General features: G+C 46.7%; 1 protein-coding gene across 1 annotated transcript; it reads left to right on the top strand.

The window, feature by feature from the left end:
* The first annotated feature begins 50,912 nt into the window (after positions 1-50,912).
* Positions 50,913-51,635, top strand: SOX14 (SRY-box transcription factor 14). Its single transcript, XM_065410525.1, has one exon. The coding sequence runs from the start codon at positions 50,913-50,915 to the stop codon at positions 51,633-51,635; it is 723 nt and encodes a 240-aa protein (XP_065266597.1).
* The last annotated feature ends 20,454 nt before the right edge of the window (positions 51,636-72,089 follow it).

Raw genomic sequence — 72,089 nt, 5'->3', positions numbered from 1 at the left:
CTGAGTGGGAGAAGTCACAGAGAGAGGGGGACATGCTGGTGCTGATGCCACACTACAGTAAGGATCAGCTTCTCCATGATTTCATTACTGAAGAAAAATGTACAGCAGCATTTATGGCTGAGGGAGAAGAAGAAAGTAAGGCAAGCTGACAGACTTTCCACCACCACAATAAACTAGTGAACAAGAGTTTAGGGACTTATTTTAAGGGGATACTATATTCCAGAAACCAACTCCCTTGAAGAGCATTAGAAGCTATACTTGTAGAACCAGTTAGCTGGAGAAATGTTTTCTGAGAGCCTGACTAATTTAAAGAAAATGGCAGGAATGTGTGGTTTTAAGCTATTACTAAATAAAGCCTTGTGTGACAGATTTGTTTTGAGAGACAAGGTGAGTGAGATAATAACTTTTATTGGACCAACTTCTTTGGATTAGAGAGACTTTCGAGCTACAGAGGTCTGGGCAAGGTTCTCAGAGTGTCACAGCTAAATACAAGGTGGAAGAGATAAGTAATTAACACATGTTGCAAGAGGCCACTCAAGATGAAGTGGACAGTTAACACATCTATAGTCATAGGACAAAAGAGGGGTAGTGGGTTTCACATTGCTGTAATAAGCCATAAATCCAGTGTCTTTATTAAGTCCATGAGTTTTGGTGTCTAGAAGAGTTATGAATTTAATACAACATGAAACCAATGATATACATGACATCAAAATCTCTCTGGAAAACTCCCACACCAGCATCAACTTCCTGGACACCATGAACAGCTCCAATAATGGAACCCTACAGAAAACTTCATACAAGAAACCCCTAGATCACCAGACCTATCTTCATAGATCCAGTAACCAAATACACCAAGAAATCTGTTATGTATAGCTGGCACTCAGACACTGCAGACTACGATCCGAGAAGAAAGTCCAGGAAACACACCTCAACACATTTAAAACCACCTTCACCAAACAAGGGCATTCCACCAGAGACATAGATCACATCACAGAATGGGCCACCCAAATGCCCTGAGAGAACCTGCTTCAGTACGAGGGGGAAAAAACCTTCAACCGCACACCCCTAGTTGTCACCTAACATCCCACACTGGAACCCAGACAGAGTATCATCCAACAATTACAACCCATATTCGATGGGAACCCCATCCTGAAAGAAATCTTTCCCAACCCCCCTCTTCTGGCCTTCAAACAACCCCTCAACCTTGCCAAGCTCATCATTAGAAGCAAGCTCTCCACAAACCAGGACACACCAACTCAAAGTAGCACCAGACCCTGCCAGAAAGACAGATGCAAAACCTGCAGACATATCCCCAATGCTGCCATGATCAACACACCCCACAACACCCCTTTCAAGATCCACAGATCCTACATACGTCACAACATGTGGTGTACCTCATCCAGTGCACTCAATGCTATGTGGGTGAAAGGAGACAATCACTACGCTCTCAAATGTACTCACACAGAAAAATTATACAAGACAAAAACACCACATCACCTGTGGGTGAACACTTTTCACAAAACAATCACTCCATCCATATCTGACCTCTGAGTCCTCATCCTCAAAGAAAACCTCCACAGCACCTTCAAAAGATGAGCTTTGTTACACACTAAAAATGATGGACTCAACAAAGACACTGGATTTATGGCTTATTACAATAATGTGAAATCCACTACCCCTCCTTTGTCCTTCGATGTGTTAACTGCCCACTTCACCTGGAGTGGCCTCTTGCAACACGTGTTAACTCCTTATCTTTTCCACCTTGTATTTAGCTGTGACACTCTGCATACCTTTCCCAGACCTGAAGAAGAGCTCTGTTTAGCTTGCCCCTTCAACTAACAGAATTTGATCCAGTAAAAGATATTACCTCGTTTATCTCTCTAATATCCTGGGACCAACATGGCTACAACAACATTGCCAACAGATTTGTTTTGGGCATGAGAAGCCCTGAGATACATGCTTATAATGGACAATGAAAAACAGCTAGAAAAACAACTGAAGTTCTGAGAACATTGCTAGTCTCTAAGGTGCCACAAGGACTCCTCGTTGTTATTGCTAAATATGAACTTCCAAACAAAGGTGAACCATGGTTCTCAGTTTCTGATATTCTTAAAGAAGAATAGTATCAAATATAATTTCCACTGACTGTAGGATAACTCTGAACTCTTTGTTTGCTAAAGGACCAACAATGCCAGCAACACAGGATCTGTTTGTACTGGTAGCAGGGGGGCAAAAGTTTGCAACATTTGATTTGTCTCCATCTTAACAACAGATGAGACATGAAGAAGTACTTTATCATTAGCTTGCATAAAGATTTGCTTCATTTTAACAGGTTTCCCAGTGGTGTGGATAGCACTCCAGCTGTATCTTGGTCTATCATGGATTAAATCCTATAGGGTTTACTTAGTGATCTGCTATCTGGAGGACTTAGTCATTGCAAATGCAAAGAAGGAAGCTCATTTGGGAAACCTGGACTCAAATTCATTCCTTTTGTGTCTCCATTGAATTCAATGATTTTCACCAGCTGTACAGTAACTCCTCACTTAATGTTGTAGTTATCTTCCTGAAAAATGCGACTTTAAGTGAAACGATGTTAAGCAAATCCAATTTCCCCATAAGAATTAATGTAAAGGGGAGGGAGGGTTAGGTTCCAGGGAATTTTTTTTTTTTTGCCAGACAAAAGGCATTATATACATTTTAAACAATTTTAAACAAGCAATTTAATACAGGTATTAAACAGGCTGGCAGCCCTGCTATTAGATCCCCTACACGCCCCCCCGCGGATCAGCGCCTCCCGCCCGCCAGCGGACCCCACGGATCAGCGCCTTCCCCCTGCTCCCCCCGCCTCCTGCCCGCAGCAATCAGCTCTCTTGCGGCGTTCGGGAGGCTGGGTGGAGAAGCGAAGATGCGGCATGCAGCCTCCCCGCTCCCTCCCCTGCCTCCTGAATGCCGCAAACCAGCTGATTGCTGTGGGCAGGAGGCGGGAGGAGCAGGGGGAAGGTGCTGATCTGCGGGGTCCACCAGCAGGCGGGAGGCGCTGGGGGGAGGGGGGTGTAGGGGAGCTGATGGGGGGCTGCCAGCCGTGGACAAAGCGGGTGGCCAAACAACGTTATAGAAGAGCATTGCACAACTTTAAACGAGCATGTTCTGTAATGGAGCAGGGACCTAACATCGAAACAACGTTAAGCGAGAGGACGTTAAGTGGGGAGTTACTGTAATTATAGGCACTTGAAATGTATCACTGAGCCACTAGATGTCTCTGAGTGCCATATCAAGTTCAACACAGAGTGTTGTCCCTGGTAAACAAGGAAGACTAAGCTGGAACTCAAACTGCATGGAAGTTGGTTGGTTGGTTGGTTGGTTGGTTGGTTGGTTGGTTGGTTGGTTAGTCAGAAGTTTTTAATTGCTTAGTATAATAAAAATTTCCTGTTTAAAGAAAGACTGATTCCATATATCATTACACAGGGGATGGCTGGATTTAGCTCCTGGAGCCTGTGTTAAATGAGTTTGGCTCATAGGTGAAAAAGGGCAAGTGTGCTTTTTTAAAGTCACAATTTACATTTCTGGTCAAATGATTTATGTGGAGGGCCACCCTCAGAAAAAATAAGCAATGACCTAAGGAACTGGGCAAGACTCTCATATCATTTACACCTGTTTTATTCCCATTAAAAATCATAGTTCAATGAAAGGAAATCTATGCTGAAGTAGAAATAGAGGCTCTCTATGTGAGTTCTGAAACCAATGCCTAGGTGGAAGTTTTCATTAATTACAGACCACAAGTCACTTGTAAAGATTGTTGGACCAAAGCCGCATATATCAGTCTTAGTGCTGCTAGGCTAAAATTATGGGCTTGATGCTACCATCTTATAAGCAATCTTATAAACATAGAAATGCTGACACATGATTGCTGTTAACAGTGAAAAAATTCATAGATTCATAGATTCATAGATTCTAGGACTGGAAGGGACCTCAAGAGGTCATTGAGTCCAGTCCCCTGCCCGCATGGCAGGACCAAATACTGTCTAGACCATCCCTGATAGACATTTATCTAACCTACTCTTAAATATCTCCAGAGATGGAGATTCCACAACCTCCCTAGGCAATCTATTCCAGTGTTTAACCACCCTGACAGTTAGGAACTTTTTCCTAATGTCCAACCTAGACCTCCCTTGCTGCAGTTTAAACCCATTGCTTCTTGTTCTATCCTTAGAGGCTAAGGTGAACAAGTTTTCTCCCTCCTCCTTATGACACCCTTTTAAATACCTGAAAACTGCTATCATGTCCCCTCTCAGTCTTCTCTTTTCCAAACTAAACAAACCCAATTCTTTCAGCCTTCCTTCATAGGTCATGTTCTCAAGACCTTTAATCATTCTTGTTGCTCTTCTCTGGACCCTTTCCAATTTCTCCACATCTTTTTTGAAATGCGGTGCCCAGAACTGGACACAATACTCCAGCTGAGGCCTAACCAGAGCAGAGTAGAGCGGAAGAATGACTTCTCGTGTCTTGCTCACAACACACCTGTTAATACATCCCAGAATCATGTTTGCTTTTTTTGCAACAGCATCACACTGTTGACTCATATTTAGCTTGTGGTCCACTATAACCCCTAGATCCCTTTCTGCCGTACTCCTTCCTAGACAGTCTCTTCCCATTCTGTATGTGTGAAACTGATTTTTTCTTCCTAAGTGGAGCACTTTGCATTTGTCTTTGTTAAACTTCATCCTGTTTAACTCAGACCATTTCTCCAATTTGTCCAAATCATTTTGAATTATGACCCTGTCCTCTAAAGCAGTTGCAATCCCTCCCAGTTTGGTATCATCCGCAAACTTAATAAGCGTACTTTCTATGCCAATATCTAAGTCGTTGATGAAGATATTGAACAGAGCCGGTCCCAAAACAGACCCCTGCGGTACCCCACTCGTTATGCCTTTCCAGCAGGATTGGGAACCATGAATAACAACTCTCTGAGTACGGTTATCCAGCCAGTTATGCACCCACCTTATAGTAGCCCCATCTAAATTGTATTTGCCTAATTTATCGATAAGAATATCATGCGAGACCGTATCAAATGCCTCACTAACGTCTAGGTATACCACATCCACAGCTTCACCCTTATCCACAAGGCTCGTTATCCTATCAAAGAAAGCTATCAGATTGGTTTGACATGATTTGTTCTTTACAAATCCATGCTGGCTGTTCCCTATCACCTTACCACCTTCCAAGTGTTTGCAGATGATTTCCTTAATTACTTGCTCCATTATCTTCCCTGGCACAGAAGTTAAACTAACTGGTCTGTAGTTTCCTGGGTTGTTTTTATTTCCCTTTTTATAGATGAGCACTATATTTGCCCTTTTCCAGTCTTCTGGAATCTCTCCCGTCTCCCATGATTTTCCAAAGATAATAGCTAGAGGCTCAGATACCTCCTCTACTAGCTCCTTGAGTATTCTAGGATGCATTTCATCAGGCCCTGGTGACTTGCAGGCATCTAACTTTTCTAAGTGATTTTTAACTTGTTCTTTTTTTATTTTATCTGCTAAACCTACCCCCTTCCCATTACCATTCACTATGTTAGGCATTCCTTCAGACTTCTCGGTGAAGACCGAAACAAAGAAGTCATTAAGCATCTCTGCCATTTCCAAGTTTCCTGTTACTGTTTCTCCCTCTTCACTAAGCAGTGGGCCTACCCTGTCTTTGGTCTTCCTCTTGCTTCTAATGTATTGATAAAAAGTCTTCTTGTTTCCCTTTATTCCCGTAGCTAGTCTGAGCTCATTTTGTGCCTTTGCCTTTCTAATCTTGCCCCTGCATTCCTGTGTTGTTTGCCTATATTCATCCTTTGTAATCTGTCCTAGTTTCCATTTTTTATATGACTCCTTTTTATTTTTTAGATCATGCAAGATCTCGTGGTTAAGCCAAGGTGGTCTTTTGCCACATTTTCTATCTTTCCTAACCAGCAGAATAGCTTGCTTTTGGGCCCTTAATAGTGTCCCTTTGAAAAACTGCCAACTCTCCTCAGTTGTTTTTCCCCTCAGTCTTGATTCCCATGGGACCTTACCTATCAGCTCTCTGAGCTTACCAAAATCTGCCTTCCTGAAATCCATTGTCTCTATTTTGCTGTTCTCCCTTCTACCCTTCCTTAGAATTGCAAACTCTATGATTTCATGATCACTTTCACCCAAGCTGCCTTCTACTTTCAAATTCTCAACGAGTTCCTCCCTATTTGTTAAAATCAAGTCTAGAACAGCTTCCCCCCTAGTAGCTTTTTCAACCTTCTGAAAAAGCTAAAAAATTCACCATAAGCAAATCCTACTTCCAGAGTCTCTTTTTCTAAAGAACTTCCTTTTACTACACAACAGACTGAAGAAGCTTCTCTCTTCAAAGAAATGAAGCTGCAGATACCAGAGGATATTGTGAATGGTCTATTGAATGAACCACTTCAGCCATACACAGTCCAAAAGATGAACTTGGCGCAGGAAGTGCTGCTCCTGAATATTGTAGACACAATGGCAATAGTTAAAATGAAAATGGTCAGCAGAAGCTATTTACCTTGCCAAGTTTAGACCAGAATATAGATTTGGTGAGTGGGCTGTGTGATGGGTACCAATGGGGCTATAATTTGTCTGCCACTGCACTCTCCTATGATTGGAATGAGGGTCAGAATCCATGGCTCAGAATTTATATTAACTGTGCAGAGGATGACGTAGAGCTCCCATAACAGTCGGTGCATCTGTGACGGCCAAATCTTTGGTTGACCCAGTGACCTCTAGAGCTAAAATCATGAGCCCGATCAGCTTGGGCCCAACGTTCCCAAGCTAACTGTAGTAACATGACACTATTATCATTGGATTGGCATCAAGGAGTACATGCAGCATGGAATACACACTGACATTCTTCAGAGGGTCAGAGACAATAGCTTTAACAAGCCCTACAACCCATAAAACCCACTGAAGTTCTGAGACATCTTCATTAATGATCTGGATGATGGGGTGGATTGCACCCTCAGCAAGTTTGCAAATGACACTAAGCTGGGGGGAAAGGTAGATAAGCTGGAGGGTAGGGATAGGGTCCAGAGTGATCTAGACAAATTGGAGGATTGGGCCAAAAGAAATCTGATGAGGTTCAACAAGGACAAGTGCAGAGTCCTGCACTTAGGATGGAAGAATCCCATGCACCGCTACAGGCTGGGGACCAACTGGCTAAGAGGCAGTTCTGCAGAAAAAGACCTGGAGATTACAGTGGATGAGAAGCTGGATATGAGTCAACAGTATGCCCTTGTTGCCAAGAAGGCTAATGGCATATTGGGCTGAATTAGTAGGAGCATTGCCAGCAGATCGAGGGAAGTGATTATTCCCCTCTATTCGGCACTGATAAGGCCACATCTTGAGTATTGCGTCCAGTTTACTGTCCACTACACAAAGGATGTGGGCAAATTAGAGAGAATCCAGTGGAGGGCAACGAAAATGATTAGGGGGCTGGGGCACATGACTTACAAGGACAGGCTGAGGGAACTGGGGTTATTTGGTCTGCAAAAGAGAAGAGTGAGGGGGGATTTGATAGTAGCCTTCAACTACCTGAAGGGGGGTTCCAAAGAGGATGGAGTGAGGCGGTTCTCAGTGGTGGCAGATGACAGAACAAGAAGCAATGGTCTCAAGTTGCTGTGGAGGAGGTCTAGGTTGGATATTAGGAAACACTATTTCACTAGGAGGGTGGTGAAGCACTGGAATGGGTTACCTAGGGAGGTGGTGGAATCTCTATCCTTAGAGGTTTTTAAAGCCCGGCTTGACAAAGCCCTGGCTGGGATGATTTAGTTGGGGTAGGTCCTGCTTTGAGCAGGGGGTTGGACTAGATGACCTCTTGAGGTCTCTTCCAACCGTAATATTCAATGAGTTGCTAAACATGAATTTCCTGATCAAGATGAATGCTGAGTCTCCATTTCAGATATTCGTAAAGGAGAATGGTATCAACTGTATTTGGCCAGCTCTTCAGAAACTATAAATCAGCATAACTGTGGCTTCCTTGTGCAATTTTACACCAGATGAGCCTCTTGCTCAAAAGGGTTAGCAGCTTTCCCCTCTGCATCAAAGAGGCTAGGAAACAGCTTTGTCCAAGAATTACAAAGCACAATAGACTACGGTAATAACTTAGGTGTCAGCAAGCCATGGTGTAGCTAATGTCAGAGGTTGCTTACTCCACAAACCACAGTGCAGAACAGCTCACCGTAGCTGACTTCCTTCTGCCCTGTGGTTTTCGGCCCCATGTTTCTCTCTGCGGTTCAGGGCTCTCCTGGAAACTGCAATGGCAAAAGGAGCAGAACCCCACGCCAGCAGCTTCTCCGGCGCAGCTGTACTGCCCCCAGCCTTGCTCCCCCAGCCCTTTCCTCTGGTGGGGTTGCTGTACAGCTCCTCTGGACAGGACTCAGGAGACGCAGCTGTATGAAAGGGCTGGGGGTGGGGCTAGGGGCTGTACAGCCACGCTGGAGAAGCTGCCGGCATGGGGCTCGGTTGCTAGCGTGTCTGAAAAAAATATTTTCTGCTGTCAGAGGGAGCTGATTTGAAGCTCTTCTGCTGGCAATTCCCAAAGCAGGTGTGACTGTGAACTGGCTATTTTTCCAGAGAACAAGCCCTCCTCTTCTCTTAGCAGCCCATACAGAGGCTGTGCCATGTCCATCCACTGGGAGCGCTCCCCCCCCACGGGTAACGTGGGATGGATCATGGGGAGGAGAGGGGGAGAGCGTGGGGCCCCAGGCTAGGGCGGGGTCACGTGGGGAGGTCACATGCGCCCCCCTTTGGCTGGTGCAGTGTACCAGTAAGAAATGAATTCTACTTGCACCACTGAGCTTGCTAAACAGCCATTGCACCTCAGCCTCAATGCCCCCTGGGCTGGCAACCTCTCCACTTCGAAAAGCTCAGGGGAGACTTTGGCCCATTTGTAATCAAGTTGTCCCTCAGGTCTTCTCTGGAGGGGATAAAATGTTCCCAGGCCATGAAACTTTCAAAGCCGCTCCCTCGATGGAGTGAAATGTGTAAAGAAGCCGGTTTGTCTTACCCCGAAAGGGATTTCACCATTGACCAGTTCAGAGGCTCAGGAATCTATGCCATGTTTTAGGCCTGTCTCAAGTTCTGCAATGGAAAATGTTTTCCTTTGTGACTGACTGAGGGGTGGCACCTGCACCAAATGGATTTATAGAGAAAAATATCAAATGTTCTGTTGTATTTTTCTCACTGTGGGGAAGTTAATGCTTACAGGGAGGTGTTGTTAGATCTGTGCATTATGGTCTTATATTTTTGTCCAACAACCAAATAATTTATCATCTCAACATGCATGCACATGAGATATGCCTGTTGTTATGTCCTAATAGCTAGATGTTCCTGAAGTCAAGAAAGCAGCAAACTTGGGGCGAGGAGGGGAGAAAGCGAATGCAATGGAACAGCTGCAGACATATGGCATGGGCAGTGAGTTGAATTAATTATTATTATTTTCCATATTTACATTATAGTTGTGCTGATGGGGTCCTCATTACGGTTTTCCCTGTACACGCAGAGAGGGAGACTGCCCAAAGTGCTTACAAGCTAAGAAATCCTACAATCTTACTCAGCAGATCTACTTCCTGTGTATCATCACAGTCCATCTTAAAGAAGACACATTTATTAAACGCAGTAATCACAAAGGATAGACAGAAACAAACAGGCTTCCACACAACTTGAGTTCCTGCTTTGTCTTTCTTGTTTACCATAGACCACATCCTGCCTTGAATGCTATACGGCACACAGATAAAGTTAGTGACTCAATAATGCTAGTCAACTTATCATTACAAAAGAGAGTCCTGTGGCACCTTTAAGACTAACAGATGTATTGGAGCATCTGTTAGTCTTAAAGGTGCCACAGGACTCTCTGTTGCTTTTTACAGATCCAGACTAACACAGCTACCCCTCTGATACTTATCAATACAGTGTATATTCATTCATATCTAATGATGACCTCAGTGACAAATAATTTTTTTTGCTCTTTGCTCTGGTTATCTCTGGAGAGCCAAGACAGTGGAGTTTGAGTGAGCTCCATCTCCTGCATCATCAAGAGAATTGTTTAACAAAATCCCAATTCCTGTACAAGGAGAGCAAGGGGCTTGCATATGAGTCATTGAGACAATGCGGCCATGCAGGTGTAATGGCAGAACCTTTCATTGATGATGATGAATGTGCTGGAAAGAACCCAGCTGTGACTTGCAGGCCTTCTCTACGCCAACAGTTTCCAGGAAATCTTTACCACCGCACAACCACTGTGCAGCTCTGCAGGTAGGAGTCCTGTCAGGTGTGCTCAGACAGACAAGGCTCAGACATTTTTACCATTGTGATGTCTAGCCCTGCTCGGAGCAGGGTGAAAAAGCCTGAGTCCTACTGTAATAACTGGGCCTACAGATTTACCCTCATTGTGAGCTCGCCCGTAAGGAGTGAGTGGAAATTCATAAACCGTCCCAATAGCCTACAGCGATAAACATTGATGGGTAAAGGGGCAAAAGGGAGAGACAAAGTCCAAACAGTGCGGCCTCCTGCACTCAAGGACTGTGGTACAATCATGCCTGGCAAATAAGAAACGTTTGGGATCAGAGCTCGATGGAGCCAAACTGGGGTGCTGAAAATTAGGCCTAATTGATGGAAAACTGATGGGGGCCTGGGCTATTGCCCCATCACTCCCTCTTGGGGGCCTTACAAGAAAAGACTTTGGGGGGAAATAAGGAGGAGGAAGGGAAGGAACAATGGCTGGCAGATAGAAGGGGAAGGAGCCAGCTTCTCCCTCATGGCTGCCACCCCCGTCATCTCCTCGGACCCCAGGATCTACTGAAATGCCATTGGGCCTCCATCATCCTGATCCTTACCAGGCTGGGCTAGAGAGAGGACTCGGATGACACCACCCCCTCCACAGTTGTCGGCAAAATCCCAAAAACCCTCTGGGATATGAGACTTTGTCCCCCCACCTCCACCCCCCATATATCCTTTCCTTCCCCACCTTATTCCAAACTCTGTCCTCTCTCGCTCCCTTTTCCTTCTGCCTAATAAGAGTCTAGCTTATCCAGACAAGGCTGCCTACTTTGCAACACTGCTGTGAGCCTGGGACCAGGACGAGGCAGGTAAACACAATGCCCTAAAGAGCCTGATGCTGTTATGAGTTTTTCAGGTCTCAGAGTGGCTAATAAAACCAAGCGCCATGCCTGTTTTTCCAGCAGTGAGACTGCAAGTGACAGTCAACCCCAGAGGCACGGATTGCTTTGTCTGGCTTTGCAATTCTTTTCTCTCCCCTCTTGTGTTTCTCTTCTTCGGTCACCTAGGAAACAGGATTGGACTTTACCAACAACACCTTAACTAACTTTTCCTCCTTTCCCCACAAAGGACAGTTACTACAATTGAAGAGACTGTCAAAGAAGACGGTTTTCCTTCTCAAGGGACATGCTGGCCGCTGCTTCCCACAGCACCCCTTGGCCAGGAACAGCAAACTGCAGCCACTGGGAGCTGCGGACGGCCGTGCAAATGTAAACAAACTGTCTGGCTGTCCGCCAGTGGATTACCCTGATGGGCCGTGTGCAGCCAGTGGGCCTCGGGATGCCCACCACAGTTCTAAAGACTCTCTACATATAAATCATAGAATCATAGAAGATTAGGGTTGGAAGAAACCTCAGGAGGTCATCTAGCCCAACAGTCCTCAAAGCAGGACCAAACCCAACTAAATCATCCCAGCCAGGGCCTTCTCAATTCGGGCCTTAAAAACCTCTAAGGATGGAGATTCCACCACCTCCCTAGGTAACCCATTCCATTGCTTCACCACCCTCCTAGTGAAATAGTGTTTCCTAATATCCAACCTAGACCTCCTCCACAGCAACTTGAGACCATTGCTCCTTGTTCTGTCATCTGCCACCACTGAGAACAGCCTCACTCCATCCTCTTTGGAACCCCTCTTCAGGTAGTTGAAGGCTACTATCAAAAACCCCCTCACTCTTCTCTTCTGCAGACTAAATAACCCCAGTTCCCTCAGCCTGTCCTTGTAAGTCATGTGCCCCAGCCCCCTAATCATTTTCGTTGCCCTCCACTGGATTCTCTCTAATTTGCCCACATCCTTTGTGTAGTGGACAGTAAACTGGATGCAATACTCAAGATGTGGCCTTATCAGTGCCGAATAGAGGGGAATAATCACTTCCCTCGATCTGCTGGCAATGCTCCTACTAATTCAGCCCAATATGCCATTAGCCTTCTTGGCAACAAGGGCATACTGTTGACTCATATCCAGCTTCTCATCCACTGTAATCCCCAGGTCTTTTTCTGCAGAACTGCCTCTTAGCCAGTTGGTCCCCAGCCTGTAGCGGTGCATGGGATTCTTCCATCCTAAGTGCAGGACTCTGCACTTGTCCTTGTTGAACCTCATCAGATTTCTTTTGGCCCAATCCTCCAATTTGTCTAGGTCACTCTGGACACTATCCCTAGCCTCCAGCATATCTACCTCTCCCCCCAGCTTAGTGTCATCTGCAAACTTGCTAAGGGTGCAATTCATCCCATCATCCAGATCATTAAGGAAGATGTTGAACAAAACCGGCCCCAGGACCGACCCCTGGGACATCTAGACATCGAACCGCTGATCACTACCCATTGAGCCCGATGATCTAGCCAGCTTTCTATCCACCTTATAATCCATTCATCCAATCCATACTTTTTTAACTTTCTGGCAAGAATACTGTGGGAGACCATGTTAAAAGCTTTGCTAAAGTCAAGCTATATCATGTCCACCGCTTTCCCCATCTCCACAGAGCCAGTTATCTCATCATAGAAGGCAATCAGGTTGGTCAGGCATGACTTGCCCTTGGTGAATCCATGTTGTCTGTTCCTGATAACCTTCTTCTCCTCCAAGTGCTTCAAAATGGATTCCTTGAGGACCTGCTGTAAGGAGAAAGAGAACCCAGGAGATTGTTAAAACGACAGCCTTACTTAATACTTTACATTTCCAATGCTTTAACTGTTTTTCCACCTTTTCTGTACCTTTAATAAAAGGATGTTTAATTGGGACTAAGCAGGCTGGGGTCTCTGTGTACTAGGTGACCAGATGTCCCAATTTTATAGGGAGAGTCCTGATATTTAGGGCTTTTTCTTATATAGGTGCCTATTACCCTCCACCCCGTCCCAATTTTTCACACTTGCTGTCTGGTCACCCTACTGTGTACTAAACCCTGAACCTTGTTTAAAACTGCAATATTGGATGGTTTCAGGGTCATGGTAATACCTTTGACTCTTTGGGACTCCTTATTCCATATAAATTAATACAACAGTGCTAGGATATATACAAGGCTTAGGCATTTATACCATTGCGTTGTCTAAGCCTGCTTGGAGCAAGATGAACCTGCCCCCGAGTCCAGTCTACACTAGCTCCCCCACGGTTTCTGTCTCTGGTGGGCTGAGGCAGTGAGAGAATGGTGGGGAGTGTTAAGGAAAAGCCAAGTGTAGACACAGTCGCACGTTATTGACCGTGAGGTTAATTAACCATTGGAACAGCTATCTAGGGATGTGGTGCCTTCTTAAATCAAGAGATGCTGTAGCTCAGCCAGAAGTGATGGGCTTGAGGCATGGATCACTGGATGATGTCCTCTGGCCTGTGCTATGCAGAAGGTCAGACGAGATGGTCACAGTGGTCCCTGCTGGCCTTAGCATTAATGGAACCATGAATCCCAGACTGAGTTTGCAGAGCTGGCACCTCAAGAAACCATTGGCTTACCTGTGAACTGAGCACGTTTGAGCTGGAATCACTGAGACAACAAACAGGGGAGAGCAGAATGAGAACATTTCTCTGTCACTTTTCAGAGCACACCTGCAGCCGTTTGGCGGGTTCACAATTATTCTGTGGTCACCCAGAAGCAGCGTCTTACTGGCGGGGGCTTAAGAGTTGCACTGGGGCCTGCCTGTGCGCCCATTAAAGACACGCACAAACTATCCACTGTTGGTGAGGGGAGCAGGCTTAGACCCTTAGAAGAAATGGGCAGCAGGGGCAGCCACTGGCAGGCATGGGGTATACATGTTCTGAGAACACAGTGTCCTTCTCAGCAGGCAGCTAAATGGCTCAGGGTGTAGGGTGGGCACAGTGGCTGAGATGCCATGTCTGGAGGAGCAGCAGCCCAAGTCCTGGAGGTAAAGGTGGCTTCCAGTGGTCCTTATGGCCCTGAGATCCTGAGGGCTGCCTCTCAGCAGAGATCACCCCTTCCTGCCACTTGGTACACGCTGTGCTGGGTGTTGGGGAACTTCTCCCTGGGCCCCTCGTGGGCTGTTTGTGGATCCTGCATGCTGCTGCAGCCGTGCATAGGGGTGGGAACTGGGGCCAGAATCCTCACCCTTGAGTTCAGTCTGCAGTGCCCGCTCCCCTGTTCACTTCATTATGAGGCATTGCAAGTGTCACACACCGTGCTCGCCAGGCGCCTTTATCTGCACCACTATAGGATCAGACCCACAGACAGGGACCCCGAGACTGAAGGAGACAGAATGAAGAGATTTAGGAAGAAGCTGGGGAAAGATGTTTTAAAGAAGATGAAGACATTTATCCATAGGGAGGAGGAGAAAATCAAAGCCAAGTAACAGATGTATATAATTATTATTACATATACTACTTTCAAGAACTGGCTCCTGTGTACCACTGCTTTCTGCTGGATGGAATAAGAACTGCTCACCTGTGGGTCACAGGCTCTATGAGCTAACAGCGATTCTCCCTTAACTGAAGTGATAGAGGCCTGAGGTTTAGGAGCTGAGGTCTCCCCGTGCTGTCACTGTGAAGTTCCCAGCAGCCATGGTGTGCGGCAGAGTGACAACCATGAAGTTCTACACTGATTTGTTACAATACCAAATAAGCAAAAGAATACTTAAAGGGAAAAATAAGAAGCTAAAGAGAGACTCAGAATCAGGAGAGGGGAAAAAAAAGTCTTAGGGAGATGAAAGAAGGTTGGCGTTAGAGGAAAATAAATAAGAAGATAAAATAAAACATGAACAATACAAAGTATTAAAGAGTCTCTAAAAATACGAGGAAAACAGACTTAAAGGCTGCAAGAAATAAACAGAGGCCCAAAGATGAAAGTATAGTAGAGAGGACCCAAGAGACATGGTAAGTTTTGCTTTAATATTATTGAAAGTTTACTGTTTAAAGGCCAGATTTGGCAGCCCATACTCATGGTGAGTCGCACTTACTCAGGTGAGGAGTCAGTGTGAGTAAGGGTTGCAGAATCTGGCGCTAAATTTGTTACATGATAAAAGACTCTGTAGGATTATAGCAAGAGTTTCAGCTCTAAGTAAGGTTATGTCAGGGCTTGCCTATGTAGAAGTGAATGATTTATAATCCTTAGTTCTTTCACTCTAGCCGCCCAGCAAGTGCCCTCTGGGTCCTTCCAACAGGCACCCAGTGCTGATTGTGAATGGTACAGAGCTGTCCTGCCCAGAAGACAGAGAAATTGCGACAGTGTTTCCCTCTTTGTCAAGATGCTAACGCCTCCTTCCATTCAGATACAGCCCTTGGAAAGGAATCGGTGCTGACAGGGCAGCGATACTAGGGGTGGAGAATCAGTCCCCATTGTTGCAGTCAGAGCTAGAGTAGAAGCTGGACTCAGATAAAAGACAGAGCCATCCTATTTTCCAATGAGTTAAACATTTATTTTGAGACACAGTGGGTCCTACAGAGATCAGGGCCCTGTTGTGCTAGGCACTGTCTGTGCACAGAACGGACGACAGTCCTTGAAGAGCATACAGACTAAACAGGAAAGTCAGGCACAGGCTGGAGGAAGGACACATTATGATCCCCACTTTTTAAATTAAATTATTTTAATCAGGTCACATGGGGAGTCCATGGAAAAGTTCCAGCCCAGTGCCTCAACCACAGGATCATTCTTCCTCTCACTCCAGCTTTCTCTCTATGCGCATCTCTCTTGGGTGATTCTGTAGCTCCTGCCCGAGCCCACCTTTCCTCCTGACCCCTCTGCCGTAGATGTCCTGTGCCCTCAATTAGCAGCGTCCCTGCTAAGCCCAGCCTCCTCCCTGCTATACTGTTACCTGGGGGTGTATGTGGCCCTCTGGCCCCAGGTATTGGCAAAGGCAAACACAACACAGCATGGAGTGCTGGATGCCAGCTTGTTAGGCCTCTGGGGTACTGCTCTGGGTATGGGAGGCTGTGTATTCCTGGTCAGGCGGCAAGATCCGCATGAGCCTGTGTTAGGCCCTGCCCTAGGCAGGGCCAGTAGACTGACATTTGGGCTAGCTTCCGGCCTTTATCCTGAGTGTTTCCTCTTGAAAATCCCAACCACTAGATGCCCTCTTATGGTGTCTTCTGTACTGAGGCCACCGTCCCAATGCCGTGCTTGTTCATGTAGGGCCCTTCTAGGGTCTTCTTTCCAATGCCTCCTCCAACCTTCCACTCCCTTACAGCTCTGCTGGGGCATAAGACCACCTCCGTTGTGTATTATGTTCTGTTTTGAGATGTTATGCTCCGCATATCTTCTAGGAACAATACCCCACCATCCCTCCTTCCGTGGCAAAGGCAAATGATGTATTAATATTTCCGGAGTCCCTCCCCGACGCATCAATCCCGGAGCAGGCCTCCACTCTCCATTAAACTTCAGCGTGGTTCAGAAGCCAGTTGGAAGCCCTCCCTCCGCTAACACCACTTCAGGAGCTTATCCACCGAAAAAGCTTCGGGGAGTTTGGCTTCCTGTTTCCTCTGATCCACGCTGGTTCAAAACGAGATGGTCTGACACCACCTCACATGACGGTGCTAAAGGGTCACAGAAAGAATCGTTTTCTGCTAACACTGAACAAGGGACTTAGTTTGAATAAGGAAACAGCATCACTATTACTAATGAGTCTCCCTCTCCGTCTCCTTCACTGCAGCATTTCCCCCGAGAACCTTCCCCAGCTCCTGCTGCCTGGTTTCCCTGTTAGAGATTTAAAGAAACAGTCCACAGACCCTCACACCATTCCCCTGCCATGGCAGGGTTATGCAGTTCTCTGATGAAGGGGCAGGCTCTCCCCATGCAGAGATAACATGTTTAGCCCCATCATGGGGGTGAGGAGAGGAAGGAGTAGGAGCCCTGAGCAGCGCAATGGTGCTTGACTGCCTCTTTCAGTCTCGCAGGCCCAAAGGCAACCGAGCACTAATCACTCAATTCCCTGGCTTAATGTAGGGAAATCCACGGCTTGGCAGCTCCAGTGTCCCTGGCAGCCCTCCAAAACTCATGGACAATTCAGGACTTCCTGGCTTCTCTGCTGTAGTGGAGAGGGCTGTCAAGAAGGGCAGGACAGATAGCGGTCACTATTTAAACCAGTCTTCACACTGTGGCACCAGAGATACTGCTGCATGGCCCTACACTTGGACCAGGGAAATGACTGCAGAGGCTTAGGTGAGCAGTGACTGTCGGTGAATGGGGACCATGTCTGGTAGGTACCAGAAGAACAAAGACAACAAACACTCTTTACTGAGAGTTGGCTGCAGGGTCTAGGACAACTGGAGTAATTCTCCAGCTTTCATCAACCCTGGGTAACAAGCTCACTGTTTATGAATGTCCTGATCCATCAGACTGAAGCCACACCTGCTCTGGAGAAGACGTACCTAGCTAATGGTGATGTCAGAGGCATTTTGGAGGCTGCATCAGTCATGCAAAAAGAGAAGAAACTTACTATGGAAATGAACACAAACCTCTTAGTTTGAGGGGGACCAGCTCTCTTTTGTTTCTAGCTGGACTCACCCCCCCTCCCCTGAAAGGTCAAAATAGGCAGAGAACTTCTGGTGCCGCAAGCAAGACTGGATTAGCGAGTCCTATATCAGGGGGTCAGAGAGGGGCAAGCTTTTAGCAGGATTTCCACTATCAGAATGAAAGCTTTGGGATTTCTCTTCACTTCAAAGAAAAGATGCCAATAGAAGCACATCCGCTCCTTGTCACACTGGTAGGCAGAGTCAGTATTAGCATCATTGACATGTAAGCGGAGGAAGCCAGAGGCTCATCACAGTCCTTCTGTGCCGTTCGAACCTTACAGGGAAATTTTCAAAGCACTGCACAAAGATTTAGCCACCCAACTCCCATGGACTTAAATATTAGCAAAGCTGCTAGATTCCCATGCACCACTTTGAGTTTTTTTCCCCCTTAGAAAGCAGAAAGAGACAGCTTCTGTTTTAAACTTAAAGGGAGAATCAGAAGGGACTTTTATGTAGGAATCAGACAAGCCCACAGTGCAGCTACTGCTCTGGGCAACCTTCTGACCTATGTTAGTTGGTTCCCAGCAGCCCATACTACAGTGCAACGCTTACCATGTAGTATCTTCTGCAAATGGGGAGTAAAGGTCATCCCAGTCCACGGAGCCAGCACAGCACCTGTGAGCCACGTAAAGTCCCACTTACTCCTACTTTGAGATCTTAAATTAGGCTTGTGTGGTGCACTGGCTGCTGCCCAGGGTGGGTTGCACCCTTAATACACATGCTGTGTATCCTTTTGTAAAAGGGCCATTCAGTGCAACAAAAACAAACTGTCCTCACAGACCAGCAGGCTGGGAACTTGCTGCTTTATTCAGTTGCATTGCAACACAAAGAGTGCATTGGGAGGGGTAATCCCAATAGCAAACCAGGAGAGGTGGAGCATGGCTCCATCCCATAATACTTTGGGTAGCCCAGTTAACCCCATGACTACCATTTTTCTACATATCCTTCCTTCCAGCTTGCTCATGAAGATTTTAAATAAGCTCCGACCTAATATCAGTCCCTATGGGAATACGCTAGATACTGCCCTCTGTCTTGATACCTCACTGGTTATCACAGCCCTTTTGTCTACGGTCCTTCAACCAATCTTCAGTCCATGTGACAATGTTCAGATCCCAGCCAATTTGGCTTGAAGGCCAGATTCTCAGCTGGTGTAAACTGGCATAGCTCCTTTCACTTCACAAGCTGATTCACAGCTGCTGATAATTTGGATCTAAGTTTTTAAGTAGGATGTTGTAAGATAATGTGTCAAATGCTTTATAACAATAATAATACCTAGCTCTTACATAGTGCTTCTCATAGGAGATCTTAAAGCACTTTACAAAGGAGGTTAGTTTTATTATCACCATTTCAGAGGTGGAGAAACTGAGGCACGGGCTGGTGAAGGGATTTGCTCAAGGTCACCGAGCAGGCCAGTGGCAGAGGCAGGTATAGAATGGAGGTCTCCTAAGTTCCAGTCCAGTGCTCGATCCACTAGGCCTCACTGCCTCCCTGTGACAAGGTTGGGACTCACCACCGCGGCGCCCCCCTACTGGTCGTCTCGGGGAATTGGTTCGATCCAGTAGAGCGCCCCCTTCTGGTGGTGTCCCGTCTGTCGTCCCGCCTTTGGTTGGCGTGTGGACCCGCGTTGCTCCCGACGCACGGTGTCCTCTTCTGGAACACTGCCCTCCGACAGTGTCCCTTTGTCCATTCACACCCCCTTCCGGGGGCTGGATGATCAACAGTCCTACACCTCCAAGGCCGATCCCTACAGCCCGGGATCTGGTGTAGTTTCTGCTGGCCACTCCCTGCGGCCTATGGCTGGGTGTACTGCCAAGGGGAAAAAAGGGCAGGGGGGACCCAGGCCCGCCCACTATTCTGAGTCCCGGTCCAGAGGCCCTCTAGCGACAGCCTCGCAGTCCTCCTTCTCCTTCCTCCTCTGTCTGTTCCTCTGGACCGCTTCCCCAATGGCTCTTCTTCCCACTAGGCCCTTTCCTTCAAGGCCTGCCGCCGGGCAGGCTACGGAGTAGGGCCTTCTCCTGCTCTCCAAGGCTGGCCTGCACTGCGCTGTCCGTGGTGCTGGCCTCCCAGCTCTGGAGATAGACCTTCCCCTCTGAAGGCCTGGGACAGACTGACAGCTCGCTCCCCGAGCAGTCTTTTATATGGCTGAGCCTGGCCCTGATTGGCTCGCAACAAGCCCTTCTCTTATTGGCTGCCGGGATATGCAGGCACCCGGGCCTGCCGCAGCCCACACTCTCCAGGCGTGGGGCAGCCGCCCCACCACACACCCTCCCCCTTAAAAACCCTCCGGGGGGATCTGATCAGCCTAGTGGCCTAGAACCAGGAAATTAGCCTTCGTCCGAGTGCAACACGGCTTACTGGCTCAAGTCTAGGAAATTAGCCCTCGTCCCAGGGCAACATGGCCTATGGGCCAAAGTCTAGGAAATTAGCCCTCGTCACAGGGCAACACGACCTAGTCACTGTCTCAGCGGGCGGGGGGGGGGGGGGTCCCACCGAAACATGCTGAGGCTTACCGGGTCCGACGTACCAGTCCATCACTCCCCTTGGGTTGCTTCCTACCAGTCCGGATGCTAGGGTGTCCCACAGGTCTCCTGATTCTCTGCGGGGCTTGAGGTCCGCCTCTTCTGGTTCCTCCCACAGTGAGGCTCCACCCCGACCTGGAGAAGTCTCGGTTCCTGGCAGCTTCAGGAGCGTGGGCTGGTCCTCCACCGGAGCTTCCCGGATAGGTCCTTCTCCTCCGGCTGCCTGCCTAGGCTGGGCTACGCTCTCTCCCTTCATACTCTCTGTGCACTTGGAGCATACCTGGTACGAGCGGGGCGAGTCCTCCACCATCAGGGTTACCTGCCTCGTGCCGCTGGAGTTGGGGTGGGGCATGGCTGCCCCGTCGCAGACCTCCCCCTTTACTAAGGATCCCCTGTATTGGTCCGTTTCCTCGCCCTCCTCCCCCGGCCTGGAGAAGAAATCTGCATTAGCATGGGCCTTACCCGGGCAATGGAACACACGCGGAAGTCATAGAGCTGGAGGGAGAGGTACCACCGCATAATCCTAGGGTTTGTGTCCTTCATACTGTGGATCCATCGTAAGGGTGCGTGGTCTGTGATCAACTTAAAACTATTCCCCAGCAGGTAGTAACGTAGGGCGTCGATAGCCCACTGTACCGCTAGGGCCTCTTTCTCTATCGTCGAATAATGTCATTCCCGGGGGAACAGCTTACGACTTAGGTATAGTACTGGATTTTCTTCCCCGTCTATTTCCTGGGATAGCACTGTGCCCAAGCCCGCTTCGGATGCGTCCGTTTGAAGTATAAATTCCTTCGTGAAGTCTGGGTGTTGTAGGACAGGTTCTCGAGTGAGCCATTCCTTTAGTGTTGCAAAAGCTCTCTCGCATTGTTTGGACCACTGTACCTGTCGAGGCTGAGAGTTCTTTGTCAGGTCTGATAAGGGGGCGGCTATGGATGCAAAATCCAGCATGAAACGGCAGTAATACCCAGCCAATCCCAAAAACTGACGCACTTGCTTCTTTGTCTTGGGGACGGGTACGTCTTTGAATGCTTGCACCTTGCTAATCAGGGGTGTTAGCTTCCCCCCTCCTACCGTGTATTCCAGGTATGTCACCTCTTCTTGCCCTAGGTGGCATTTTGCCGGGTTAGCTGTAAGGCTGGCCACTCTGAGGGCCTGTAACACCCCTGCCAGATGGTGTAGGTGGCTCTCCCAGTTGAGGCTGTAAATCACAATATCATCTATATAGGCCGCCGCGTATTGGTTGTGGGGTTGGAGGACCTTGTTCATCAAGCGTTGGAATGTAGCCGCTGCTCCGTGTAACCCGAATGACATGGTTATGAATTGGAAGAGGCCGAAAGGGGTGGGGAAGGCCGTCTTTGCACGGGAGTTTGACGTGAGGGGGATCTGCCAGTATCCTTTAGTTAGATCTATGGTTGACAGATACCTGGCTCCCCTGAGCCGCTCCAACAATTCGTCCACCCTCGGCATTGGGTATGCATCAAAGCGGGAGATGGCGTTGACCTTTCTGAAGTCGATGCAAAACCGGGTAGTCCCATCTGGCTTCGAGACTAAGACAATAGGGCTGCACCACTCACTCGTCGATTCTTCCACCACCATCTCTAATTCCTCCCGGACCGTATCCCACATTTTCTTGGGTAATGGTCGATGATTGTCTCTCACCCTCTTCCCGGGGTCGGTGGCGATATGATGACTCATTAGAGTCGTTCGGCCCGGTCGGGCAGATAAAACATCCGGGAATTCCTCCACTAATCGTTGTAAGTGTTCTCGCTGTCTGGGGTTGAGGCCTGACCCCAACGTGGCCGGCCTTGGGTCGGGAGTATCTCCCGCTAGGGGTCCGAGTTCCGAGTCTGGGGTGGATGGGCCAATGAACAGGGCTTCCCTAGTTTCCCAGGCCTTCAGAAGATTCACGTGGTAAATGCGAATCTCCTTACATCGCCCCGGTAGTCTGACTTCGTAGTCAACCAGCCCCACTCGTCGGATTACTTTGTAGGGGCCCTGCCATTTGGCCAGGAGTTTCGACTCCGCTGAGGGCAGTAAGAGCAGCACCCGATCACCTGGGCTGAATTTCCTCCCTCTAGTCCCGCGGTTATAGAGGCATTCCTGACATGCCTGGGCCCGTTCCAAGTTCTCCCAGGCGAAGGCCCCTAATGTTTGGCGTCATTCCCGGAGGTGTAACACATATTGTGTGGTCCCGAGGACCCGCGTCTCCTGGGCTTCCCACTCCTCCTTCAGGAGGTCCAAAATCCCCCTGGGCTGCCTCCCATATAAGAGCTCGAAGGGTGAGAACCCCGTTGAGGCCTGTGGTACCTCTCTTATGGCGAATAATAAGGCTGGCAACAAGGCATCCCAATGCGAGGGGTCCTCCTCTACAAACTTCCGCAGCATAGCTTTTAGAGTGCCGTTGAAACGTTCTACCAGGCCATCGGTCTGCAGATGGTACACCGACGTCCGGAGTGTTCGTATGTGGAGGAGGCGACACAGCTCTGCTATTAATTTGGAGGACACGTTTGTAGCCTGATCAGTCAATATTTCCCCGGGTATCCCAATCTGGGCGAAAATCTTTACTAGTTCATTCGCAATAGTCGGCGCTGTCGCCGTCTTTAGGGGAACGGCTTCGGGATAGCGCGTTGCATAATCCACCACCACGAGGATAAAGTGGTTCCCCGTCCTACTCCTTTCGAGGGGGCTGACGAGGTCCATCCCAATCCGCTCAAAGGGTACACCAACGACCGACATGGGTACCAGGGGCGCGCGGGCTACCCCTTTCGGCCGGCTCGCTGGCATTCTGGGCAAGATGTGCAATAGTCCCTCACCTCTCGGTGTATGCCCGGCCAGAAGAACTGGTGAGCCACCTTCTGTAGGGTCTTCTCGCGCCCCAGGTGTCCTGCCCAAGGGTTCCCGTGGGCTAGTTGGAGGAGGCCGGACCGCAGTCTCCAGGGCACCAACAGCTGACGGAACGTCTCTTGTGTCTGGGGTTCCTGCGCTATACGATACAGGTGGTCCCGCCCTATTTCAAAGTGGGGGCCCTGTGGAGGCCGTGGCGTCAGGTTCCCCTCGGTGTCCGGGTTGGTGGCCTGCTCCCAGGCTCTGCTTAGGGTTGGGTCTTCTCGCTGTTCCTGTAAGAAGTCCCCGTCCCGCTCTAGTTCTGCTTGGGCATCCTCCACTGAACGGGGCCTGTCTCCGGGATGATCCGCGGGGGCCTCCTTGGTTGTGGAGGTCCCCTCACCGGGGTCACTCCTTGGTCTGCCCCCGAGCAGTCCCGCTCTATGCGCCTTAGTCCTGTCTGGTCGGGGTTCGGGCGGCTGGTACTTCAGGAGAACCTCCCCGAAGCCTGGCCAATCCCGTCCCAGCACCACCGGGTAGGCCAGCCTGGGGCCCACTCCCACCCAGAGACCCTCCTCTCGGCAGCCTACTTCTATTTTCACCCAGGCTGTGGGGTACGGGTGGATGTCCCCATGTACACACTGTAGGTGGATCGGGGGCCCCGAAAGATTAAGGTTCGGAACCAGCCCCTCCCGTATGAGGGTTTGACTGCACCCCGAGTCCACGAGGGTATTTGTGGGGGTCCCCTCAACCCGGACAGGGACCACCAGCTTTCCTATCCCTCTCCTCTGAGCCCTTCGTCCGGCCACCCAGGCTTACCCGTAGCTGCAGTCCATGAAAGGGCAATCTCGTCTAAAATGTCCTTCTTGTCTGCAACCCCACCATCTCTCTCGAGTCTCGGCCAGCCCTGGGCCTCCCGCAAGGGGGCCTGCTCATTCCAGCGGCTGATGCTCCCTCCGAGCCATCACCTGGGGTGTCTTGTGTCTGGGCTCGGGGTTGGGAGGCCTTGGAGGCACGTGCCGGGTGCCTGCCGACGGTTCAGGGGGTCCCAACCCTTGGAGATTCCCCTTTTCTGTCCCGCCCTTGCGACCAAGGTTCCCTGCTGCTCGGGGTGGCACCTCAGCCCCTTCGGCGGATAAGTAGTTCTCCATCAAGGCCACCGCTGCTGACAAGGTAGCCGGTCGATGTCGTCGTACCCAGGCCCTTCCTCCCGGGGGCAGGATCTGAGTGAACTGTTCTAGGGCCACCATCTCCACCACCTGAGGTCCCATCAAGCCCTCCGGGTTCAACCACTTCCAGCAGTGGTCTCAGATGCGTTGGGCCACGACACGGGGTCGGGCCCATGGAGGGTACTGTTCCTTGCGGAGGCGCTGGCGGTAGGTTTCCGGGCTAATGCCAGTATGATCCAAGATGGCCGCCTTCACTCGGGCATACTCAAGAGCTTCCCGGGGGTCGAGGCTACGGTAGGCAGCCTGAGCCTGTCCCGTCAAATAGGGGGCTAGCAAGGTGGCCCAATGTTCTGAAGGCCACCGGGCAGCAGTCGCTACCTGCTCGAATGTCACCAGGAATGCTTCTGGGTCGTCTTCAGGCCCCATCTTAGTGAGGCGTACCGGTAGTGCCCCCAAAGTATCCCCAAGTCCGGTCCCTATGGGTGTGGCAGGGGTGACTCCTGCCGGGCGTAATAGCACAGCCATCTGCTGTACCAGGTGTTCCTGCTGTGCCTGCTGCTGGGCGGCCAACTCCCGGAGGAGCTGCTGCTGGTGCTCTTGGTGCTGAGACATCAGCAGTTGCTGTTGGCTAGTCATCTGTTGCAGCATTTGTACCTGCTGCTTTTGCTGCTGGGCTGACTGCTCCTGTTGCTTTTCCAGCATCCACTTCAGGAGCTTCTCGGCCTCCATCTTGGGGGTCAGCGGGGTACTCCCGATTCAACCCCCACACTCTGGACCCTTTAACAGGTCCGGATCAATGCCCACATTCTCCACCACGTGTGACAAGGTTGGGACTCACCACCGCGGCGCCCCCTACTGGTCGTCTCGAGGAATTGGTTCGATCCAGTAGAGCACCCCCTTCTGGTGGTGTCCCGTCTGTCGTCCCGCCTTTGGTTGGCGTGTGGACCCGTGTTGCTCCCGACGCATGGTGTCCTCTTCTGGAACACTGCCCTCCGACAGTGTCCCTTTGTCCATTCACACCCCCTTCCGGGGGCTGGATGATCAACAGTCCTACACCTCCAAGGCCGATCCCTACAGCCCGGGATCTGGTGTAGTTTCTGCTGGCCACTCCCTGTGGCCTATGGCTGGGTGTACTGCCAAGGGGAAAAATGTGTGTGTGTGGGGGGGGGACCCAGGCCCACCCACTATTCTGAGTCCCGGTCCAGAGGCCCTCTAGCGACAGCCTCGCAGTCCTCCTTCTCCTTCCTCCTCTGTCTGTTCCTCTGGACCGCTTCCCCAATGGCTCTTCTTCCCACTAGGCCCTTTCCTTCAAGGCCTGCCGCCGGGCAGGCTACGGAGTAGGGCCTTCTCCTGCTCTCCAAGGTTGGCCTGCACTGCGCTGTCCATGGTGCTGGCCTCCCAGCTCTGGAGACAGACCTTCCCCTCTGAAGGCCTGGGACAGACTGACCGCTCGCTCCCTGAGCAGTCTTTTATATGGCTGAGCCTGGCCCTGATTGGCTGTCCCCAATCTGGGCTCTGATTGGCTCTCAACAAGCCCTTCTCTTATTGGCTGCCAGGATATGCAGGCACCCGGGCCTGCCGCAGCCCACACGCTCCGGGCGTGGGGCAGCCGCCCCACCACACTCCCCTTCAGTAAAGTCCAAATAGCTTATTCCATTCCCTTCTTATATTAATGTTTAACGTCAATTAAAAATGCCATCAAGCTTATCTGGTATTAGTTGCCCTGTATTAATCTGTGCTGCCGGTGCAGTGCTTTCATTATCCTCGGAGCACATCCATTGCACTGGAGGAAGTGTGCAGCGTAAAGAGGAACAGGCAGCAGAGCTGTGTAGAAAAAGGCACCTGTAAAATGTGGTCAAGTTTTCATGGTTATGCAAAGTTGAGCGTAGTACACATAAACACAGCATCAGTCCTTCCCCAATCAGGATCAGCAGGAGCTGCACGTTTTAAGCTTTATTTATTTTTTAAAGTACATCTCTAGCCCAATTAGTTGTAAAGAAAACCTTCCGAATCTAACACAAGTGCAAACCAATGCTGTGCTTGGGATGCTGCAGAGTTTGGCTCCAATCTGGCAAAGACTTAAAACAAAGATAGCCCCATGCTACTGCTCATGCACTTAATGTTCTGCCTGTTTTTAAGTGTTTGCGGGATCAGGAAGAGCCAAACCTGCTGGTAAGACTGCAATTTGACCCCTGAGCCAGCATGGTTCTAGCTGCAGAATCAGAGACATGCACTGGTGCAAAAATCAGAAAAAACATCTAGATAAACTTATCTGGCCCTTATTACCAGAGTATATGTGCACCTCACAACACTCCTGTGTGGGAAGACAGTGCTGTTGTCCACATTACATAGATAAGCAAAGGAAGCACAGAGAGACTAAGCCCACTTGCTCACAAGAAATCAGTAACAGGGAATCAAACCTGGGTCTTCTAAGTCTGCAGCCAATACCCTAACCAGTGGACCAACCCTCCTCTTTTTTGAGTCTGTTGAAAAGCATTCCCTGTCTCATTATGGTTTGTAAAACACAGTTTTTCTTTTCCAAATTTTCTGCAGAATTGGTTTTGAAACCAGTCTTCAAAACAGGAGTCTTGCTAAACCTGATTATTATTATTATTTTTATTTTGAAATGGGAAAATTTCAAGTTAAAGGAAGGTTCCAATTTTGAAAGAAAACAGCATTCACTTCTTGAAATTTTCTGCTTGAGAAAAAAATGTAACTCCATAAAACTAAGCCAGATGAAAGTTACAAAACGTGAAAAATGGGAACCCATCATGTTTTTTCAGAGCAACCAGAAGGCTGAATTCTTGCCTCAAAAGCTGCTGCCCAGAATGTTTTGAAAAAATTGAAAAAAAAAATCATAATCACATTTTCACTAAGAAATTCTCTCTTAAAAAATTAAAAGAAATCCATCTTTGGGTTTTAAAACACATTCAGATAATTTTGACCAGCTCTATTGCAGACAAAGAGCCTGCAACAATGATATCTTAGGACCCTGTCCTTGGGGTGAGCAAGACTCTCTATTTCCTGTTTACACAGACTCTTACTTCCTTGCTGTATGCCCCCTAATGCCCACTCTGAGTAGTGGCACTAAACATTCAGAACTAACATAACAGAGTCTGCCCAGGTGAATCTAACTGCAGGATCGGGGCCTAAGAGAACTGTGAACTCCTCTGCTCATCTCTATCGGGTATTCTCACTCCCGGCAGTGAGTGGCTCTTACACAGCCACAGAGGGCTGGGGACATACAAGGAGGTTTATACACCTTTCAGGCCCCATGCCCTGGCAGGGACAGTCCCAATCCCCATCCCTGAACTTGGGAGAGTGCTGGTATTGCTCTCTCTATGTGCCCACAGGGCCCCTTAGACTATACATCCTTGTCACCCTTTGGCCAGAACCTTGGAATTCAGGCAATGAAATGAGCCAAATCCAGCCACAAATTGCACCAACAGCTGCTGGCCCATGCAGTTAGTGCCAGTGCCTTGGTGGGAGAGGAGGAAAGTGGATGCAAAATCTGCAAGGCAGCCAATCAATTCTGTTTTGTTTTTAATTCTCCCACCATCAGGAAGCAACCCAGCTATTTTTTTGTAGTCATATACAGACAAATAAAATATTCTTTCTTGTGCAAACCAGGATAAGGAAAGATTTTGAATGCCCTAAAATTTTCTTGGCTGCTCTCACTATACCCTAAAATATTCCCTCCCCGCCCTATCTCTGTCAGAGATTTGAAGCCCTCGTGGTTAGTCCTGGCACACCTCCTATTTTTAAATTTTAGGTCATCCGATCAAGGATCAGAAACAATACCGTCTGACATAGGTGACCAAGCACACAACTGATACATTATGAGTCATCAAACTGCTCGATTCATGGAGAACCTATAGGCTGTAATTTCTTCAGACAAGTAATTAAGTAAACAGTTAGGAACAATGACTAAATCCTGTTCTGTTTGAGAAAAGAAGAAATGGCTCAATTCTTTTGATGAGCAATGCTATGGCAGGACTCACCATATGGCACTGTTACACATAGTCTTACAAGTTCTTTTTCCTGGTGTGTGAGCAAGTTTTTAGTCTTTGAAGAAATGCTGTGTTGTTGATGTTGTTAGCTTTGTCGTGCATTCATCTTTTGAGAGAAGCTGTAGCAGATAGCAGGGAATTTGTTCTGTTGTTTATTCTTCATGTTTGGAGGCAATTATTAGAATTGAGTAGCTCTCCGGGAACTGGGCATTGGTGTGCAGGCTAAGGTTTGGAAGAAGGGATTGCCTGGATGCTGTTTGTGACTGCCTCAGTTCCAGGACTAGTGCATGTGTGTAAATAAAGCAACTTACACTTAGAATATACCTAGACTCTGGATCACCAATTTCTCCTCCACTGGGAATCTGACCTGCAAGGCCTTGAAATTTTGCTACCACTCAGCATAGTGGCAACATTGGTGTTCAAAGTGGGACACTGACGTCAGAAGAAAGGGCAACATTATTTTCATGTGATATGTAATTCAATTTGCTCTGGAGAGAGTTACTAAGTTGTTAACTGACATATTTATGTTGTTTGGACTTGAATTCTTAAGGATTTCTGGAGCATTATTCTTAATAATTATACAGAAAGGAGAATAAGCTGTACTGATCTAAAGCACCTTTATACTGGTATAGCTACATCCACACTAGATGTTGTACTGGTATAACTATATTGGTAAAAAATCACACCCCTAACTGACCTAGTTATACCAGTACAAAAACTGCAAACACCAGATCTCAGTGACAGTATAGAGAAAGAAACACAAGTGAATGTGTGGAAGAAAGGGGTTTGTTTCTATATAGACTGCAGTGACCAGCTTGCTTGGTTTGGATTTTGACAATGAAATACCCTGTTTTTTCCCTAAGTTAATTGAGTTCCTGAGGCCATGGGAAGTGTTTTCTTGATTTCCTGTCTGTGATGTCAGGATATCCTGAGGTAATGGGCAAATTTAAGTCATGCAGTTCTGTATTCTTCTATAAATGATGTCGCAGCCTGGTTGCTAACTCATACAGTGGTGGTTGGAAGTGAGGGCTGGATGTTTCTTTGAATATAATACTCTTTGAACTGCAGTAAGATCCATCCTCAAGAGCCTACTTATGCGAGTAGTCCTTCCTCGGGCAAGTGGCCTGACTGAAATCCAGGGGACTGTTTGCACGCATAAGGATCAGTTCCGGAAACAGCTAGGCCATGGAACAGCCCTGCAGCTTTAATATGGGCTTCATTCTTGCCCTGTGAATTTGCAACTGTCCTTGATTAAATCCCTTTTCACAGCAGAATGTGAGGGGAGTTTTGTTTGTCTTCTCAGGCCAAGACCTTGCAACGCCCTGTGGCTTTTCAGTCTCAGGTTGCCCATTAAGGCAGAATAATGACACTGATTAGAAGTGTTTATACAGCACTGACTGTTATTGTCTTGCCAATAATGGGATGCTTTCCCCATCTACAGCAATCTGAAGTAAGCACATAGCTCAGGCATCCCAGCCACTGCTCTTCCTCCTTCTCTCCGCCCATTGTCCCCTCAGTGCTGCCCAGGCAGGCCTAGTCTTGTAAATTGTTATTCAAAGGTAATAAGCTTTCTTTCCCTTTCTGCCCAACTGGAGCATTGTCTATGTGGCATTCTAATAACCTCTGGCTGTTCGTTTGGGCTGTAATTGCTTAAACATGCAAATAGCACACTTTGAAAAAACGAAGGCTTGACTGATTTGCTAGGCCTCACGCTTGCCTTGTGTAGGACTCAGGCCACCAGTGCAACAGAGGGAAGCTAAAGTGGTATGTCTCTCTCTCTCTAGGTGCAGTTCTTTTGACGTGTGGGAGAATGTATTGCCTTGATGTTTTGACTGACTCTTAAGAGATAGATAGTTGAAGCCAGTCAAGTGCTGCAGAAAGCTCACTCACAAAAATTGCAGTGAATTCCAAAAGGTTCTTCAGTTTGGTCATTTTATTCACAGTTTGAGACATGCACATAAACAGCTCTGTGTCCACACCCTTGTTTGGGAAATGGCTATTTTTCATTCCGATACACACATTCCACGTGAACCAAGGTACAGCTGGGTGATCAAGTGCATTTATTATACACTACTCCTTATTCCTCTTTTGTTATCATCATGTTTGGACAGTTTGTCCATCCCCAATCAGGGTGAGGAAGCAATCCCATGTGACCTGAACCACCAGTCGCATGCCACTAACAAATAACAACACCTTAGTGGCTGAAATGTATTTGCATAATCTACTCAGTGCTTACTTATTATGAATGATAAATACACTCACAGAAATCAGGATCGATTTGCAAATGATTCATGAACCCTACCACAAAAACAAACAGGGTAATGTCATCTGATAATGTATCTGCAAGGAATAATTTGAGCAGCCCCACATAGAGCAAAACCTGTTTTAAGTGACAAGGATGCTTCAGCTGTTTATCCCCAGGGTGAAATTTGCAGGTGCTGTGGGTAGGGTGTGCACTGTAGTGGGCCCTCCTTCCTGAATTGCTCCCAGTGGAAACTTTCCTGGCTGTGTTTGGAACAAGATATAAAATGCATATTTCACCCAGGCCTTTCATTAATTGTAGGTTCTGGAATCTCCTGCCACTTCTCCTGCTAGTTAAATTGTGCTCCCCAAGCCCCTTCCTGGATGGTTAGCTGGTGTTGCACAGGGGGAAGGAAAGGGTTACTGAGTTGACACTCTCTTTTGGGCTGGGTGGGTGGAAATGTTGTTTGGTTTCATCTCCAAACCTTGTGAAGTATGAGCAGCTGCTGAAAGACGGGCACCTTGTAAATCAAGGCAATAAATAAATAATGACTATCTGGTGCACCATTTGTTCTATGCACGTGTATACACAGCCACTGGATCCACAACGGTGCACTTGAATAAGTATGCAGCTGCTATGTATTCAGTGTGGGGGATGCCGTGACCCTCACCCCTGGGGCATAGAGGGCACTAAACACAATGGCAGGACTGTGTCGACCCACCAGCCAAACCTCCTTCTTCCTCAGTTTGAAGAGGGAGGATACAGAGGTGGAAGAGACCACGGCAGCCCTGAGGTTGTGGGAGTAGCTGTGGAATGGCTCCTGAGGTGCTCCGCAGCCTGTGAGGGGGAATTCTATACTGCCAGCCCTTGCAGAGGACGCCATCTTGAAGCCCATTTATTTGGACTTTACACGGGAGTTGAAGATTTGGTCCTAAAAGGGAACAGTCTTCTAGATACAGGTCAGTGCCATGTTAGACCGAGGTTGTTGTTGGTTCTTGAAGATTACGAGTAAATAACTTGGTTTAGCCTAATGCTTCACCCGCTAGTCACTGGGCTATCTAATGTGAGCTGCGGGTTGATCCATAGTCCATATTTCTCAGATTTTGTGGTGCCACATTGTATTATGATGTATTATTTGTATTTCCATTGTGCCTGGGAGCCCAGTCAGGGACCAGAACCCCATTGTGCCAGGTGCTATACAGACCCAGAACAGAGAGACAATACCTGTCCCCATGAGTTCCCAATCCGAGTAACTGTCAGGAATCAGGATTTCTCTTTTGCAGATGCTGAACTCTGGGGCATTTTGTTATTTTAATGTTAAAATTCAAGGTGATTTCTTTTTACATCAAATAACTTTGTATTTGTTTCCAGAAAGAAGTGACTGGCATTCGTACTAGCCCTGACAATTGATAAAGGGCCCTCCACAATCATTTCTGAGCCCAGTGCACAAAACTTAGTTAAAATATAGTAACTTCCTCACTCCATGATCATATCATCTGCCCCATTCCCCAAACAAGTTAGTGAGACTTCCCCTAACATTGGATGTTAGGAGACTGGCTTCCTAGGGAAAAGAGGCCAGCACCAACTGTAGTAGGACAGCCAGACCAGAAATGGGTATTGTGTTACATGGCCTGATAAGGGGGATATTCAAGTTTTAGGGGATCCCCATGGTCCCTAGACCATGGGCCATAGTCAAGGAGCTACCCATGAGAGTCCCCTTTCCCTTGGCTCTGCAAGCTCAGCTGGAGACAAATAGCCAGAGTCTTTTCAGAACCTGATCACTGAGCTAATTGGGCCTTTGACCATTTAGAGCACTTCAGGTCATTATTGGGACCTTGAGTTGTACCAGAAGCAAATTAAGAGCCAATGCACAACCCAAAGCATAGATGGAACATGCTGGTGATGTCTTCCCAAAGCGTGCTGGAAACTTTCAGGTGCCCCTCAGGGCGTGCTCCATGAAAAGCATCCCACAGCCTGGATGGTGACCGACAGATGGATCATTGTCATGGGTGTTAGTATAGAGGCCTGTTTGTTAGCCTGAGATAGAATTTTGGATTTGATTTTTGATACTCTTATATCCTTACTAATAAGTGTAAACAAAGACACTGTGTGTTGCATTTCCCACAACCAGATGGGGCTTACAGCACAATGAGAAAAGATAAGGGATAGAGCTAAAGTGTTACTGGGTATGGTGGGAGTGTAATATACGAGGATACACTGGAAGGCTGCCTGGCTCCTCTCTCAAGCCAAGGTCAAGCAACCAGCTGGGAGGGGCGAGGAGGATGTGGGGAAAAGGCATAAGAAACACTAAAAGCCAAAGAAATGCCTGTCCCTGACTGAAACACAGCCTCACTCCCTACTCCTCCCATGGGATACAAAAGAGGTGGTACTGATGCCCCCAGACTCACAATCCTCCAAAATGGAACATGACCATAAATTGTAAGGGGTGGGACCATGGGTGTGCACTACAGGTATATTTGGGCCTGCTAAGAAGGAGGAGGTGGGAACGGGGACACGGTAAAGGCTCTGCAGTGTCAGAGCTATGGATATGCTCGCTTGAAACTACCCCAATAAACATTACATTGTCTGCACTTCAGATTTCTAGTCTTCTTGCTTTCTGTCTGCGTGACAAGAACCAGGGGAGGGGTGAAGGGAAAGCCCCTAACAAAGGGGTCCATCTCTGAGAGGGATGGATGCAACCTCTTGACCTGCTGGAGAAGGGAAACTGTATTCCTGGAGTCTCTTGCTCTCTGGAAGTGCAGAAGTTTTGGATCCATGTGTAACGATGCTGTTCTGGCGGGATCCAACTAAGAGTGCCAATTCAGGACAAATCGCTTAAAACGGGGCAGTTACAGCCCAAGGCTGGGGATTTTCCACCTCTAAGGCAAACCAAACCATCCAGACAGTGAAGACTTTGGTCTCACCCCACTGGCTAACCACAAGTCACACAAGCAATTCCCTTAGACACTCCAGTTTCCCAGTATCACCACCAGTGCCACTCGTGATGGGGACAAATGGTTATGAAAACCAATACCCCAATAAAAGAAAAAAGGTTCTCTCGATCCCAAAGGACCAAGCCCCAGACCCAGGTCAATATACAAATTAGATCTTACCCACAAATCACGCTGCTGCCAATCCTTTAGAATCTAAAATCTAAAGGTTTATTCATAAAAGGATAAAGATATAGATGAGAGCTAGAATTGGTTAAATGGAATCAATTACATACAGTAATGGCAAAGTTCTTGGTTCAGGCCTGTAGCAGTGATAGAATAAACTGCAGGTTCAAATCAAGTCTCTGGAATACATCCCCAGCTGGGATGGGTCCTCAGTCCTTTGTTCAGAGCTTCAGTTTGTAGCAAAGTCCCTCCAGAGGTAAGAAGCAGGATTGAAGACAAGATGGAGATGAGACATCAGCCTTTTATAGTCTTTTCCAGGTGTAAGAACACCTCTTTGTCCTTACTGTGGAAAATTACAGCAAAATGGAGTCTGGAGTCACATGGGCCAGTCCCTGCATACTTTGCTGAGTTGCAAGGCGTATTTGCCTTCTCTCAGTGGGTCAATTGTATAGCTGATGGTCCTTAATGGGCCATCAAGCAGGCTAGGCAGAGCTAACACCAGCTTGTCTGGGATGTTTCCCAGAAGCATAGCATAAGTTTGAAATACAGACAGTATAGAGCCAATATTCATAACTTCAACTACAAAAGTGATACACACATATAGACAGCATAATCAGAACCAGCAAACCATAACCTTGTCTTAGACACCTCATTTGACCCCCTTTATACAGGATTTGGTGCCACTACAGGACTTTGGTTGCAACCATGTTCTATATGGTCCCAGATTATATCAATAACGTCACACCATGTTGTTGGTTTCTACCATAGCCGCATCTGGAGGCGAGTTTTACTCTTTGTGATCGTTCCAAAGAGTACTAATTCAGTGCGGCAGTCAGAAGGGCTGAATGTTCCATGTGAGCCCAGGTGCTCATGTGGGATCCAGTACCCCAGCGATTAGATGTTTGAGGTGGGCCTGAGATGTTATTTGTGAGACCCGGTCCCCCAGGTTCTTTGCTATCCTGCAGGAGCTGATACTTGGTTCTGTGGTTTCTTCCTTCTCTAAAAGAGCCTGCAAAGGCTGAAGACCAGACCTTAAGAGTATGGTTAACCTCAGGCAACCAGTGCAGATTGTTAAGCACTAACTTGATATACCATGGTGAGATATTGCGCTTACCATACTGTCCAGCCTTCAGAGCCTAGATGGTTTTAAGGTAGAGCCTCGTTACAGAGTTTGTGATTTGGTTAAATATGTTTAGGTGCCTCAGAGAGACATGACAGGTGAAGTCATATCTTTTATTGGACCAGCATCTGTTGGTGGAAGGGGCAAGTTTTCAAGCTCCACAGAGCTCTTCCTCAGGTCTGGGGAAGGAAGCAGAGTGTCTGAGCTAAATATATGTTGGGACGGATTGTTAAGCAGAAGGGGTACAGCATACTGGAGTCAGTCACTTGAAGTGAAGTGGGCAATCGGGGGGTAGACTATTATGCATAAAGGGTTTGATTTAGGTACCTTGTTAGTTTATTTGGGTCTTTTACCTGTATTAAGCCAGCCCGGTCTGACAGTCAGAGTTAATGGGATAAAATGATTAACAATTATTTGATGAGGCTTTTATGGACTGTACCTAGAAAGGAGATGGGTCTGTCTGAGGTACATTGAATTAAATTTTATCTTCTTTTGACAATGTGGTGGTGGCGGCTGCTGTTTGTTAGCTTGGAGGAAGGCATCAGGAAGGTTAGAATAGGAGTGTTTCCCTGCAAGGGGTTATGGACACACAGCTCTAGTTAGGTGTAAGGTCAGCTCATCCTGGAAATTGGCCAGAACACTGGAATTAACACCTCTACTCTTGTGAAGAGTTCCATGGGACCTGTAATGACCAGAAGTAGTTAGATTCACTATGGTTCATCTGAAAGACTAGATCCCAGAGATTTACATGCTTTGGGACAAATTACATGCCATATAGTTTCATCAGGTGGGTGGAATAAATGAAGCATTTGAAGGTTGATAGCAGCCTTGGTATTTAGGACCTTATATTGACATCAGTCCTCACGCAGGTCTTATGGCCAGCTTACAGCATCAACAGAAGTTCCACTATGGACTGGAAGAAGCATGTGAGTTTCACAACTCCCTATGAGATGTGGATGTATTGTTTGCCCCTGAGATGCAGAGAGGCCAAGTGATTTGCCTAAGGACACAGGCGACGTGTAACTCAGACAGGAATGAGTTGAAGTTCTCCTGACTTGCAAAGCTCTGCTCTAATCCCAAGACTGTTCTTCCTCCCTCTGGCAAAGCACTTCAGTGCACACTTGATTTTAAAGCATGTGAGCTGTTCAGTTCAAATCCATGGGACTACTCCTGTGCTTAAAGTTGAGCATGTGCTGAACTGGGGTTATGATTCTGTGCATTTGTGGTGACAGACCTTTCGCAAAGAACACATTTTAACCCAAACAGGGCAGTTTTAGCAACACATCTAACTTAATTGTATGCTCATGTCTGAAACAGGCAGATCTTAAATAAATTTAGTGAACATACATTTCAACAGAATAACAAAAGGTCTTGAAACTCCTTAGTTGTGCAGCTTCTGTAGCTACATGGGCTTTTAAATGCCATTCATCTAATTCAGATATCCAAATGCAAACACAAGCACTTAGGGACAACACATTAGATTTGCAAAAATGTGGAGCCCATAAACCAGTGACTAGGTTACACAGATCGATACATAGAGCTTTTTCCTCCAGGCCATAAAAATCTTGAACAGAACTATATTTTTATGTTGCCTAACTGCTTCAGAATGCTATGTGTGAGAAAATACATCAGGATATATACTGCGTTTACAGACTGTTGCAATAGATGTTGCCCAGGTATTTATTTATCTGGACTTTAAGTGTTTTACAATGTACCAATCATAACTAGGATATTAAAGCTAGTAGCAGGTATTCTATATGTTGGACCTCCTGATAATATTTGGGGCTGACTGGATTAGAGGAAGGGTAGCCCAGTGTTTAGGGTAGTGGCCTAATATGCTAGAGATGGGGGGGCAGTTCCCTGCTCTACCACGACTCCCTGTCTGACCTTGGAGTCTGTTTCTGGGCCTCAGTTCACTGTGTGTAAACAGGGGTAATAGCACTTCCCTTCCTGACAAGGGTGTTGGAACGATGAATATGTTAAAGGTTATGGGGCACTCAGACCTCACAGAAATAGGGTGTGTGTGTTGGGGGAAGGGTATGTAAGTAACTAAGGTAGTAAAGGTAGCTAGTTTGGCCTCCGTGCTTTCAGCCTTAGATGGTTTATCCTTCACTTTCTCTTGCTCATGGTGACTAAGATTTCCTGGTCATGAAAGAGCTAAAAAGTCCACTCGATACTAGTCATCCAGGGCAAAGTGAACATGCTTCCTTACAGTACAGACTAGTCAGCCCTCGTCTCCCTTACATGGGCTTCTGCTGCTCCCACATCAGGGACAGGAGCTGTGAGTGGCCACTCACTGGAGTGAATTCTTCATTCGGTGGGGCAGTGGGGGGTGATTTACAACTAGGAGAAGAATCAGGGGGTTCAGCCATCAGAACCAACTGAACCCCCAACACCAGCACAGGCCGTGGGGAATTTGTGGAGTGCAGGGCTATCCGGATTGATGCCCTTTGCTTCTGCACTGGCTTCTGCTTTCCTCTCCTCATCTAGCTCCCTGACAATACAGCTACTGCAGGAACCATCCTGCCAGGGACTCACCTGCCGGCCCTGTATTTCCCACAAGGCTTTGCACAGCATAGTAGGGGAAAGTCATTTAGATAATGCAACTATATTCTGTAACCAAAGTCCAAGGCATTAGCAAGGTTACAAAACACAGTTGAGATTCAAACTCAAACCATATACAATCCATATCATGGGGCAACCACTTTGTGTTTACAGCACAGTGCCTGGCAGTCATCTGTATGCTTAGGACTAGCCTTTCATGGCTAGTCCTAGCATAACTTATATGGACATAGGTGGCAAGTTATATGGGCCCGTCGTGCCCATGCTCCACTAATATTCAGGAACGTGGGCCCAGCTCCACCAATGTTTGGGCTTATATTTTCAGAGCCGTCCCGTCCATAGGATGGACCGGGGCAACTGCCCCGGGCCCCATGCTTTGCGGGGCCCCGCGCTTCAGGGGGATGTGGGGTCCAGGGTGGCCTGGGGAGTTAGTGGGGGGCCTGACACCAGCAGCAGCAAGCGACCCGGCCTCAGCCCACCCCACCCTGCTCCACCTCTTCCCACCCCTGCTCCACGCCCACCCCCACTCCACCCCTTCCCCATGCCCCTGACCTGCCTCTTCCTGTCTCTGCTCTGTCCCTGCCCCACCTCTTCCCACCCCTGCTCCGTTCCCATTCCACCCCTTCCCCCAAGTCCCCGCCCTGCCTCTTTCCGACTTCCGCCCCCTCCCCCGAGTGACGTTGGGAGCCGGCGGTGTGGCGCAGGGTGAGGTGGGCCGGGTCACTCGCTGCTTCCGGTGCCAGGTCTACCGCTAACCCCGCCCTGGACCATGCATCCCTCTGAAGCGCGGGGCCCCCCAAAGCACGAGGCCTGGGGCAGTTTCCCCAGTCCATCCTACCGATGGGATGGCTCTGCTTGGACCCGTTCTGGGCACCACCAAAAATTATACAAACTTGGTGCCCATGGATATGGAATATCTCATCTGTCCACCCATACATGTCTTTTCTGAATGTTTTCTAGAGCTGTTTGGAGCCAATGTAGAGCCCTGGGCACATTGCAATTGAAACAATGCCAGGAGCAAACATGTTTGAACATGGTTGTTGCTTGCATCATTCAAAGCATTTTTCCCTTGACTGGCATGGACAGAGAATGATGCTTGATTTTATTTCCCTAGGAAGCATATTATAACTCTATTATAAAACCATACTGTGGACTATCTCAACTAGCACTTTATTGGGGGGGCGGGGGGAAATCATAGTTTGGGAAACTGCTTTAGTCTCATTCTACCAACAATCACACTTAAATGCAGATATTGCAAGCAGAGACTCAACTGTAGTGTGGACAGGAATTGACGAAGGAGAGTAATATGTGCCTCTTTTCTTACAACAGAGGCATCAGGTCCCTTAATACAGGTGTCCCCTAGTAGTAACAGAAATCTATGGACTAGCCGAGTTTAGTTTTACTGTGTAGATGGGGGCTTACATGGACAGATGTTCATTTTACCTACAGAGAGTGTCCATGAACTGAAAAAGAGCTTGAGCATGAGAATGAGCCCCTTTCTCATTAACAAGAGACTACCAGAAATGGCAGTTTTCAAAGACTAAAACAACTGGTGTTTTACTCATTACAATCTTTGATTGAAAAGGAAGAGCTGTGGATATGCATGTAGTACTGCGTTTGGGATTGAAAAAAGGATCATGCATTTATATGGACAGTGAGATCATATGGCGACACAGTGATGAGGTTTAAAAAATAAACACAACAAAAATCAAGTTTTGGAAGGACTGTAGACTCAATGTCAACTCTATGAAATTAGGTTGATTTTATAGAAGTCGATCTTTGGAAAGCGATTTTATACAGTCAATCATGTATGTCCCCACTAAGCACAGTAGGTCGGTGGAGTGCATCCTCAATACTGTGGCTAGCATTGACTCACGGAGTGGTGCACTGTGGGTAGCTATTCCACAGTCCCCGCTGCCCATTGGAATTCTGGGTTAAGCTCCCAATGCCTGATGGGGCAAAAACATTGTCGCGGGTGGTTTTGGGTTCACGTCAGTCTCCCCTCCCTCCCTCCTTGAAAGCAACAGCAAACAATCATTTTGCACCTTTTTACCCATGCAGACACCATAGCACGGCAAGCATGGAGCCCGCGCAGCTCACCGCTGCTGTTGTGAGCATTGTAAACACCTCGCGCATTATCCTGCAGTATGTGCAGAGCCTGAATAGGAGCCGCCAGCACGAGGATGATTGTGAGGAGGACATGGACACAGATTTTCCTGAAAGCATGGGCTGTGGCAATTGGGACATCATGGCAGCAGTGGGGCAGGCTGATATAGTGGAACGCCGATTCTGGCCCGGCAAACAAGCACAGACTGGTGGGACCGCATAGTGTTGCAGGTATGGGATGATTCCCAGTGGCTGCAAAAATTTTGCATGCATAAGGCCACTTTCATGGAACTTTGTGAGTTGCTTTCCCCCACCCTGAAGCACAGGAATACCAAGATGAGAGCTGCCCTGATAGTTGAGAAGCGAGTGGCGATAGCCCTGTGGAAGCTTGCATCGCCTGACTGCTACCGGTCAGTCTGGAATCAATTCGGAGTGGGCAAATCTACTGTGGGGGCTGCTGTGATCCAAGTAGCCAAGGCAATCAGTGACCTTCTGCTAACAAGGATAGTGACTCTGGGAAATGTGCAGGTCATAGTGGATGGCTTTGCTGCAATGTGGTTCCCTAACTGTGGTGGGGCAATAGATGGAACGCATATCCTCATTTTGGCACTGGACCACCTTGCCAACCAGTACATAAACTGCAAGGGGTACTTCTCAATGGTGCTGCAAGCATTGGTGGATCACAAGGGACGTTTCACCGACATCAACATGGGATGGTTGGGAAAGGTGCATGACGCTCACATCTTTAGGAACTCTGGACTGTTCGAAAAGCTGCAAGAAGGGACTTTCTTCCCAGACTAGAAAATTACCATTGTGGATGTTGAAATGCCAATAGTTATCCTTGGGGACCCAGCCTACCCCTTGCTCCCATGGCTTATGAAGCCATACACAGGCAGCCTGGACAGTAGTACGGAGCAGTTCAATTATAGGCTGAGCAAGTGCAGAATGGTGGTAGAATGTGCCTTTGGACGTTTAAAAGCTCGCTGGCGCTGTTTGCTGACTAGGTTAGACCTGAGCGCAACCAATGTTCCCATTGTTATTGCTGCTTGCTGTGTGCTCCATAATATCTGTGAGAGTAAGTGTGGGAGGTTGAGGCAAATTGCCTGGCAGCCAATTTTGAACAGGGCGATTAGAAGAGCACAGCTAGGTGCACTGCGCATCAGAGAGGCTTTGAAAAACAGTTTCATGACTGGCCAGGCTTCGGTGTGACAGTTGTGTGTATTTCTCCTTGATGCAAAAGTGCCCCCTTTGTTGAATTTACTTCCCTGTAAGCCAATCCCTCTCCCCCCTTCAACCACAGCTGGAAAAGGAAATAAACTCCCTATTGTTTTGAATCCATTCATTCTTTATTAATTAAAAAAAAAGTGAGATCACTGACAGGGTAGCCCGGGTGGGGTGGGGGAGGAGTGAAGGACAAGGCCACATTGCTTATTGTAGCCACACTACAAATCTAAGCTGTTTGAATGACAGCCTTCTGTTGCTTGGGTCATCCCCTGGAGTTGAGTGGCTGGGTGCCCAGAGCCTCCCCTCGCCACATTCTTGGGCGTCTGGGTGAGGAGGATATGGAACTTGGTGAGGAGGGCAGGTGGTTATATAATGGATGCAGCGGCAGTGTGTGCTCTTGTTGCCTTTCCTGCAGCTCCACCAGACGCCTGATCATGTCCGTTTGCTCCCCCATTAGCCTCAGCATCTCCTCCTGCATGTTCTAATCACGCTCACTGTATGCTTTCCTGACCTCTGCCACCGAATGCCTCCATGCATTCAGCTGTGCCCTATCAGTGTGGGAGGACTGCATGAGCTTGGAAAACATGTCATTGTGAGTGCGTTTTTTTTCTCCTTCTAATCTGTGATAACCTCAGGGACAGACTCAATATGGGGAGGATAGAAACATTTGCACCTGCAGGGGGAATAAAAAGGGAGAGTAAAATTTAAGAAGATACATTTCTGAGAACAAAAGGGAGACTCTTTCACATGAATCAAGCAATTCACAGCAGACAGCACATGTGCTTTAGGTACAAGGTTGCATGTTGCCTTTTATATTGAGCGCCTGCCGGTATGGTGACACATCACACATGGCTGGGCAACAGAATTCGGTTTCCAGGCAGCCATTGTAAGCCATAGGGTATGCAGGGTTGGCTTCTTCCGCGTTCATAACATGTGGGAATGGTTTCAAACTGCAGCGCCCTCCTTTCCCATAGCAACCAATGCCAGTTGTGTTTGCCATTTAAAAGGAGGGGCTGCGGTTTCGGGGTGGATGTGCAGCACACCCTTCCCCCCACCGCGTGGCTATTCTCCGGGATGATCCCTTTTAACCAAGCGCAAACAGCCCAGCATGAATGAAAAGGTCCTGGCTGCTGGGGAGAATGGATTCTCCTCTTGCCTGCTGCAAATTCTCCTCCTCCTCCTCCTCTTCCTTATCCACAAAATCCTCATCCATGTTGCATGACACTCCCCCCTTGCTGGTGTCCACGGACAGTGGTGGGGCACTGGTAGGGTTCCCCCCTAGAATGGCATGCAGCTGATCATAGAAGCGGCATGTATGGGGCTGTAGTGGGGTGACGACTCACCCCTGTGGTGCCTCCTGCTGGTTGTCCAGGGAATTAGCTCACCAGCCTTCAGAGCGCCCTCTGCAGGCCGGTGTCTCGCTTGCCGCTGGCCCCGGAGTCCCTCCCGGACCCCGGTGCCCCTTCTATTGGGGTTCTGCCCCCTGTGGTACCCCGTAATCTCACTGGGTCTCCCCTCCCCAGGGATCCCCAACCCCCTATCCCCACCTCGCCTCAGTCTTGGGCTACTGCCGATCACCATCTAGCCCCCGCTCACTGGAGCAGACTGCAGTATAATTGCCGCTCATCGTTGGCAAGGAGGGTTTGGACCTGCTGCCTCTGCCTACCTTAGGCTGCCCCTCTGAAACCCCAGTACCTTCTTGGCCTTTAACAAGGCCTGCAGCCCGGGGGGTTTCCAGGCCAGAGCTCCCCAGCTCCTCTGGTCTTTCCCCAGCCCTGCTCCACTTTAGGTACCCTGCTCAGCTCCCAGCAGCCAGGCCCATCCCTCTCAATATCCAGAGAGAGACTGTCTGTGTGTTCAGCTTCTGGCCCCAGCCCTCTTATAAGGGCCAGCTGGGCCCTGATTAAGCGGCCCACTAATGTTGCTGCTTTTCTAATCAGCCTAGCTGCCTCAGCTGCAGCCCTCTCCAGGGCTGCTTTTACCCTTCCAGGGCTGGAGCGGGGTCATCACTCCGCTACAGGGGCTCTGACCTGGAGTGATGGTTTGCTTCCTTTGTCTTGTAGTAGGCTTGCCTAAGCTCCTTAACTTTCACGCGGCACTGCTGTGTGTCCCTGGTGTAGCCTCTCTCCACCAGGGGCGGCTCCAGGCACCAGCGCACCAAGCGCGTGCCTGGGGCGGCAAGCCGTGGGGAGGTCCGCTGGTCCCGTGGCTTTGGCAGCAATTCAGCGGCAGGTACGCTGAAGGCACGAGACTGGCGGACCTCCCGCAGGCATGCCGCCGAATCCGTGTTACCAGCCGGACCTCCCGCAGGCGCCCCGCCGAAAGCCACCATGCCCTGTGTGATTTTGGCATATATATTAGCATTTCTTCTGCTGGATCGGAGTTCTGCCTGCACACATTCTTCTCCCCATATAGAAATCAGATCCAGTGTTTCCCGTTCACTCCATGCTGAAGCTCATTTGCGATTCTGGGACTGCATGGTCACCTGTGCTGCTGAGCTCGCCACGCTGACCAAACAGGAAATTAAATTCAAAAGTTCCCGGGGCTTTTCCTGTGTACCTGGCTAGTGCATCAGAGTTAAAAGTGCTGTCCAGAGCGGTCACATTGGAGCCTAGGCACCGACTCTGTGGATGCGCTGGGGCTGGAGCACCCACAGGGAAAAATTGGTGGGTGCTCAGCACCCACCGGCAGCTCCCCGACCTGCCCCCCTGCCCCAGCTCACCTCCACCTCTGCTCTGCCTCCGCTCTTCCCCTGAGCACGCCGCCGGGTCCTGCTTCTCCCCCTAGCTCCCAGCGCTTGCTGCTGTGAAACAGCTGATTTGCTCAGCAAACCTGGGAGCGAACAGGGAGGAGGGGGAATGCGGCACTTTTGGGGGAGAAGGAGGGGCTGGGGTGGGGATTTGGGGAGGGGACCAATAGGGGCAGGGAGGGGGCAGAGATGGGGCAGGGCTGGTGTCAGGGCTGAGACGCAAGCACCCACCGGCACCCAATGGGCCAGAGAGGGGGCGGAGTCGGGGCAGGGCCGGGGCTGGGGGCGTGAGCACCCACCGGCGCCAAAAAAAGTTGGCGCCTGTGCATTGGAGCACTCTGGGATAGCTCCCGGAGGCCAATACCATCGAATTGCACAACGCTACATCTGCACTACCCCACATTGGACCCAAGAAGGTTGATTTTAGCGCTACTCCCCTCATCGGGGAGGAGTACAGCAGTAGATTTTAAGAACCCTTTAGGTCGACGGAACAGGATTGGTTGTGTAGCCGCATTGCTTATAAAATCGACCTAACGCAGCTAAATTCGACCTAACCTCATAGTGTAGACTACCCCTTAGACTCTAAGGCCAGAAGGGACTATCGTGATAATTTAGTCTGACCTCCTGCACATTGCCGGCCACAGAACCTCACCCACCCACTCCTGCAATAGACCCCTAACCTCTGGTTGAGTTACTGAAATCCTCTAATCATGGTTTAAGTTACAAAGAATACACCATTTACACTAGTTTAAACCTGCAAGTGACCCATGGCCCATGCTGCAGAGGAAGGCAAAAAACAAAAAACAAAACCCAGGGTCTCTGCCAATCTGACCGGGGGAAAATTCCTTCCCGACCCCAAATATGGTGATCACTTGCACTCTGAGCATGTGGGCAAGACCCAGCAGCCAGACACCTGGGAAAGAATTCTCTTTAGTAACTCAGAGCCCTCCCCATCTAGTGCCCCATCACTGGCCATTGGAGATAGTTGCTGCTAGCAGTCGCAGATCGGCTGCATGCCATCATAGGCAGTCCCATTATACCATCCCCTCCATAAACTGATCAAACTCAGTCTTGAAGCCAGTTAGATTTTTTGCCCTCACTGCTCCCCTTGGAAGGCTGTTCAAACTCTCCAACTCAGGGCATGAGCCACCTCTAACTAATGGGGGTTAGATAGAATCTTTCTCTGGAAGCGGATTACCCCAGAGCTGCCCACTACAGGGGGTTTTGCACCATTCTGAGAAGCAGCTGCTAGGGGCCACTGTCAGAGACAGGATACAGAACTAGAAGGATCTCAGGTCTGCTCCAGTCTGGCAATGCCTATATTCTTCTGTCACATAGTTGTAGTATAGTTTCTTGCTCCATTAAATCTATATTGACATAATTCTATTTAAACCTAACTTTTGTTAGTGTATTTGTATATATTAGAGAGAGAAGGTGGGTGAGCTTTTATTGGACCAGCTTCTCTTGGTGAAAGAGATAGGCTTTCGAGCTTACACACATTAGAGGCTTCATGTTTTTCTCTCTCTCTCTCTCTCTGTAGGTATATATATGTTTTTCTTTGCATAGCGATCTAGCTATATAGTTGAGCAAGGAAGTATAGTGCAACTATATGTGTGTGTGTGTACTATACACCACTGTTCAGTGTGTATTACATTCCCCACACTATGTATTTATTATATGTGTGTGTATATAGTTTTTTGTATCTGTGTGTGTGTGTGTGTGTGCATATATATATATATATAATAACCAAATGGAATATATAATATATAATAACCAAATGGAAAAAAATGTATCACCCAATACTCAGCCTATTACACTGAGTTGATCACATATATTTTAAGATCATTGCCTCCAGTGGAAATCTAGCAAGGCAATTCTGACATAGGGAAGGAAAGCTGAAAGCATGCAGAGCATCAGAAAAAATCATCGTTTTAAATAGCTGTGAAAAGCACCAAGGGGCTGAAAGTCTATTGAAAATCTGCACACTATTTTAACACCATTCAATTAAAATCCTTGGGTTTTAGTGCATAAAATGTAATAAAATATAAATATAGCTATGAATGTAGATAGATATAGATCTACTAAATTCCAGCATATCTATATTATTTCCAGCATTTAGTCTGCAACCTAAAATGAGATCTAAGTAGAACTATACTTTTAAAATCCATTTTCTTCAGGAACTACAAATTTCCAGCAACTAAAAGTTTGGAAGAGGGACACCTTCAAGTTCAACACCTGCTGTGCTGGCTCGCTGGACATCAGTATCTGAGAGAAAACAGAGAGAACCAGTTCATTCAAAATGGTCTTGAATGTATATTCTGTGCTCTTTGTCAGTTACTTTTGTGAGTTACAATAGTGTCACCCTGATTGTAATTCCTATGAAGAAAATGTGTTTGTTTTGGTTTTTTTAAATTACAGTTCTAGTTATGGCTGATGTTAGGTTGCAGGCTAAATGTTCTAATCTAGTTTAAAATTATTCCAAATGAGCTATCTCCGAGAATAGAATTGTAATGCTTCCGTATCATTTTACGCTTATCTTTCTATATTAGCAAGGTGTCATTCAGGAATAATAATTACACTGTTAGTTTTCGTGTCTCAACAACCTGGCAAAGGGAAACGGATTTCAGAGCAATCGGGTATCCTTGTCCTTGGTGACGTTCATAACTAGTAGCATAGTAGGGAAACAAAGTTTTTAAAAGCCGGGGGACATTTTTTGTGTGTGCAACAGGTATCCTGCCAGAGCAGATCACATACATGAGAAATAGGAGTTTTTAACTGTAGGGGTGGACGTATTGGCAATTCAGATTAACTCTCTCTTTTTTAAATGGAGGCATATGCAATGTAACAACAAAAATAGCGGGAAATGGCGGGAAAGTCATATATATATATATATATACACACACACACACACACACACACACTATACTACAATTATGTGACAGAAGAACATATATATATAGGGTGTATTAATGCAGAAGTGTCTGCCAATCAAAATACAGAAGGGTATTTTCTATCATCAATATTCCAAACAAACATGAACTGATTCGCAAGACACTTCAGTAGCAGACAGGGCTTGCAAATCATACCTAATTTCCAAACGATTTGTCTTGCTATCTGCCTGCTTGAAAAGGGGGCCAAGTTTCTCTTGTTTCATCTTCACGGGCAATGACAAACGATCCGTATAGATCTATAGATATCTGGAGAATCGGAGCATAAGCCATGAAAACAAAGAAGGGGTTTGGATTGTAACATAGTTTTGTTTGAGAAAGGAGTGGTATGGAAAGCGGGGGCTCTAATACAAGGACACATTTCCCCAGCCAGGATTAACATTATCTTTCCTTCCCTCTCACATCTGTCCCCAGCAATGAGACTGTCCCTTTAGCGAGGAATTGCCGCAGCAGCGGCTTCCTGGAGAAGAGAGGCAAATAGCCCACCCACCCAGGGAAATATTTTCTCCCCGCAGTGAGGCTAAAGGGGTCCAGGAATGGTGTATTTTGCCTGCCCAGAAAGGGCTGGTGCCTGGCGCACCGGGCTGGGCTGCGGGGAGAACTCCCGCAAACTAGCCAGCCAGCGGGGCTGCACCTGTAGAGTCATTCGCAAGTCCTCAGCTAGTCCTGATCGCCTTCTCCCGCAGGGAGGGTCCCACAGAAAGCGCCCCCCCACACACACACACCGCTGACATGCCTACCAGGAATTGTGCCTCCCCAAAGGAAGGGGCAAGGGGCATAGGCCAGTAAACAAAGAGGATCCCCTGGCTGTCCCCAAGTCCCTTTACGGTGCGGGGGGTTCGCCTCCTGGGGCTGCCTGTGCCAAGCCAGGCGCGCTGAACTCCTAGACTTTACCTGGTGGGTGACACACCAGTATCCCCGCACCCCTGCTGGTGGGAGCGGGCAGTGAGCTCTGCCCTGTGCGCCTCCCCAGCTTGGCCTGCAGAGCCCAGCCCGAGAGCGACGCGCGTGGGAGCAGTCCCGCTGGCTACCCTACCCAGTGCCGGCCTGTATTTATCTGGAACCCGCGGCAGGAAACCCCTGGGAACCAGGGTGGCCACGTTGCTGAAAAGCCATTGATCAGCCGTGTCCAGGGGAGCCAGTCTCAGCCCCCGCCTGCTGCTGTCGCTATACGGGCCGGTGGAACCGAATTAAAAGGGGCTGCGGAGCCCAGACGCTAAAGCTGCCAGCGAACTATCCTGGGGCGTTGCTCTGTCCCTGTCTGTGTCCCCTCGACGGGCGTTTTTCCAGACGCGGGGGGAGCGAGGCAGGCACCTGATCCCTCCCCCCCCCCCCCGAGTCACTTCTCCAGCAACTCGCGTGGGATTCTGCAAGGGACAAGAGAGGAGAAGGGGTTGCAATGCGAGCAGGCGATACCCTCCTTCCCACCCTCCTGCAATGCAACCCGCGGAGTTGGCAGGACCAGTTGCTTCCTTGAGGCCCGTCTCAGTTCCTTGATGGGAAACCGGGGCTTCAAGGAAGAGCAAAGAAATGTGCTGCCCCCCTCCCCTCCCGCCCCACCTTTCCTTCTTTGCACAAGGCGTCGGCTGGGAGAGGTTCGGTGCCTGTTGTTACTGGCTGAGGCAGAGCACAACCTACCGGGTGAAGGGCTCCATGCATTTGATGACACGAAGCGTCTCTGAGCATTTCTCTGCAGCAGCTCAGTGCGTTATCACTAGAGGAAAACAGGTTTTGCACACACACACACACCTAATCCACCCAGAACCCCAGTCAAAGCAGCAAACATTAGCTGTGGTATTAACTGGTCCATCCTTGGGGGGTGTGGTGGGGGGCCTGAATTCACTATATTTAGTTATAGTCCTTATGCTGATTAACACGAAAACGACTCTCTCAGTGCCTGAGATTAGTCGGCTGGATGACTGCGTATTTGTGCAGGATGAAAAGCAGAGGAGTTAAGGGCTTAAGTTCAGAAACTTCAGGAATCACTCAGCGCCAGAGATTGGAAACAAATATATATATAAATCAGGGGGCAAAAGGTTGCAAAAGAAAAAAAGGATAATAAATGGGCCATTTCCTTTTGAATCACAACCTACAGGATTCCCCTTGGCTGACGGTGTGTGGCGGGAGGCAATTAGAAGTAGAAATACCAATACATACTCCTGCGTGCATTCAAAATACTCCCTTTTTAATATGCATGAGCTAGCTGCTCAGATGTCGCCTCTAAATATACACTGGGGAGCAAATGTTGAGTGCCCTAGGCTAGGGGGGAATGTATTGTACTGTAAAATTAGTGGTGTGTTACAAATGTGTCCCAGCTACTGCCTATTCCGTTCCAAATAGGTGTTAATTTGCAGCGTGGCTTCGTAGCAAAAAAAAAAAAAAAAAAAAAAAAAAATCTCTGAGTCCTGAGAAATGCACAACGCGTAGATTCTGTGTATAACGAAAAATCTGTTCAGATCTTGCTAAATGCACAAGTACAGTCTAAGTAGCAGGTGACGCCTCGGGCGCCGGGCAAACCCGTACAGGTGAATGGACTTTAAATCATTCCCCGCATCGCTTTAGCACTGACATTGAATTGAACTAATTTATTGGAGACTCCAAGTGTGGGAAAAGCAGAAACCAGGGAACAGGGCTATAATTTCAGTGAAAACGGGGGGGAGACCCCCTAAAGACTCCGATCTTCGCAGCTATCTCCAGTCTATATAGGCACCCACTACATGTATCGGCAGATGGATTTGCGTTGTTATAATTTGTATTGGGGGCTGTTGTGAAAATACAGGCTAAAGACTTTGCAGCTAAGTTATATATTGACGTGTTTCCATGTCCCCTGCTTTAACGAGGTTCTAAAGGTCTGCACTGAGAGGTGGAGAGATTTTTTGGTGAATTTAACTGAACGTAGACTATCCAGTCTGGAAGGGTCGATTAAAAGAGAGAGAAAGATAACTAGCAAATATTTAGAGCTGTCAGATTGGTAGAGTTCTCCCCTCCAGATTCTATTTTAAATTGATTATTAAAGCTGCATATAGGAACAACTGAAGGTGCTTAAGCGTTATTTTAGACGAGTCTTTTAAACCTGGCAGGTGCAGTTGCCAATAACCCTTTAACAAACCCAGTCCCTACAGGGACTCGGGACAATTGTTTCCATTTAATAAATATTTCCCCCAAGGGCATTTCACATTAGGCAGGCAATTATTCAAAGAAAACAGGCATGCAGGTTGATTCCTAGGGTTATTTAGTGTTCCTTACCCGAAGAATTATAACCTATTTTAAAAAAAAAAAAACGCAAACCACCAGAGAATAGAAACACACCATTCTCCAAGCAGCACAAAAGCAAGGTACCAAGTGTTATTACCCCAGACACCGGGCCAATCCCGGCGCCAATCCATCTAATTCATCCAACTAGTGGACTTCATTTTTCCAATTTAAAATAAATCTGGAGGCTTAAGAAAGAAAGAAAGAAAGAAAGAAAGAAGAGCCTTGTTAAACTGCTGGTGTAAGGTTAACTGTTCTCCCCATAATCAAACACTAGTTTATCTTTTATATCAACCCCCTTTTGCCATTTGTCTTACTTCCTCTAATGAATATTGAACAGGTATGCACGGGACTGATACATGATGTATATAGGTACAGTATGTATAGGTAGAGAGGTTAGATTGGCATGCTTTGCCGTTAGACATAGAATGTGAATGCATAGATGTACCTGTATTTTGCAAGTATTTTGTAACAGCCATAATAGTATATACTGTATCTAGTTGTCGGTTTTAATTTTTCGAAAGAAATGCTGCTAGCTGCGCCCTGGGATTGTGTTTGTCCCCGAGGTTGGCGAGGAAGGGGAAATGCTGCCTTGCATTTGACTTGTGGTGCCCGATTTACAAACTCACACACGGCTATTTTTTGTTTCTTGTGTGGCTGGTACAATACATCCCATTTCTCCCCAGCAGCCCGGAACTCTAGCGAGGAGGCGTGCGGAGTTTCATTTGGTGCTATTAGCACAACGTCTAACAAAAACATTCCCTTTAATCCCGTGTATTTAGTGCCTGCCCCCCTTTCTCTTCACTCTCAGACTGTCTCTTTTTAAGGTATTCTTCTCTCCAAGCTGATTGGGCGCTCAGGTTAGGGAGTGAACGCCCTGCGATTATGTCAGATTGCGTGCAGTCCGGAGCAGGCTAGCCTTTGAACTTCACCGCTTTTGGCTCCTGGTCCTCGGCTGTTCCTCATTCCCAGCCAGGTGCTTTGCAGGGCTAGACACCTTCGGCAGCAGCATCTCATCACAAAAGCCATCCCTCCCTCTCTCTCTCCCGTACACAAACACTTGAGAGACTGATCACTCCGACCCGAGACACTCCTGGATTTCTTTTTTCACTTCTTTTCTCCTTCTTGTCTTCTTACCCCCTCCCCTCCTCCTCCGTTGACACCTTTCCCCTCCCCGTAACTGCCTGTGGTGGATTTGCCGGAGAACTGGTATGATCAGCTGAGAGTTTTGGGGTTCTTTTTGGGAGGCAAGGCAGGCGAGTCGGCTAGGTGAGCCCAGCCCCGCTGTGACTCCTCAGAGCGACCCCCACCCCACAGCACCATGTCCAAGCCGACCGATCACATCAAGAGACCCATGAACGCCTTCATGGTGTGGTCCCGGGGCCAGAGGCGGAAGATGGCCCAGGAGAACCCTAAAATGCACAACTCGGAGATTAGCAAGCGGCTGGGCGCGGAGTGGAAGCTGCTGTCGGAGGCTGAGAAACGACCCTACATCGACGAGGCCAAAAGGCTCCGGGCGCAGCACATGAAGGAGCATCCTGACTACAAGTACAGACCCCGGCGCAAGCCCAAGAACCTGCTCAAGAAGGACAGGTATGTCTTCCCTTTGCCTTACCTGGGCGACACGGACCCGCTAAAGGCGGCCGGGCTGCCTGTGGGAGCCACGGACGCTCTGCTGAGCTCCCCGGAGAAGGCTAGGGCTTTCCTGCCTCCCACCTCCGCACCCTACTCCTTACTTGACCCCAGCCAGTTCAGCTCCAGCGCTATCCAGAAGATGACCGAGGTGCCCCACACCTTAGCCACCAGCACCCTGCCCTACGCCTCCACCTTGGGATACCAGAGCGGGGCGTTCGGCAGCTTGAGCTGTCCCAGCCAGCACACCCATACTCACCCTTCGCCAACTAACCCTGGGTATGTGGTGCCCTGTAACTGTACAGCTTGGTCGGCTTCCAGTTTGCAACCTCCAGTTGCCTACATATTATTCCCAGGCATGACCAAGACTGGAATAGACCCCTATTCTTCAGCACATGCGACTGCCATGTAACACACCCACATACCCGCAAGCGAGACTTGGTTTGCAGTCAGAACTTGAATTCACTCATGGGCATGTACATAGAAACTGCAGAAGCAAAAAGCCACCTGCATGGGAGAATGATGCCAGTGTATCTGATGGCACCTGGGGAAAGACAGAAAGACTTCTCTTGGAACTCAGAGACTCTCTAGTCAAATTAAACAAACAAAGATTTCTCTCTCAGCCTGGGGAAACTGGAACTGGAGGCTCAGCTAGGTGCAGAAACCTGTAAGAACTGTAAATGTGTTAAATCTTGACCTGCCCTTTTGGACTAAAGGCTAGGCGGTTTTGAGTTTTATTTATTATATTAATGTATATGAGTTCTATATTATCTGCTGTTATTTGGACTTGAATTTCTGAAGTCCTGGTATTTATTAATATTATTATTATTTCCTTTTGCACATTAAAAGACAAGATTAGCTGTGTTATATTATATATATATATATTTTGCCATCAAGCACTAATAGGTAAAAATTGCTTTTCATGTCAAAAAGGCTCTTAAAAGTTACAGAAAAGGGAAACGTTTCTCTTTACAACATGATATGATAGTGTTTGCTTAATTTAAAACAGATAGTCTTTCAATTTGTGTGATCCAGTGCAACTAGACCTAAGTTCATTTTAGACAGAGCGTCAGGTATGAAGTCAGGCAGTAGAATTGTAAAAATAACTAAATAAACAAATAAGAATAAGACTTTAAAAAAGATGGTAATTTCAATATGTTTCAACCATGTCTTTGAAAAATGTATCCAGAAGGATTTTACCTCGTTAACCTGTTCATTTGTTGAACAAAGACATTTTGAATAAAGACAATCTGTCATTAAACAAGCAAACCATGTGGTCTGAATAAAATCCCAATTTTGACAAACTTCCTCCTAAAAGCACGAAAGCAAAGCTTAAAAGACTGAGTTGAATGGGACTAGCTCAGATGCTTCTGGCCAGGAAAGCATTTTAGGGCCCGATCCTGGGGGAAAAAACGTAGGTAGGTGAGTAACGCTACACGGGTGAGGGTCCCTACGTGAATTCAGTGGGACTACTCACTTGAGTAATATTACTCACCTGCGTTTTGGCAGGATCGGGGCATTTAGAGATTATAGGTATACATAATTTTTAATCTCATCTCCACTGGTAACTAAGAAGCCTTTTGCTGCGGTTTCACTTTGACTGGTTTATCCCTACACAGATTTTAATAACCACTTCTTATGTTCAATTATTCGCTAAAAGTGAAACAAATTGACTCAGTAATACACGGGAGAGGACGGCGTGTGTCTCATCTGCTTTCAGGAGAGGTTGGAGTACCTGATCTATTGGAGATATCAGTTCATAGCCAAGTCTAACTTAGCTGATTTATCAGGACTTTCCCCAAGGTTTCAAAACCAGGCTCCTTGGCATTGCCTCTTGTTTCCTGGCTGCAGGAGAAAAGAATATAAATTGACAATAGACAGAATCAGGGCGACAATGTCTCTATTTCGGATCCACGGCGCCTCGTTTTTTTAATAGCCTCCTTCAGGAGAAAGTTTTTGCGGACAAAACCCATGTGGTTGGCTGGCCTGTCGGGGAAGGGGACTGGCCTGCACAGGTAGCTATGAGCAGCTCGGAGTTATGCTTTGATGCGAGTCACTTGCTTCGCCAAATGCCCGGCCCCTTTAAACGTCTCAACATCTTTTTTTGGTCTGTCTCCCTTTCCCTCTCTCGGCGAGCGTGTGTGGCATCCGCCTTCGTAAGCGGTCAGTTCTTTTTCTCCCTCAGCAGCGTTCAATGTAACTTTTACCACCCAATATAAGCAGCCTGCCGAAGCCGAAAACAGCGGATTAGCATATTGTCCTGAGCAATTAGCAATGTTTGGGGGGCTATTCATCAGGTCCCCTTTGTTAGGGAGGGATTTTCATTTTGGAAAAAAAAAGTCGCAGTTGTCCATCTGGTTTGAGCTGAATGGCAAAGCGATCCGTGTTGTAGATGCTTTTCTCATGAAGTGCTCTTTTGAGACCGGAGTTAGAATTAAATGGCATAACACAATTAACATACATGGGGCCTCAATGGAAGGGTAAGCATATAAATAATAGATAGATAAATAAATGGGAGATCGGGCGGAGGTAGACAAAAGAACAGAGGAGAAAGGGTTTGAAAAGGGAGGTTAGAATGGCTGGACCACGCTTGTTTAGCATGACAAAGCACGCTTACAAAGCAGGACAATTAGGGAACTGGCTTGACTAGGGCTGCAATCAGGGGCACGGTGCTTTGGGACACTCAGGGAAAGCCCCAGTGAAAGGACCCCGGCGTGACTCTGAGAAGGAGAGGCAGGAGCTGGGAGCCTGGTGGATTCCTTCGCTGATTTAACCCCAGCTGACAGTTGCTGTCAGGCTCTGTGATAACACTCATAGCTCAGTGTCCTTTAACATCTACCCAGATTAGTTTTACAGTGGTCTGAGACAGAGCTGGGCCCAATCTGCTGCTGCCTTCTCCCCACCAGACTTTGGAGAAAAAAGGGGAGACGGGGGGAGAGGAGGGCAGAACCCGCCCCCCCCCACCTACAGAACTGAGCACACCAGGGTATTTTTGCAGAGCCCCCCGCCCCCGCAGTAGATAGGTATGGAGGCTTTAGCCACTGACTCCCTTCCTGGTAGGGTGGATTAGGCTGGGCAGGGCAAATCTGTTCCGAGGGTCAAGATCTTGTCCACTTTTCCCACCCTAACGTGTTGGGAAGTGAAGCTCGTGGGGAGGTTTTAAAGGGAAGGATACTGGGGTAAGTCCCCTCCCCCAACAGAAATGAGCCTGGGCAAAATATTCTGGGCAAAATAACACCCCCTTGATGGCTTGATGCACCAAATCACGTAGAAAAGCTACAGAGGGGAACGCTTTAAGATCGGTCTTTCCTCTCTTGTTCTCTCTCACCGATTTCCATGTCTCTCTTCACCTCGGCAGCACATTTCCCCGCCCTTGACTCAGCCAAATTATCCCGTCAACTGGCTTCTCCGTCTGCAGGTGTGCAGCTATTTTACTCGTGGAGATAAACATATTAAATAATCGTTCTGACACCGAAATGAACCGATTACCGACTTGGATGTCAAAAGGAGACCAAAAAAAAAGATATTCCCTAGAGGGGGAAAATGCTGCTCCTTGTCAAACCTGTTCCCCCACAACTGTCTGCCTCTTGCAATAAAATCATTACACAGAGGCTGCAGGGGTGTTAGACGCCACGCCTTCAGCCCGCTCCAAAAGAATATTGGGAGGAGATGGGACGACTCAAGGTCTTTGCTGGATCTCAACCTCTTCCTTGGGTGGGGAGTACTCTGCATAGCCCGCACGGAGTACAGCCAAAAAGCATACCCGGGCGGGCTAGCAAGGAGCGAGCTGCAAAGTTGTTTCATTTTAAAATCTACCTGAAAATGAAAGAGAGATCAAGTGAAGGAGGGACTTTGTCAGGCAGTAGCCGTTGCATTGAGCTTTAAACACTTGTCACTGTTTCGATTGCTTTCCTGCTGCCTTGAAATTAACAAGTAACCTAGTGCAGAAGGATTAGGGGGCTCATCCGGTTTGTTTTCGTGGAGTAACTTATTTTAAGCAATTCTCTCTGCTGCCATAAACCGTATTTCCTCCTGTCAAGCGAATTACACAAACGCGTTAAGATGATTGCTTTTCCATTTCTTTAAAAGCCCAATAATAAACCTCCCCGAAGAGTCGTTTGATTTTGTTTAGGGTTCTGGCCTCAGAGAGAGAGAGAGAGAGAGAAAACCAGGTAGCTAGTCAAAATAATTTTCTTCTCCCCTACCCGCCCAAAAGAAATCAGAAGGAAAAAAAGTAGATATCCCTAATGTGGTTACAAGTATAAATGCTTAATTGTTTAAGAACTTTGCTGTGCGTGTGTCAGAGAGGTAGGATACACAGAGAAGCATTACATGGTGTTAAAAACTTTATTTTAAAGGACACATTAAGCCATAAGAAGTCTTTGAGAGATATTACTTATTTCTGGTTATTAGTGATAATAGCAGAGTAAATTTGATATTGAGTGTATCAAAGCCATTCAAAGAGACTTTGAAACATCAAAAAGATTTCAATTCTGATTTTCCGGTTTTATTCAAGCCCCGACCTCCTGGCTACAGTCCTTGATTGCACTGTTTAAAAGCTGGTGATCAGAAATATACCTTCATCCTGTGTTCTAAATACCTCATGAATTTAAGAAACAAAAACACCCCCCCCCCACACACACATACCTCTTAGATAATTAAACAGCGAAAATCCATAGCGGCCATCAATAGAAGGCTGAGAATTTTGAGCTGTCCGTTCTACATATGTAATCCTTATCTAGATTATACATACGCATGTGCTTTGCCGTTGCAGTAACTTCAAAGGTATGATGTAAAGTTGTGCAGGTGAGAACGTGTCCTCATATTACAAATCAAATAAACAACGCAAGCCCTCAGCTTTCTCTGAATGGGATGTGATCTTTAAGATCCAGACATAGAAGGGAGGTGAATGTACTTAAGGAGTGTAATATTTTAAAAAATCCCACAAGTTTTTTCCACGCCTAAAATAAGCGAGGTCTTTTTACACCTTGCTAAATGCCTGCAATCGAAGCTGCAATCTCTCCTCTTTATCTTTGCTCTCCCTTTCAACCCCAAGTGGGTTACTTTTTAAAATGGGGTGGGGGTGGAAGTGGGGGACATGATGGGTAAGGAAAGAATCAGCAAAAAATTGCACTTTCATTTTTAAACCGAATGAAATTGAAGCAAACCACACACACACAGTCACACGTGAGACTTTAGAATTGTGGAATGAGCCTGGAAAAAATGTGAATCTGTATCATCCAGATGGGAAGCAGGGCCGTCAAGGTGAGAAAGGGACAATGGGTGGGGAAACTGAACAGCAAAAGAAGAGATCAAAAGTGTGGAAAGCGACAGTCTGTGCTTTAAAACAAAGAGCAGGTGCAAGGGTATTAAACAAGGACGTGCGAGGAATAGAGATATTAGAAAAGGGGGCGCAACGGAAAGCGAGTGGGGGCGAAAAGGTGCGAAACCTAGAGACACATTGGGCGCAATCCAGTGAAGCTACAGGAGGGGGAAGAATGATAAAAAATAATGTGACTGGGGAGTTAAAGCAAACAAAGGGAGCGGAGGGGAAAAGCGCAGAGAGGCTGGCCAGGGAGACAAGAGTTCTCTAGTCTGCAAATGACACCTGAAGTTAAAATTGTTCTCCAGACATGTCCCTACTTTTAAATTCGGAGCGAGAGAAGGAGTCCCTGATGGTGCTTTGGATGCGTTTGTAATTGATCTTTCCCCCTTCGTTCTTTAATTTTACCTCCTGCCTTTCTTCCATTCGTTCACACGCCTCTGTTTCAGCTGGGGTTGTTTTATAGGAACATCAAAGGGAAAAGCCGGCCCTTTTTTTATTAGGGCAAATAACAAAATACTTCATTATTCCTGAACACGCCACATTTGAATAGCTAAACAAGAAATAACGTGCAGGGTCTGTAAAGATCACATTCCAACAACCAAATATTTGTACATGAAGCGCCCAGAAATTAAATGCAGGTTGATGCCAAATTAAGGAGGAGAGAGACAGAGAAAAAGAGCCTCTTTGAGTGTGTGAGAGAAAGAGGGGGAGGAGGGAGAGATGAGTAGCTGGTAATTATTGAAATATAAGATGAGATTAATTCAAAGGAAACAAACTATGAAAACAATTGGAGCTGAGTGAAAAGCAAACCCCGATTAGAATTTGCTTGTGGTTGTTGTCTGTGTGTGTTTTCCCCCCCAACCCATTGTCACAGTGCAAGGCAATGGGATTTGCACACTTGAGGTGTAATAGCATTACTGCATTAATTAAAATTTTCATTTCACGTCCAGATTGTTTACTTATCTGCTAGAAACATATGTTGAGCGAAGTTAAGATTCTGGATTCCGCACTGTTGCCCAAGGTGCAATTCAATATGGGGTGTGTGTGTGAAAGGACGGCTTCAGATTTTTTTTTATTACATCCTCCAGCCTTATCTTGGTGCCGTAAATTATAAGGATACTCCATTGAACTGAATATGAAGATTATATTTTGAACATCGCTTCCCAAAGCATGCACAGCCCCGCTTTGAAACGAAACAATCCGCCCTGCGCCAGAGTGGCTTCACTGCAAAGCCTTCCTGCCCCAGACGCTCCCATCTTATGCCCCCCAGTGCCCAGTTTAGCGCCTTGCCCCTCCTGGACAGAAGGAGTTTGAAGAAACAACTGCACCAGAGAGAGCACTGTGAAAGAACCACTCCCCCCCCCCCGGCTCCCCGCAACAGCACATATCTCCCCCGTTATCACTGTTTCGGGAACAACCCGTGTGTGCCTCCAGATCATACATACATAGCAATCAGTTCCACGCACGTGTGTATGTTGCTGTTACCTCAATAAAGTCATTTGCACATTATGTGTATAATAGGTAGCTTATTTCTCCCAAAGCCCTTATTTTAAAGGGGTCAATCAGACTAGGCAAAATAAAAACATAAATTTGATATTTTTTTTTGGAGATTTCCCTACAAAAGAGAGCAAAGGTTGCTAAATTTCCACACCTTATTTTCTACCCTTAAAACCAGGAGCCCTCTCCTTTTCAGAAACACTAACACACACACACACAAAAAGGGAGCTGTGCATGAATATGAACGGACTAGCTCCCTAGTCAAGTGTTTCTTAGTCTATTTTATTTCAGCAGAACAAACCGAGAGCAGCTCCAGAAGTGAATCCAATCTCTCTTATCTCACCCAGGCTCCTTTCAGGCTGAGATCAGAGAAGGGAGGGAAAAAAGAAGAGAGAGTAATTGTTCTTTATTTATTTTTTAATTTAATACGACAGACACCGCTTTCAGGTCATTTATATGCCTAATTTAGTGATAAAAGTCAATAAGCGAGGATCACAGTACTGTCCCCTCCTAGTAAATATTTCAGAGTAACGAGGGAAACCACAGTTACAAAAAATACACTGGGCTCTTCAAAGCTTCTTTCTGCCTCATCGTAATTGTAATACGTGTGTCTTTATAATGTAATTAGTTGGATTTTTGTTTGGCGGTGACAGTCAAACAAATAGGCCTCTTTCTGGCGGTTAAATTTTTATCTGGCTCCATGTGCATCTTTAATGTACACACACACACGGAAAAATACTTTCAACATGTCATTTTCATGAGCATAGCCAGCCCCTTGGAAGAACCATTGTGGGTTTTGTAGCCCAGACATGGCATTGAGGTTAAGCAAGAGGGAGACAAAAGCCAAAGTTGAAATAAACACATTTCTTTCCATTCAGGGTTACTGTTTGTTTGTCTCTTTTTTTTTTTTTTTTTTTTTTTTTGGTGTGTTGGTTTTTGGGGGGAGGGGAGGTTTTTTGTTTTTCTAATTTTTTAAGAGGACCTCTATGAAAATGGTAAGGTGTCATCTTCTCCTCTAGGGCTATCTGTAATTGAATCTAGGTCACTATTCTAAAGCAAGAAAAGTCTGCTTCCCACTTTTCTACATCAGCCTGGAATTTGGGGGAAGGAAGGGGGGGGGGGGTCTTGCAATTTCATTTAAAATGTAATGGTGGATGAACTGATAAGCAAATAGGGAAAAAGGCTCTGCTTAAAAGAAAAAAAATGGCATGGTTTTAATATGCTTCCAGATGGGGGGAAAATGATTTACATGGGAGTTTATTTCCTCTTTGCTGATATGAAAGAATTACAGATACAAAACCCACTGATCTATAGAATAAAAAAAGAAAAGAAATGTTATTTTCCTGTAAAGGTATCAGTTCATTTATATTCATTTAACCATCCATCCATCAATTCACTTTCTCACTCCTTGCACATTCTCCCTGGCTCTGTTAAACCTTCCCCACCAATATACTTTTCTAGAATATACAATGAAGTTTCCTTTAAAAAAAAGAAGAAAGAGAGATTGAGTTGAAGTAGGTAAAGAGAAGAAGGTTTTCCCCTTGTGTATTTTACATTATGAACTTTAGGAGAATGTTCAGTATTTTAAATACACGTTTTTGCTTCAATTTTGAGAGATTTTGTACATACATACACACACATGTACACACTGTATATTATAGTATATATATATACACTATATATAAGTATATAATATATACATTGTATATATATATATATGTATGAGATACACAAATATAAAAACACATTTATTATATGCATACACACAACATACATATATGCTGTATACGTCTATAGAGTATTCATATATACAATGTACATATATAGTGTGTATATACACATCGTCTCTCTCTATATATAGACACAATGTTTCAAAACTGAAGCAAGTGTGTATATATATGATTTTAGATGTATTTTATAATATGCGTGTGTGTGTGTACAGGCAGAGAGTGTTAAAGAAATTAAATGTCCCTTGTATTAAAATTTATGGAAGATTTTATATAGCTATAAATGAATTTTAAGTAATTTTCAATTTTCCACTCAAGGAAGGGCATATATATATATATATATATATATATATATATATATATATATATATATATATATATATTCACTCAGTGAAGGACATGGAACTGAGCTACAATTTCCTTTTTGTAAATAGTAACCAGCTACAGCAATGAATGAATTTTTCCTATTGGCAGCAGTGCATACTATTAAAGCAAATCCACTATATGCAAGCTCTTGCTTATCCCTACTGCCTGTGTGTATTAGGCAGTGCTATACATTGCTGGAAATGGGTAGCTCTCCACCATGGTCTGGATTTGACAGCCCTTATTCAGTTGCATAGTTACAGTTGTCAGTGGGATTACTCACCTAAGAAAAAGGTTGCAGCATCAGGCTTCCTGTTAGCTTATGTAAGTAATTTTCTGGAGGGCTTTCCAGAGTTTGAAAATGGGACGGGGTGAAACAACGTAAATTTCTAACCCAAATATTGTTGTAAAAGCCATTTTAAAAGTTGCCTTTTCATTGTACAAAACCATATTTATTTAATTTGATTTTTACTATTTTCTGTTTAAAGAGTCCCATTCAGTGCTCTGGGCATCCTTGACAATCTTTTAAAAATACACATATAACTAAACAGCTCCATCAATTAATCTCAGATCAAACAACCCAGCAATAACATAGATATCAGCAACTCAGTGGAGACCTTCCACATGTAGATCCACTATAAAAATATAAACCAGATCAAAGATTGAAGTTACCAGAGTCCACACTGTAAGTGAGACCTGTAGATGTTAAATCTGTTTTGTGTTTCAAACCTGTACCTGAATAAACACATCATAATATCACATAACATAATTAATAATAATATTGCCATGAAGAACTCTTTAAAAAATAGGCCGTTGGAAGAAGGTTCCTAAAGACGATCCTTTAAAAAGGTTTCCTTAAAATGCAAACACTAGTGGAAGCAAGACAGGTTTAGTTTCAATGTCTTAATGCACTGGATGTTACAGTTCAGATCATGTAATATGTTTCCTTTATCTTGGCTTTCATTTTCATTTTGGAATAAACTTTCTTAAGGATCTCGTTGCCAGTAAGATTCTAAAATGAGAAAATTAAACAAAGGCCCAGTCCAGCTCCCATTTAAATCTATGGGAATTTTGCCATAGACTTCCATGAGAGCTGGGTTAGGACCAAAGGAACTGGAAAAAAAACAAACCTATATTGGTCTGGAGTTTGAATACTGTCACATGATGTTTAATTTTTAAATCGTTTTAAAACATCACTTTTGAGCAAATATCAATTAAAAACATTTTTATATAATTAAACATTTGTGTCATTTTGGAGGTGCTTCTTAATTTTTCTTTTTATCCCTGGTTCTGTGAAAAATCCATTGAAACCGAGCCTGCTCTCTCTTGAGCTGTTTGCTTGGAGGTGTCTTTGGACTTCCCGGTCTTGCTATGGAAAGATTTGATCACACAGGACCGCATCACCTACTAGATTCGGTAAGTAAATTGCTCTTTCAATCCCTTCTCTTCTGCAAGGCCACATGCTGCTGTGTCCATTTAAGACACTGTGGAGTCATATGATAAATTGTATAGCTATGGGATAAATTACAGTGTTCATGTTCTCTTGATGGCCTCACCTGCACTCTGCCCACTGATTCATCCTAAGTATGACTTCTTCTTTTATCCTAATTCCCCCCACCCCAACCTGTCAGGATCCATTGTGGGGTGTAATATGGGGCAAGGGCTTGAAATGGGGGACAGAGAACAATTATTCATTAAGGAAACTTGAAAAACTGTGGGATTCCTTCCTTTCTACAGCCCCAGTCTCATGACCATATCTTGCTGGCGTAAATCATTTTCCATGGGAAAAGTGAGGAGCTGTTATATTTTTGTGGAACATAATTAACTTTGGGACTGAAATGAGCAATGTCCTTTGAAATGAGGGACAATGGACCAAACCTCTGGGTAGCTTCAAGCAGCCACATTTAAAATGAAATTAGCCTGCCAGAGAAACATCTTGTGCTTTGTCTTCCAAAGGTGGGCTGTCCCCTCCAAAATTAAACTGGTGCCAACTCTGGACAGGCAATATTCTCTTCTGGACCAGGAACAGGTTTGAGTCCCGTATTTTGTGACCCATGAAGGAGTTTTATTCTATTGGAAATCCAGGAGGAATCTCTTTTCCAAGCGTATAAGGACCTCAGTAGATTGTCAGATATCAAACCATAACATTGCGGCATTGTTATGTAAGGGGAAACTATTTTAGGTAAGCTTAATAGGTTCTCTGAAACATATTAGTTACAATTTTCCTGTTACAGCTGGACAGCTGCTACTATGGGAACCTGTCCTGAGAGTTGGAGAAATATGCAAGACAACCAACATCAGGCCTGCTCTCATTGGAAACAATGGCAAAACTGCTGTTGACATCAGTGAGAGCAGGATCGGGCCCATTAATAATCAACTCTCAAATAGTTTGCCTGTAAAATATATAGCATGTACAGAATGTGTAATGAGCGTGTACAGAATGTGTAATGACGCATTGTTATATAAATATTTTATTGGCACCCGTTAGGATGACTGCATAATTTGCTCGTGGCTTCTCCACCAATGAGTAATGTGGACATCCTGCTAATAAAACCTTTACACTACACAATGTCATCATGTGAGCTCCCTCTATCCAGAGATATATGCACACATACACACTCCAAGGCTGGGGTTTTGAAAGAATACATCAATGCGTGTGCAAACTGAGCACAGAGAGGAGATGGGCATGCATTTGATTGGAAGACGTGCAGATGACACACATCAAGGCAAAGTGCATGTGCAAAACAGATCACACAGGCTGGGGTTTGTAAAGGAACCCAAGGGGCAGGGCATCTAACTCTATTAGGCTCCTTCGCATATCTCAGCTATAGGCAATTTTCCGAATTGACCCCAGTGGGAGCAGCCTCACAGGAGCTGCACGGGCAGCTGCTGTAAATTAAAATCAGCAGCAGCTGGGATGGGCCAAACTCTTGTTGCTGTTGAGCTGCAAAGAGTAGGTCGAGCGGCACCTGCGCACCAAGCCATGAAAACTGCAATGACCTGGAAACAAACCACACCCCCAGTATTAGTGCTGCAGTGTAAGATCCAAAAAGAAGAGGGCCCCCCATTAAAAATCTTCATTAACAACAAAGTGTAGAATCCTGAGAAACACTGGAGAGAAATCCATGAGTCCAAACCAAGCCAGCAATCATGGACAAGGAAATAAGCAAACAAATCTGCCGCATGTAATGGAAAGGGTACTCCTCTTCTCCCTTGGCCTCTTCTAGGGAGACTCTGAGGCTGGTGGAGAATATGCCCTTCCTAGCAGATAACAGGGCAGATGAAGACTATGGGGGAAAGTGGAGTGTTTTCACCAACTGATGTGGAAGTCAATGACATCTAAAGGTCCACAGTCCAGGAGAAACTGACAAGTTGTTTCTTCTTATCAGATGGTATTCATTCCCCCAAAAGGCCGGGCCACTAGTATGGAGAAGGTCAGGTTTTGCCTTTACTGGTTTAGAGCACTCTTAGGCTATGTCTACACTACCGCTGGATCAACGCTCCAGAGATAGATACACCACTGATCACTGCTCCTGAACAAGAGGCAGGTTGCTGTCTGGCAGAGCCAGCCAAGGTGCAGAGGAGCTGACTGTGATGGAAGAAACCAGTCATGTGAGGAGAGAAGACAGAAGCTTGTGGCCGCCACAAATGTGAAAAATGTGTTCCACATCGAATTACTGAGGCGGATAGCTGGGGTGTTCATTTGCCCTGTAGTTCCTTTCTCTTCAGAGATCTCCTGTGGCTCTTCATAGCATAGATTCTAAAGACAGTGTCCCACCTCCCATATGGACAACTCAGCTAATTTCAAAATGGAATGGGGGCTGGGTGTTTGTTCCCCTTTGGGTTCCTTTCTGATATGTAAAGGAGGACTGGACCTTTATTTATGTATCTGCTCATGCTTTAATCTCAGAAATATCTGGGTTATCATGTCTGGTTGTAAGAGTGTGGACTCACCCCTGCGGCGCCTCCTGCTGGTCGTCCATGGGAATTAGCTCTGCCAGCCTTAGAGCGCCCTCTGCAGGCCGGTGATCCGCCTCGCCCACTTGGCCCCCGTGTCCCTCCCCAGGACCTGGTGCCCCTTTCTGCCGTGGGCTGCCCGCGGGCAGTAACCCCTTTCTCTTTGGGTATCCCCTCCCCAGGGAACCCCCACCCACTAACCCCACCTTGCCTCAGTGTAAGGCTACTGCCAGTCACCATCTAGCCCCACTCCCTGGGGCAGACTGCAGTATAAGCCACCCATCATAGGCAAGGTTGGGTCTGGACCTGCTGCCCCTCTCTGGAACCCAGTGCCTCTCTGGGGCCTTGGACAAGGCCCTGCAGCCTGGGGAGTTGCCAGCCTGGAGCTCCCCAGCCCCTCTGGCTTTCCCCAGCCCTGCCTCACTCTAGGCACCCTGAGCTTCCCAGCAGCCAGGCCCTTCTCTCTCTGAAGGCAGAGAGAGACTGTTTGGGCTTCTGGCTCACAGCCTCTTATAGGGACCAGCTGGGCCTGATTAGGGAGTGGCCCCAGCTGTTACTGCCTTCCCCAATCAGCCCAGGCTTTCCTTCCCAGCCTCAGCCCTCTCCCAGGGCTGGCTTTAACCCTTTCTGGGCTGGAGCGAGTGACCACCCTGCTACACTGGTCTTTCCTGATTTTGATGGAGGGATTGCTGGATGCATATTGGGTCCAGTTCATATCATTTCCCCAAGTTTTGAAATTCTGACTTTTTTTTTTTGGTAATTGTTTTTGCAGTGTGTGTGTGTGTGATAGCTTATAGAGCTACTTGAAATTTTTGAAGTTTGAAATCTTGATGAATTTTTTTTCACAAAACCTTGTGGTATTTTTTTATGCAGCTCTAATATTAGGCTCATCTCCACATGATAAATAAAGAAGAAAGGGTGCTGAACCTTTATCTGAGACTTTCTTTCTCCCACATATTGATTGAACATTGGCGTTAAATAGACATTAAGAGTAGGGGAGAGGGAACCCACTCACTCAGAGCCTGACTAAAACATTCTTTCCCCTTGGAGGTGCTCAGTTGTCCGTCTCTTGGGATGTTATAATTTCACTAGTTCTGCATTGGTCCATACAATTCATGGAAGAGAAGAACTGAATTTCTAATTGAAAAGCTCAAAGAAAAAATGCCTCCTCCTCAGCTTTTCAGGACTTCTTCATGAAGAAGCAAAAAATAAGGCCACAAAATCTTTTTTCTCCTTTATTTGCAGGTCACTTTGGCAGGTGGATGAGTGACTCCTTTAATAGTGATTTTTCCTTGAAGAGCATTTCCGTGATGAGTATAGCAAGATCCTCATCAGTGACATCCCCCATTTTCACACGGCTTCTTATCTTTGTCTTGAGGAGCTGTAAGCAGCAGGACACCTTCTCAGTATAGCCATTTCAGTCTACTGCTGCACCCCAATCTCTTTTAAAATAATACAAGAGTTTTGCATACATGCAAATTAGCCTATGTTCGTGAGCCATTTTAGCATGTGTGGGTGGCATATGCACATCCAGGAATAGCACACTGAAGAAGATTGGCGTTCAGGTGTTAATAATCACTCTGATCAATGTACACACCTAAGTCCACTGGTCATGGATGACTGCTGGGTTTTCCACACCTGCAGTCTGTGAATTGGCAGGCTCTTGCTTAGGGGCTTGCAAGACTCTTCTTAACATTGTGTGTGCACAAAAGGTTAACATCTGCAAAAAGCTGGGACTCAACAAGCTGCAGGCACCAGTTACCCAGCAAAAATTCAAGTACCTTTATAGCTTAGACTACAGGGAACCATTGGTACAGACAAATAATAGCTCAAGTAGCTACTGCAGAGCCAAATAGTTACTGCACACTTAAATAAATCCAGATACTTTTCTTCACATGTAAACATACACGTTTTTAATTAAAATACATAACAAAAATTTAAAAAAAAAGAAATCTTTGCAATTATTTTGCAACGGTGGCACCTCTCCCGAAAGGAGAGCACAGGGGAGCATTAAAAGGAAAATTTAGTGTGGCGGATGTGTGGGGAACAAGGAGATTTAGAGATTCATGGATTCCAAGGCCAGAAGGGACCATTTTGATTGTCAACTCTGACCTCCTGTATAACACAGGCCACAGAACTTCCCCACAGTAATTCCTAGAGCAGAGCTTTTAGAAAAATGTCCAATCTTGACTTAAAAGCTGTCAGTGATGGAAAATCCACCATGACCTTTGGTAAATTGTTCCAATGGTTAATTACCCTCCCTGTTAAACATTTATGCCCAACCTGAATTTGTCTAGCTTCACCTTCCAGCCATTGGGTTGTGTTAGACCTTTCTCTGCTAGATTGAAGAGCCCATTATTCAATATTTGTTCCCCATGTAGGTACTTACAGACTGTGATCAAGTCAGCTCTTGACCTTTCCTTTGCAAAGCTAAATAGACTGAGCTCCTTATATCTATCACTATAAAACAGGTTTTCTAAATCTTAAATTATTCTCGTGGCTCTTCTCTGAACCATTTCCAATTTTTCAACATCCTTCTTCAATTGTGGACCCCAGAACTGGACAGAGTATTCCAAAACCATGAGTGGTAGAAGAATACTCTTAAAAAAATGAATGCTAAAATTCTCATATCTTCACATGACTGGTGCTTTAAACAAAATACCAAGTATTCCGAGGGTATGTCTACACTACAGCGGTATATCTATGGTGCTGCAGCTGTGCTGCTGTAGTGTAGCTGCTTCCTACATTGATGGAAGGAATTTTGTTGCTAATCTACCCCTCCAAGAGGCAGTAGCTAGGCTGAGAGAAGAATTCTTTCATCCACCTACCCAAGTCTACACTGGGGGTTAGTGTAGGCATTAAGGGCATAACGTTTTTTGCAGTCCAGGGTGACGTAGTTTGGTTCAATCTAATTTTTAAGCGTAGCCCAGGGCTGAGAGTTGGCAACAGAATGAGCAAGAGGGAGGAGTTTTCAAGAAGGTGGGCAGAGCCCTGATAGAGGATTGCTCGGGTGGAGTATACAGCAGAGAGCATGCTGTAACTTCTCTCTGAGATGAAGGATCCTTTGTTGGCCTTTCCTGAATCCATAAAAAGCTTGGTTTTGTTCCGCAGGACAGGCCGGAGTTCCAAGTATGCGTGTGTCTTATTTTAATCCAAGTGGTTTTGCCAGCCCTAACTGATAAAAATCCTTTCACCCACATGTATATATAGAAGTACAGACAGATGAAGGATGGATAGATAGAAAGAAAGATGATATAATGTATCTGTATGCTCTTTAGTGGGGATTTAATATACAATAGGTTGCATTCAGTTCTCAGACTCCTATGGCCGCTCTTGGTTTCTATTTTTCATTGTTGTTTTCACATTTGTCAAGTTTAGATGAAGGGATAATGAAGTAAGTGGATGTTAACTACAAATTAATCATCCCAGCCCAGATAACGTAACATGGATGTCTGTTCACTTACCCTCTTAACCCAGAAGCGTTAGTACACTTTCCATCTTTGTAGCATCAAAAACTGTCAGGAAATATAATAAAATATAAAACCTCGAGAAGGTGAAAATGCTGATTGAAATTCCTGGAAATAGTTTGAGTCTTAACTGTAAGAAAAAAATTTAGGCATTTTTTGGAATATAAACATTGTAAGAAGAGCTTGTTAGGAACAATTATTAATCAAAATCAGATTTGGTTTGGCTTTAGTCACCTACTTAAAGGAAATATATTATTTTTCTGAATTTGGTAGTTTTTGGTGGCTGTTCAATGAAGAATGAAAGCATTTTTGAACATATTGGGCTTTTTGCAAACTCTGCTCTTTTGTTTTGGAATTTGACATTTGATCTGCATGGCTGGTCCTTGAGTTCTCTTTTGGGTATTTCATATTTGGAATTAGCTCTGTGTGGTTGGTCACCTATGTCAAATGTACAGTTTCCTAACTTTAAAAACCAAAGCAGTGCCTAAAAAAATCACTCAATCTCTTGTGAGAGGCTGGAGGGCACTTTAGACAAAGATAAATAGCAGAAGCTAAACAGGTATGAGAAATTGTAGAGCATTTAAAATCCTTAGCTATCTTCTCTTAAAAAACAGCATTATATCTGTCTATGTATACAAACTCAGATTTGGTACTTTCTTTTGTACTCTGCAGAATATCATGCAGTTTCTTATTGTTATTAATTATTAATTTTTATTATTATTATAGTGCTGAAGAGCCTCAGTCGCAGCAGCTCATCAACAATCGCTTTCACCCCATCTAGATCACCAAAGATCTGAACATGTTACTTTGATGAACCTCTGGTGCTGAGGCAATCCCGAAGGGAAGTTGCTTACACATACATCTACCAGGAGGTGCAGAGTTCTGAACTTTTTATATTGCCAAAACCCTTTGCTTGTCCCCCAGTCTCTTGTATCTTGAACTTTAAACATGGCCTTTTCTCATGGACAGTGCTACATTTGACACACATTCAGATCTTGATCTATGCAAATCCTTCTCTTGTTTTATTTCATTGTGGTGACCATTCTGTTCACCCTGTCAACTGGTGTCCATGTTCCAGGAATAACATCTGATTTTGCCATCCAGTAAAGTTCCACTTTTACTACTCAGTGCATGTGGGTCTTTACATGGTGCATATATTTATGGCAGAACTCTGAGATCTATAACATTGGATACATTCTCTCTCTAATACATCCCAGTCTGTTAAGCATGCCATAAAATTCTTTAATTATATCTTTTGTATCCTATTCTGTAGACAAGTTATACACCCTTTGATCATTTGCATTTGCCATTTGGATTTTGACCTATGCAAATATGGGAATTTCTCTTCTACTGTTTCATACTCAATTGAGTGATATTTGTCTTTATACAGACCTGCCAGTGTATCTTTGCCACATAGTCTCATTTTGTGCTCAACTGTAGGAAAAAAGCTAAGTTTTCAATTTTAACATCAGGTGGTCACTAATCACTTTGTATACAAGTGCTGTGATTACTTGGCACCCAGCTCCAATATCTATTTTGAAAATCAGTTTTGTTCTATTCCCAATGTCAGAAACCAATCTGCTGTGGAACCTCGGTGCCCCATCTATTCCCGCTACACCTCACGATGGACAATGTTAACAGCAGCTGACAGACCCAATAATATCAGCATGGAGACGTGATCTTCATCCATTGTCAGGAGGAGATCATCTACCAATGCAACAGAGCATTCTCGGTGTCATACCTATCTCAGTTCCCAGACTGGCAAAGCTCTTAGAGACCTGAGGCCACCAGATAGCCACCTTCATCACAACTTTAACCAGAAAAAGCAGATGAGATACAGAGCGATAATTGGACAGATTGTCAGTGTCTCCTGGAGAGAGGGCAGATTGACAGATTCTCTTAAGGTAGCATGGGCACAGTCTCTGCTCAAGACATTACTGCTTGACAGTGACAATCTCCACCAATAAAGTGCTTGGTTCTTCCTCAGATATATTGGGAGCTCTTTACCCAGCATTAAAGGTGTCCACTGAAAGACCAAGTTAGAACTTACTTGAATGATTGATAATGTTCTGTTGGTCCCTTTGAGGAATACCCGATTGCTGTAATAGTCTGCAAGTACTTCACAAGTCTCAACACTATTATTTATTTTGAACAAAAGGAGTAATATGCAGCAGTCCTTTAAATTTTCAGTCCCACAATTTGTCACTTTTATTGTCTTTCTCATAACACTTTTTGTTCCCATGCCCTTTTTCAGTAGTCTCTCTCACCGGGACACTATGTTTTCCTCTTGTATTGATCAATTGCTTGAGGACCTTTTTTGACTCAGATGATTTACGAATATTTTCCAAGCTTTGGTTTTCTTTAATTTATTCTGGGTCCTTCCTATTTTCAAATGAGAGACTGTGACCTTATCTTCCAATGCTATCTCAGTACATTTCCTTTCCTGTTAGATCTGCCATTCGCTTGGAAGTATTGAGCAACGTCCTTCTGAACAGCTTTGACTTGGTATCCTGTTCAAGCAGTTAAATCTCCATGTCTGCATTTCTGATCCCTTCTTCAACAGGTGCATGGTCAGACCAGGTAATATCCCCTATGTTTGCAGATTTTACCCTTTGCATTAGTGAGCTACACACACACGACTCATTTTAATGAATACCATACGAGTCTTGATGTTTCCCTACTCTTCATTTCTACATATTCCCTCCCTCACTGTCTCTCACCACCCCAACCAGTGTCAACAGTAAGTTTTATTGCCAGTGTAAGAGGTAACAATGCAAGCCCCCAGTGGGCTGGATTTTGTTTCTCACCTGTCACATTCTGTACATGCTCAGTAAGTCAATGACCTCCATTCATTTTACAGGTCACCTTATGTTACTATTGATTTCTGACTCCCACCCTTAAAGGGAGATCTAATGAGGCAGAGGCCATTTCACTCTCCCCATTCCACTCCCTTAATTAATAGGCACTTCCTCCATCCTGCATCCAATAGTGCCCCTGAACTCACATCCTCTGTGCAGGGATCTTGCTAGTTCTACTAAGTGTGAGCATTCATTGCTCTCTAACTATCAGGTACTTACAGGGAGGACGGGTGGGGAGAGGAGGAAAGACAGGCCCCCAACATGCATTGGGACTCCTCTAACCAAACACATTCTGTTATGTGACCAGTGCTTTCGCATCTCCAGATCAGCAATTCATGGTTGTTGTAATGCAGTTTTCTAACAGTCATGTTGTTGCTTCCCCCAATAACTGAATTTAGTACCACATCCTCAGCTGGTGTCCATCACCATTGCTCAGCTCAAGTCAGTGGAGCCATGTTGGTTGGCACCAGCTGAGGATCTGGCCCAGCATATAGGTTCCTTACAAGATGAGAGCTACTGAGCTGTTTGTTTTTCATTAGTTCCCTTTTGCTCTGTGTCTGCCCTCAGGGCTATGAATCCTCCTCCATATTGTCAGTTTACTTCTAGAAACTCTTTTCTTTTTCTTGTCTTGAAGCAGCCTCCCCCATTTGGGATTTGCTGCTTGCCCAGATATGCAGGGGTGGCTCTAGCTTTTTTGCCGCCCCAAGCACGGCAGTCAGGCTGCCTTTGGCGGCAAGCCTGCGGGAGGTCCGCCAGTCCCGCGGCTTTGGCGTCAGGGCCGGCTCCAGGCACCAGGCTACCAAGCTGGTGCTTGGGGCGGCACCTGGAGGGGGGCGGCGCGGCGCTCGGGCCGCCAGGGAGAGCGGGGCCACAGCCGGGCTCACCGCCCTCCCCCCGGCGCTCTGGCCGCCCTCCCCCCCGCGCCCTCCCCCCGGCTGCCGGGGGGAGAGCCGAGCCCCAGCCGGGGCTCGCCGCCCTCTCGCCGCCCTGCCCCCGGCGCTCTGGCCACCCTCGCCCCGGGGCTCCGGCCGCCCTCCCCCTGGCGGGAGAGCGGAGCCCCCGCCGGGGCTCGCCGCCCCCCTCCGCCCCCCAGGCTCCGCCCCCCCCCGCGGGGGGGGGGGGGGGGCAGCGGCCGGAGGCTTTTTTGCCTGGGGCGGCAAAAAAGCCAGAGCCGGCCCTGTTTGGCGTACACGCCGCTGAGTTGCCGCCGAATCTGCGGGACCGGCGGACCTCCCGCAGGCAAGCCGCCAAAGGCTGCCTGACTGCCGCCCTCACAGGGACCGGCAGGGCGCCCCCTGCGGCTTGCCACCTCAGGCATGCGCTTGGAGCGCTGGTGCCTGGAGCCGCTGCTGCAGATCTGATTCCTGCTCTTCTGTATTTACTTCTTGATCTTCTTCAACTGCCCCCTTTTCTCAGACCAAACATACAAGGAGCTATTGTATGATAGCAGTAGAGGAGCTGAAAGGGAAAGCTCCATCTGTAATGCCATTGCCTGTCCTTTTTCCTGAGCTCCCCAGTTGTTTAGCTCATTTCTCTGTGCAGAATTAAGGCAGAGGGAGAGAGCAGAATATCTGTATGTTCTGACATTCTGGCAGCCCTTTAATTCTCATATTATTTCTCTATTCTCTGTGGGCATGTCCCAAAGTCCTGAAGTCAATGGAAAGACTCCTG

This window comes from Emys orbicularis, chromosome 9 (assembly GCF_028017835.1).
Source record: "Emys orbicularis isolate rEmyOrb1 chromosome 9, rEmyOrb1.hap1, whole genome shotgun sequence".
Taxonomy (NCBI): Eukaryota; Metazoa; Chordata; order Testudines; family Emydidae; genus Emys; species Emys orbicularis.
Note: the sequence above shows the minus strand (reverse complement) of the source record. Positions and strands in the feature narration are given on the sequence as shown.

Excerpts from the sequence above, each read along its gene's own strand:
- SOX14 (XM_065410525.1), top strand. The coding sequence starts at position 50,913 with ATGTCCAAGCCGACCGATCACATCAAGAGACCCATGAACGCCTTCATG.